This window comes from Meles meles, chromosome 21, assembly GCF_922984935.1.
Source record: "Meles meles chromosome 21, mMelMel3.1 paternal haplotype, whole genome shotgun sequence".
NCBI classification, from domain to species: Eukaryota; Metazoa; Chordata; class Mammalia; order Carnivora; family Mustelidae; genus Meles; species Meles meles.
In genome coordinates this window covers 41,861,976-41,925,760 of record NC_060086.1, presented here as the reverse complement: position 1 = coordinate 41,925,760, position 63,785 = coordinate 41,861,976, and the positions used below count along the sequence as shown (strand labels likewise).

The 63,785-nt window shown below is 58.3% G+C and overlaps 9 protein-coding genes and 1 long non-coding RNA gene across 16 annotated transcripts in view; 6 read left to right on the top strand and 4 right to left on the bottom strand.

Moving 5' to 3' along the window:
* The first annotated feature begins 3,217 nt into the window (after positions 1-3,217).
* On the top strand, positions 3,218-5,124 carry LOC123933777. 2 transcript variants are annotated; one of them, XR_006816672.1, is made up of 3 exons: positions 3,218-3,343; positions 3,765-3,997; positions 4,171-5,124. It is a non-coding gene; the product is annotated as an uncharacterized LOC123933777 (long non-coding RNA). The 2 variants fall into 2 exon arrangements; XR_006816671.1 differs by having other exon boundaries at positions 3,233-3,997.
* A 3,971-nt stretch (positions 5,125-9,095) lies between these two features.
* On the top strand, positions 9,096-9,974 carry CLDN9 (claudin 9). Its single transcript, XM_045993996.1, has one exon. It carries the CDS (start codon positions 9,096-9,098, stop codon positions 9,747-9,749), a length of 654 nt encoding a protein of 217 aa, XP_045849952.1. The 3' UTR covers positions 9,750-9,974.
* A 977-nt stretch (positions 9,975-10,951) lies between these two features.
* Positions 10,952-11,617, bottom strand: CLDN6 (claudin 6). Its single transcript, XM_045994138.1, has one exon. It carries the CDS (start codon positions 11,615-11,617, stop codon positions 10,952-10,954), a length of 666 nt encoding a protein of 221 aa, XP_045850094.1.
* Positions 11,618-13,838: 2,221 nt separating this feature from the next.
* TNFRSF12A (TNF receptor superfamily member 12A) lies at positions 13,839-15,911 on the top strand. The gene is made up of 4 exons (XM_045994235.1): positions 13,839-13,978; positions 14,727-14,831; positions 15,089-15,223; positions 15,321-15,911. Exons 1-4 carry the CDS (start codon positions 13,885-13,887, stop codon positions 15,374-15,376), a joined length of 390 nt encoding a protein of 129 aa, XP_045850191.1. The 5' UTR covers positions 13,839-13,884; the 3' UTR covers positions 15,377-15,911.
* A 267-nt stretch (positions 15,912-16,178) lies between these two features.
* On the bottom strand, positions 16,179-17,513 carry HCFC1R1 (host cell factor C1 regulator 1). Of its 2 annotated transcripts, XM_045994233.1 has the most exons (4): positions 17,382-17,509; positions 17,030-17,086; positions 16,788-16,916; positions 16,179-16,557 (listed from the first exon to the last, which is right to left on the bottom strand). In XM_045994233.1, the coding sequence occupies exons 1-4, from the start codon at positions 17,474-17,476 to the stop codon at positions 16,422-16,424; spliced, it is 417 nt and encodes a 138-aa protein (XP_045850189.1). In that variant the 5' UTR covers positions 17,477-17,509; the 3' UTR covers positions 16,179-16,421. The 2 variants fall into 2 exon arrangements, with proteins under 2 accessions (XP_045850189.1, XP_045850190.1); XM_045994234.1 differs by lacking the exon at positions 17,030-17,086 and having other exon boundaries at positions 17,382-17,513.
* A 269-nt stretch (positions 17,514-17,782) lies between these two features.
* THOC6 (THO complex 6) lies at positions 17,783-20,759 on the top strand. Its single transcript, XM_045994232.1, has 13 exons — positions 17,783-17,918; positions 18,662-18,777; positions 18,884-18,948; positions 19,039-19,142; positions 19,224-19,261; positions 19,345-19,393; positions 19,520-19,591; positions 19,685-19,787; positions 19,870-19,919; positions 20,010-20,072; positions 20,171-20,281; positions 20,368-20,502; positions 20,594-20,759. Exons 1-13 carry the CDS (start codon positions 17,880-17,882, stop codon positions 20,672-20,674), a joined length of 1,026 nt encoding a protein of 341 aa, XP_045850188.1. The 5' UTR covers positions 17,783-17,879; the 3' UTR covers positions 20,675-20,759.
* A 140-nt stretch (positions 20,760-20,899) lies between these two features.
* On the bottom strand, positions 20,900-28,743 carry BICDL2 (BICD family like cargo adaptor 2). Of its 2 annotated transcripts, none has more exons than XM_045992746.1 (10): positions 28,277-28,743; positions 26,760-27,055; positions 24,247-24,462; positions 23,992-24,108; positions 23,769-23,915; positions 22,740-22,931; positions 22,487-22,636; positions 21,925-22,055; positions 21,557-21,677; positions 20,900-21,482 (listed from the first exon to the last, which is right to left on the bottom strand). In XM_045992746.1, the coding sequence occupies exons 1-10, from the start codon at positions 28,542-28,544 to the stop codon at positions 21,321-21,323; spliced, it is 1,800 nt and encodes a 599-aa protein (XP_045848702.1). In that variant the 5' UTR covers positions 28,545-28,743; the 3' UTR covers positions 20,900-21,320. The 2 variants fall into 2 exon arrangements, with proteins under 2 accessions (XP_045848702.1, XP_045848703.1); XM_045992747.1 differs by having other exon boundaries at positions 28,323-28,378.
* Positions 28,744-43,556: 14,813 nt separating this feature from the next.
* MMP25 (matrix metallopeptidase 25) lies at positions 43,557-57,527 on the top strand. 2 transcript variants are annotated; one of them, XR_006816623.1, is made up of 12 exons: positions 43,557-44,640; positions 45,033-45,165; positions 46,603-46,747; positions 46,820-47,112; positions 51,781-51,957; positions 52,045-52,129; positions 52,297-52,379; positions 52,550-52,702; positions 52,792-53,049; positions 53,197-55,198; positions 55,743-55,826; positions 57,508-57,527. XR_006816623.1 is itself a non-coding variant. In XM_045992745.1 (10 exons), exons 1-10 carry the CDS (start codon positions 44,548-44,550, stop codon positions 53,466-53,468), a joined length of 1,692 nt encoding a protein of 563 aa, XP_045848701.1. In that variant the 5' UTR covers positions 43,557-44,547; the 3' UTR covers positions 53,469-55,826. The 2 variants fall into 2 exon arrangements, 1 of the variants encoding a protein (XP_045848701.1); XM_045992745.1 differs by lacking the exon at positions 57,508-57,527 and having other exon boundaries at positions 53,197-55,826.
* IL32 (interleukin 32) lies at positions 57,412-60,112 on the top strand. 2 transcript variants are annotated; one of them, XM_045992748.1, is made up of 6 exons: positions 57,412-57,550; positions 58,586-58,624; positions 58,776-58,835; positions 59,241-59,267; positions 59,445-59,504; positions 59,718-60,112. In XM_045992748.1, the coding sequence occupies exons 1-6, from the start codon at positions 57,536-57,538 to the stop codon at positions 60,027-60,029; spliced, it is 513 nt and encodes a 170-aa protein (XP_045848704.1). In that variant the 5' UTR covers positions 57,412-57,535; the 3' UTR covers positions 60,030-60,112. The 2 variants fall into 2 exon arrangements, with proteins under 2 accessions (XP_045848704.1, XP_045848705.1); XM_045992749.1 differs by lacking the exon at positions 58,776-58,835.
* Positions 60,113-63,197: 3,085 nt separating this feature from the next.
* The window catches only part of ZSCAN10 (zinc finger and SCAN domain containing 10), a 4,616-nt gene continuing 4,028 nt past the window's right edge, over positions 63,198-63,785 (bottom strand). For both annotated transcript variants that reach the window (XM_045993818.1, XM_045993819.1), the window contains one exon: positions 63,198-63,785. This exon is cut by the window's right edge and continues 1,499 nt beyond it. In XM_045993818.1, the coding sequence (XP_045849774.1) occupies positions 63,717-63,785 (69 nt within the window). In that variant the 3' untranslated portion in view covers positions 63,198-63,716.

The window sequence follows — 63,785 nt, the reverse complement described above, 5'->3', positions numbered from 1 at the left end:
AAGTAAAAATCTTTTTCTCTTAAGCCTTCCACTTGCTCCCCAATGTTACTGCACTGATCAATTTTATAATTTGTTGTAAAACTCACTCTCACATTCTCTGAATCATGTTCAGGTAGATTATGGGTTTGAGGGGCACCTCGGTGGCTCAGTGGGTTAAAGCCTCTGCCTTCAGCTCAGGTCATGGTCCCAGAGTTCTGGGATCAAGCCCTACATTGGGCTCCCTGCTCGGTGGAGAGCCTGCTTCCTCCTCTCTCTCTGCCTGCCTCTCTGCCTACTTGTGATCTCTGTCTGTCAAATAAATAAATAAAATCTTAAAAAAAATTATGAGTTTGACAACTCTGACTCTCCACGGAATATTTAGTGTGCCTTACAAACCTTAGACACTTCAATTACACGCAGAATCTCCTTGATCTGCAAATCCAACCAGTAACTTCTTCCCAAGCACTTAAGGGGCTCTTGGAAATGAATAAATCAGAACTTTAATATCTCAGATTACTGAACGCTTCAAACGTCTTGAAAAGCCAGTTACTAATCCAATATCCATATTAGTGCTAACGGCTTGCTGCTTTTTCTTATCCCATGATTACAAATTAGCTTGCCCAGAAATGCGGAAGCAAAGGACTCTTTTTACCTGGGTCCAGAACGGAAGTTGGACAACTGGCGACTGACCTGCCACTCTGAACTCTTCCTCAGAGACAGGCCAGTCCCACTCAGCCGCTCAAACGACTGAGCCACCCAGGCGCCCGATGGACTCTACCTTTTTCACAGAACTTGGTTAAGCCTCTGCCTTGACTCACACCATGATCTAAAGGTCCTGGGACCCAGTCCCTGCTTAGCCGGGAGTCTGCTTCTCTCTCCTTGCTCCTCTCTCCCTGACAATGCACACGAGCTCTTTCTCTCCCTCAGATAAATAAAATCTCTAAAAAACATATCCAAATAGTCTCATCTTCCTCTGCCCCAAGGTGATAGAATAAATCACATCTTTTTACTGGTGTTAGAAAGAAAACCAGAAGACAAAAATGGAGCGACTTAGGCCAAGTCCCCCAATGGGAGGCTTAACACCTAACTTAATTGCAGTTCTCACCTCTCCCAGAAAGTCTCAACCTGTCAGTCAGGGATTTTCTGGTCAGCACCAATGAGTTAATGTCCCATGGACCTTCACTATCCACCCCCACCCAAAGGAAGATGAGGTAATCCACCCAAGACAGGCCCCCCCAGCAAGAGAAGGTGACCTTGCCTGGAACAATCTTTTTTTTTTTTTTTTCAATATTTTATTTATTTGACAGAGAGAAATCACAAGTAGGCAGAGAGGCAGGCAGAGAGAGAGGAGGAAGCAGGCTCCGCGCAGGGCAGAGAGCCCGATGTGGGGCTCGATCCCAGGACCCTGGGATCATGACCTGAGCCGAAGGCAGAGGCTTTAACCCACTGAGTCACCCAGGTGCCCCTGGAACAATCTTTTTTGCTATAACTCCCTTGCCCCCTCTCCCTCCTTCCTATAAAAACCTTCCACGCTGCACAATTCCTAGCAGCTCCCTTTCATTTGGTGGATCAGATCTGCCCGATTCTTGAATCACTTAAAGTCGATTAAATCTGCAAATTTACTCGGTTGAATCTTTGTTAACACTGGAGCCCAGGATTGCAACCCAATCTCTGGGCATGGGGCCACCCAGCGGACTGTCTCAGTGAGGGCAATGGGTGATAACCTTCCTAAGCCACATAGAAATGTTCTGTTATTTAATAAAGGTTTCTATATTCCGATTTTATTTTATTTTTTTAAAGATTTTATTTATTTACTTGAGAGAGAATGAGTGAGAGAGAGCATGAGAGAGGAGAAGGTCAGAGGGAGAAGCAGACTCCCCAAGGAGCTGGGAGCCCGATGCGGGACTTGATCCTGGAAGTCCAGGATCATGACCTGAGCCAAAGGCAGTCGCTCCACCAACTGAGCCACCCAGGCGCCTCTATATTCCGATTTTAAAGAGATTGATCATTCTCTCCTTTTTCTCGATTGTCACCCGTCTGTCATTTATACCCTTTGTTAAGGATAACGTAAATGCTCCATGTCATCAAATTCTGGTTTTGAATGATCTTTTCTTAAAGATAATTGAATGGGAATCTGCATAGGTCTTTTTTTTTTTTAATTTTAAAAAAGACTTTGTTTATATATTTGACAGAGAGAGAGAGGGATCACAGGCAGGGGGAGTGGAAGAGGGAGAAGCAGGCTTCCAGCTGATTAGGGAGCCCGATGCTGGGATCGATCCCAGGACTCCGGGATCGTGACCCAAGCTGAAGGCAGACTTAACGACTGAGCCACCCTGGCACCCCTCTGCATAGGTCTTGACCCACTCCCAGGCGTCTCATTCCAGAGTCCCCCTAGGGTAAACCTCTTTCGCTAGCGCGCGGCTTCCGCGGCTGCACCCTGAGGCCAGGTGGCGGCGCCAAATGCACATGTGCGTGCCTGGTCGCTGGGCTGGTGGGAGGTGGGGGCCTGTGGGACCGCGGGGCGCCGTGATTGGTTGGGACCCTCACAGAGAGCGCTGCCGCCTCTGATTGGCCGCCCGGAGTAGCTCGTGCCCGCCGGCGGGACCGCCGGCCGGTGATTGGCTGGGTCGGTCCCTGCGCGGCGCGCGGCCGTCCGTGGGAAGGACCGTCGAGGCGGGAGGCGGGCGCCGGGTCCTGGCGCGGGCAGCGGCGGCCAAGCTGGCGGCGCGGCTCCCCCGCTCCCGCTCGAGCCCTCGGCTCGTCCGCGCCCGCGGCTACTCGCGGCTGGGCCCGGCCGGCGCGTCGCTGTCGCTGACCCCGCCGCCCGCGACGTCCCTGCCGCACCCGCCGCTGCCCGGCCTGCCGCCCGGCCTGAGCCCCGCGCCGCCGCCGCCGCCCTCGGCGCTCGCCCTGGCGGAGCTGCCGCCTCTGCCCGCGCTTCCGCTGCGGCCCGAGCCCCTCGTGCCCTGGGGCCCCGGCGCCCACCTGGCGCTGCCGGAGCTGCCGCCCGAGGCCTGCGTGCCCGCGCCGCCTGCCGCCGCGCTCGCGCTGCAGGACCTGCCGCGCCTGCCCGCGCCCGCGCCGCCGCCCGCGCACCTGCCGCTGCCGCCGCTGCCCGAGGCCGCCGTCGCCGCCACGCCCGGGCCGGTGGGCTCACGCGGCCGCCCCCCGCTCGCCGCCGAGCCGCCCCCCCAGCCGCTGCCGCCTCTGCCCGCGCGCCCCGCGCCCTCCAGCCTGCTGGCGCCGCCCGCGCCCCGCGCCCCCTGGTTGCTGCCCGCCTTCCCGCCACCGCACCTCTTCCTGTCGCCTCCCTGCTGACGGCGCGGCCCTCCCGAGACCGTCGACCCCGAGGGGCTGCGGGCGGGTTAGTAACCAGACCCGCCTGGGACCGCCGGGCCGCGCGCCCCGACCGCCTTCCCCATACCGACGGCTTCAGAAAGCCTGGGTCAGAGCCTGGACTGCGCAAGAGGGAGGGAGTGTCCGGGGAGCCGCCCAGCTTTGGGGTGGAAGCACCAAGTCTAAAAATACATTCGTTTGAAAGAATAGGGTCTTTATTCCATTTCCCCCGCCTGCCCTGCAGCAAGCGTCCCGCCTGGTTATTTGAGACCGTAACTCATCCCGTGTGCTGATAAGTGCGCGGCTTATCCGAGCCTTCTGGACAGGGACGGGGGTTGGGGTGGGGGGGGGGGGACGCCCACCGCACTTGCCTTGCGGAAATGAAAACAAGAGTTTGAAATGCCCTGACCGGGTCCTCCAAATGTCTCATTTTCCCCTCGAAAACGAAGGGTTTGGGTCCCATCACAAGGCCTTGCCCCACTCTGCGTGTGTGGTTTCCGGAAACCTGCCCCGCGGCCTTACAAGTCGGGAGTCAGGCTGTGAACTGAAATAGATCCGAGGGTTCTTCCTGGGTGCCCCGGAAGAGCAGTGGTGCTGATGGCTAACCGATACTGGGTGCAGGAGCAGCAGCATCACATGCAAGGGCCAGGTCGTCCCCACCAGGGACAGGAAGGCTCCCAAGGTGAGTCATGAAAGGAAGCTACTATTCTCCCGCGACCTTTGCTTACCCTCTCCTTCCCCACCCTGCCAGGTTCTCCCCAGCGGTGCGCAACCCCGAATAAAAGTTCCCTTTGTTACTCAGGTGGCTTGGTCTCAGGTAACGGCAGATGTCCTATCTCAATGGGTCTTCTACAGGTCCAGAGTGGTATCAGGAAGCCAACTTGACCCTGGGCGACCTCGGAGAGCCGGGGATCCACCAGCAAGAAAGGCAGTATATGAATTTCCTGGGACTGCTGGAGCAAATCACCACAAACCGGGCCACTTAAAATAAAAAGAATCTGTTCTCTCAAGGCTCTGGGAACCAGAAGTCCAAAATCAAGGCATTTAGAACTGTCCTCCTCCCAAGGCTCTCGGGGAGGATCCTCTCTTGCCTCTCCCGGCTCCTGCTGACCCTGGCGTTCCTCGGCTTGCAGCCTTGTCCCTCCAGCCTCGGGCTCCAGCTTCGCCCCGCCTTACCCTGTGTCTGTGTCTCAAATCTTCCTATTTTTTTCTTCTGACACCCGTCATTGGGTGTAGGGCCCACCCTGAATCCAGAATGATCTCATCTTGAGGTTTTTAATTTATCTTAATTACAGCTGCAAAGGCTTTTCAAATAAGGCCGTGCTCACAGGTTCCAGGGCTTAAGGCCTGGCCTGTGTTGGGGGCTGCCATGCAATCCATACGGGCAGGGTTCTCCCCCCCCCCCCGAGGAAGGGGGGGCTGGCCCACCTCCAGAGCTGTCTTCTCAGCTTCCCTGAACCCTGTGTTTGACACCTTGTGTCTTGCTGACCTGGAGCCCTGGGTGCCCTTGCAGTCCTCCAGCAGGAGCCCAAGGCACTAGTACCTTAATGATTCCCTTTCCCCTTTCTTGAATTATGGCCGAGTTCCCATTCCTGCTGGCTTGCTTCCTCCACCCCCCGTCCCATATCCCCGCAGCTCTCCTCTCTCCTCTAAGAATCAGACTCTGCAGGAAGGACAAGACTGAAGGCATGCTCTGAAAGACCACAGCCTTGAGGTGAGGGGTGACCCCCACTCAGAACCCCAGATGGGTAACTGCTACCGGGTGAAAGCTGACAGTTACCGCAGATAATAAAGTTAATTGCTGCCACATCTACGGAGTCTGACCAGAGTGAAAAGGCCATGATGCTGTTACCAAAAGACTCTCGTGACAGGTCAGGCCCTAGAGTGATCCTCCCCCAAGGTGCGTGGGCAGATTCTTGTAGTGCCCCTGGGGGCAGGTAAGGTCGACTTCTCCCTTCCTTCATTTTGCAGCAGGGAAGCAGCTGAGGTTATGGAACTGGCGACTTACCCAGCAAGGTCTGCCCGTCCTCCCTGAGGCTGCCCACAGCAGGTGGGAGCAGAGCCAGAGAAGGGGCGGTGGCGTTGGGGTGGGGGGGGGTCTTGGAGGGGGTCTTCCTGGTGTGATCAGATCCAGAGGCACTTCTGTGCACAGCCTTTCTGGAGCAGGCTGCCGGGTGCCTGGAGGAGTAGGGAAGGAGGGAACACTGGCTGGGGAGGAATGGGGCAGAATGGGGGGGGGGGTGGAGGGGGCTGTGGGCGAAGAGGCACTAGGAGCCCCAGGTCACCCTCCAGCACTGGGCTCAGGGCTTTGAGGTCATGGTCTGGGGCTGCTTCAGGCTTATCCTGTTTCTCAAAGGACCTGTGGGCAAGTTCCCATTGCGCTCTGAGCTTGTTTCATTGTCTGGAAAATGGGGGTAACGAGCTGTCATGGGACTCCAGGGTTTCATCTGCACCTTTTGGTTCAGGGGCCCAGGGAATCTGGCTTTTCTACCCACAAAGTCTGGGGCTTTGGGCATCTCCCCAAAGCGGAGGCTGCTGTTCCTTTGGGGTTGTGCATTCCCCCAGCAGTCCCTCAGCCCACCTGGACCATACTCTTCTTGGCAGCATGGTGGCTCTCGGACTTTCAGTTCCCCTCCTTTGTCTATGGGCCACACTTTTCTCTAAAACGTGGAAGCTGTTGGGATTGGAGTTAACCTGCTTCCGCCCTTCCCCCGCCTAAGCCGAGGGTGGGCTGCTTCCGCCCACCTGAGTGCCCCACCCCTCTGTCCTCCCACAGAACACAGATCTGGTCCATTTGTGCTACTCCCGGAAGCAGTGAGTAGAGTGAGGCCGCCCTCCCTTCCCCCGTGCCTCAGTTTCCCTGCGTCTTGGGGCAGGTTTCCCTCCCCCATCTCTTTCCGGGGGCGGAAGCGGAGTGGTGGGGGTGGGGAGTCCAGCGGACTTGGAGGTGGTAACTGCGCCAAGGGAGTCCGCACCTCCATATCAATGGCATTCCAGTCCCCAACGGTCCCTGCTGGGCCCCAGCTTTAACCCTTTGGTTCCCGGATCCCACGCAGTCCAGGTGGCCCCGGGGACCCAAGAGACGGCCTAAGGAGGGCTGAGGGTGGGAAGCCTGTCCCACCTGCGCGCCCTGGGAATTCACCCTCGGCCACTTAGCCCTCCTGCTCGCGGTTCCTCTGACCAGCCCTGCCGACCTCTCCTTGTTCTCCCACAGCCTGTCCCACGTTCAACCTCCCCGAAAGCCTGGGCGGGGTGGGGGGGGAGGGGTCTGTGTCTTCAGCCTCTGAGCACCCCCTCCCATGTGGCCGGCCCACCCCTGGCAGCAGCGGGCACGTCTTCTCTGCTGGACTGTTGACCTGTTGAGCCCAAGAGGAATTCGGATCTAGAACACTGAGGGTCCTGGGTGCTGCCCCCGGGGGCAGGACACTTAGCCAGGGTGTGTGTGTGCAGCGCTCACGGGTCCTGTCACAACGCTGGGGGTTTAGAGCTGCCGGTGGAACGGAGGGTCCTTGGTGCCAGGCCTGACTGCAGGCTCACGGGTGACCTGAGCTCATCAGGGTGAGCTGATCTCATGAAACCCAAGGCTTTCTCTGAACCTAAAGAGCAAAGAGACCCGGGGCCGGGCTGCCTGGAATGGGAGGCCCCGAGGGAGGGTTGCTGGGGCCCTCGCAGACCTGGGCTTCAGGTCCGCCTCGACAACTGCTTCAACCTGTGTGTCCGGATTCCTCCAGGCCCCCAGGCTTGCCTCTGTTTGCCCTTCTCCTCAGCCGCCCCTCCCCAGCGTGAAATCCAGGCCCCCGGGCGCTGGATGAGCTGGGCAAACAGCCCCGAGATTCCCCAGGATCACCACGGCCTGCAGGCCCAGTCACGGGCTCCTTTGGCTCCTTTCCACTCCAGCCCTGTCTGCCGGGCCACCGCAGTCCACCCCACAGCCCCGCTCTTGGGTGCTGGCCTCAGTCTCCCTTTCAGCAGTTCTCTCGAGCTTTTTTTGGTCGATGACCTTGTTGCAAATCTGATGGAAGTATAAACCTCTCTTCCCCCAAGTGCTGAAACCGCATTCCCAGAAGCTGTGCACGCACTGAACGGGTGGAGAGGCGCCCAGTGCACACCACGCCCAGGGCCCTAGAGCGGTGCCTTCAGAGACCATGTTGGGGGGCCCCAGTGGCCCTGTTACCTCCCAGACCGACAAGGGGTGCCCCCTCATAGAGCAGACAGGCCGTGGGCCCTCCCTCCTCAGGAGGAGGTATGGAAGTGAGGGGCTCTTCCAAATGGGGCCCCAGCTCTGCCTTAAAGGGTCCGCCTGCCACCCAGGAAAGTGTATGAAAGGAAGGAATTTTCATCAGCGTCTCCCGCCACCATTCTTTTCCCCTCAGTTCCTAGTACCCAGGAAAGGACTTGAGGGAGTTCATGACTCCCCCAAACGAGGGGCCCATGTTTGTGGGTCATGTAAGGTTTCTCACAGGGGTATTTGACCCTAAGAAGGTTAAGGACCTTGACCTTCCATGATCGGTCCCTGGTTGGTGGCAGGATTTGAATTAGAGTCTGTGAGTCCCAAGTCGGCCCCCCCCCCCAAGAGGAGTCACAGGCTCTGATGGGGTCTCAGAAGTGGGAGGGTCTTTCCTGGGGACAGTGAGGTAGGGTTCACCTGGGGTCACCCTCTTGGGCTCCTCCAGAGTGATCATTTACTCCTCATGGCAAAGCCTTGGGTCCTGGGGCCTCACGCCCAGCCGGGGCCTCTGTCTCTCCTACTCTTCCCCCTTCACCACGAACCCGTGTGCCCCTCCCCTGCTTTCACAAGAAATTCTTTATCCCTTGCCCCTAGAGACCTGCGGCGGCTCAGCTGGGCCCTCAGTTTCAGTGCGGGGGTGGAGCCGGCACACCTGAGCTGGGGGGGGGGTTTCTAGGCCGTTGCCTGGGTGATGCTACCTGAGCTGGGCTCCAGGCACCTGTCGCCCAGGGAACAGTGCGGGCGGGGCCCCTCCCTTGAGAGCAGCGGGGGCCACTGGGCTGAGACTGGAGACAGATCGGGTTCCTGGGGCGGGCAGGGGGACAAGAGCGGGGTTGGGGGTGTGCGGTACTGGGGATCCGGGTGTGTTGGCAACAGGAAATGAAACGCCTACAGGGAGGAGTTGCTGGGGGAGGAGGTGGCGGCCTGAACCTCTACTTCTCTTTGCCCAGCCTGCCGGAGCTCCATCCCCCGACCTACTCCTTGCTACCCAGCTGGCCAGTCTGTCCTTTCCCTTGTCCCTGCATTCCCACAGGCACGGAGGTTCTTTCCTTCCCCAATCCGGTCGCAGTACTCCCTCGCAGGCCCCCCATCCCACCCCTTGCTCTGCCGCTGCCCGTAGCTCCCGCTTTCCCCAGTCTCCGCTCCGCTGCCCCTCCCCTGCCTCCGCCTCAGAACCCCGCCTGCACCTGGGAGCCGGCTGAGTCCCCAGGTGACACCCACAGACGGTGCGCCGCTGCGCCTCCGGCGGGACAGGGCTCTGCTCAGCCTGCAGGTGGGTCCAGAGGGTCTTTGCAAGCTGGGTCACAGGGGCAGCGGCCAACAGGACCCTCGAGAGGACGCCGCTACTCAGCCGAGGGCTGTGAGACTGATCTGTGCGCATCAGGGTCAGAGAGAGGTGCTTTGCAAGAGGCCCACGGATGTGAGAGACGGTCCTGGCCAAGGCCACTGACTTCCCCACGTCCTGGGCACTGAAACCCCCACCCAGTGGCAACGGACCCACCCCTGGGAGTCAACCAGGCCGTCTAGTGTTAAGAAGACCTGAGCGGACAAGATGGCTTCAACTGGTCTTGAACTCCTGGGTATGACCCTGGCCGTGCTGGGCTGGCTGGGCACCCTGGTGTCCTGTGCCCTGCCCCTGTGGAAGGTGACCGCCTTCATCGGCAACAGCATCGTGGTGGCCCAGGTGGTGTGGGAGGGGCTGTGGATGTCCTGCGTGGTGCAGAGCACCGGCCAGATGCAGTGCAAGGTCTACGACTCCCTGCTGGCGCTGCCCCAGGACCTGCAGGCCGCCCGCGCCCTCTGCGTCGTCGCCCTCCTGCTGGCCCTGCTCGGGCTGCTGGTGGCCATCACAGGGGCCCAGTGCACCACGTGCGTGGAGGACGAAGGCGCCAAGGCCCGCATCGTGCTCACCGCGGGTGTCCTCCTCCTCCTCTCCGGCGTCCTGGTGCTCATCCCCGTCTGCTGGACTGCACACGCCGTCATCCAGGACTTCTACAACCCCCTGGTGGCCGAGGCCCTCAAGCGGGAGCTGGGGGCCTCCCTTTACCTGGGCTGGGCGGCCGCTGCCCTGCTCATGCTTGGGGGGGGGCTCCTCTGCTGCACGTGCCCTCCACCCCAGATCGAGCGGCCAAGAGGACCAAGGCTGGGTTACTCCATCCCCTCCCGTTCAGGGGCATCTGGACTGGACAAGAGGGACTATGTATGACATGGAAAGTGTCCCTGGAAACCCACAGCTCAGAGCCTTGACCTTGCCCCCACTGCCAACACCTCCCCTGAGGCAAAACCCCTTTCCCAGAAGCTCCAATCGGGGCTGGCTATGGAGTGGGGTCCCTACAGGTCCTTCTCCTACCTCCCCCTCCAGGCAGAGCCAGAGCTGATGGGGTGTGCCTGCCTGCCCCCCCCCCGACCCCCGCTCCGCTCCCCCTGGACAAACTGCTCACTTCTTTGGTCCACAGCTTAGGCTGGCCATCCTCTTCCTCTGAGGCCACCCCTGGCCTAGGAATTTGGGCTTCACCCAAAGGGCAGAAGGTCCTTGGCTCCAAAAATAGGAGGGGATCCCTGCCTGGGGTGGGTCCTCACCAGCCTGGCCACCACCCGCATCCAGAGGTCCAGGCCAGGAGCCCCAGCCAATCACCCCACCCTCTATGCCCACCTGCCAGTGGGGAATAAACAAGAGAATTTGTACCTTGGCTCTTCTGGTCTGTGGTTGGGCGGGGAAGACCAGGGGGGTGTCAGCCTACGGCTTGTGCAGTGGGGACCCTCCCTTCCCCTGTGAGGCACAAGGATAAGATGAGCCCCTTGTGTTCTCCTCCACCCCTGCCAGGTTGGCACCCAGCAGTCCCCCAGCAGCACCCAAGGCAAAGAACAAAATAAGACACGCTTTATTTAGCAAAAAGTGGTGAGTGTGTTGGCGGGGCGGCGTGGCATTAGTGTGCAGGGTTGAAGGTGAGAGGATCGGGGTGGCGGCGGGTGGGGGATCTGGAGTACAGCTGGGACGGGACTCGAGACCTGGGAGGCAGGCAGTTCTTTGGTGTCCGCGAGGCTTGAGAGCCCCCAGGGGTTCCAGAGGCTGGACCAGTGAGGAGGGACTCCAGGACAGGCTGAGAGCCCCCGGACAGCTATGCTGGCCCACAGCTCCAGCTGGCCTCCAAGAAGGGGATGCCCAGGGTGGAGAAAGATCCAGAAACCAAAGCATCTCCTCCTTGGCTCCATCATCCAAAGGCAAGAAATACCAACAGCAGAGCCCAGGAGAGACCTGGGTTCTTTGGTTAGGTTATCAAGTGAATTTTAAAATACCCCTCCCCACAAAAGCGAAAAAGAGAAAAACAATCCCCAAGCGTCTGCGGCACCGTCTCCGTGTCTCCAGCCCAGCAGGTTGTTGAGGGAGCCTCCACTCCCCTACCAGAATTAGACGTAATTCTTAGTGGGGTACTCAGGGGCACCTTGAGAGGTGGCGTGTGCGGCTGATGCCGAGTAGCGGGCCATATAATGGTTTGAGCCCCGGGACCCCCCAGAGGGACAGGTGCAGCACAGCAGCCCCCCGCCCAGCAACAAAAGGCCGGAGGCTGCCCACCCCAAGTAGAGAGAGGCCCCCAGCTCCCTCTTTTGCGCGTCTGACACCAGGGGGTTGTAGAAGTCCCGGATGATGGCGTGAGCCGTCCAGCATATGGGGATCAGGATCAAGACCCCTGAGATGACAAAGATGATCCCAGAGACTAGCACCAGACGGGCCTTGGAGTCCTTGTCCTCCACGCACGTGGTACACTTGGCTCCCGCGAGGTAGACCAGCAGCCCGAGCAGAGCCACAAGGAGGGCGACGACGCAGAGGGCGCGGGCGGCCTGCAGGTCCTGGGGCAGCGCCAGCAGGGAGTCGTAGACCTTGCACTGCATCTGGCCGGTGCTCTGCACCACGCAGGACATCCACAGCCCCTCCCACACCACCTGGGCCACCACGATGCTGTTGCCGATGAAGGCGGTCACCTTCCACAGGGGCAGGGCACAGGACACCAGAGCATTTACCCAGCCAAGCAGTGTCAGGACAATCCCCAGGATTTGCAGACCAGCGGAAGCCATGGCCAAGTTGAGGTTGAGAGGAGCCGCACTGGGGGACAGAAGCAGACTGATATGAAGACACGCTGGTCCAGACCCTCTGTTACTGAGGAGGGCCAACTCTCACACCACAGGCTGCCCCCCACCCCACCCAGGGCAGTGTTATCAGACAGCAAAGTAGCCAAAAGGGCAGGAATCCCCCAAAAGAGGGCAATTTCCAGGTGCCCTCCTTGGGGCACACAGATGGTGGGTTGGCTCTAGCCAGGAGTTTCAGGCTCAAAACCTGTCAGTTTCAACAGCAAGACTGGAGATCCAAGCTTCCTCCCCACCACCCAATAGCACTGTCCAAAGCCCTCACCCCAACCTGGTTTCATACCCCCGGGCGGGTGGTGACCTTCGTGTCTCAGGTGATCCCTCAACCCTGGCCTAGCCGGGCCCTACTTGTCCTGGCCCAGCCTCAGTCAAACTCCAGAGCGGGGCCGGAGAAGTGAAGAAGAAAGAAAATTCCAACCTCTTGCCCAAAAGCTCTTCCCAACGGCTCCCCTCTGCCCCCCCCCCCCCCCCCCCCCCGGGGTCCTGCTCTTCTGCCCTCCCTGGGGGTCACACTGCGGATACTTCCAAGGCTGGGGACATTTTCTTGGGCCTTCCTGCCTCAAGTGCCATCCTCTCAGGATTCAATTCCTCTAGAAGGACCTAAATCCTTGGAGTGTGTCCCGCGAACCACCCCCCTCACTCGTCTCCCCACACATCCCACTCTGTTGTGGCTGGCTTCGGGGGTCAGTTCTGCTCGAGGTCTGTTGCGGTTGCCCAAAGTTTCCACACAGGATTTGGACCTTAAGTTAGCACCGGCCCCAGCCGCGTGGCCAGAGGACAGACTGTGCACTCATTTGCATCCCGCCCATACCTGACGGAGCTAATGACCTCGGAGGGGATCGGACGCGGCGGCCCATGCCGGGCTCATCCCTACCCCGGCGTCGGTCCTCCACGCCTCTGGCCGGCTTAGGGCCCGTCCGGGCACCCAGCACCTATCCCCTCCAAGACCCGACCCCTGTCCTCGACCCCTTCTCTTTCGGCACACTACGGGGTCGGCTTGGTGCAAGGGCGCCCCCTCCTGCTTTCGACCTGAGTCCCGCCCGAAGAAGGGACCGCAGCTTGCGAGCGGTGCTGCGGCAAGGGCTTAATGGCGGCGGAATCCGCAGGGTCCGCTCCGGCAGGTGAGGGGGAGGGGGGCCCCGCCCCAGAGAGCAGCGCAGGAGGGGGAGGGGCGCCCGGGTTTCGGTGCCTTTGTCCCAGGGGAGGGGGAGGGGCGTTTAACCCTTCGGTGGCTGCAGAAGAACCTGACCAGCTCCGCGGCTTCGGGGCAGACCCCCGCCCAGGGACGGTGTCCCCCCCAGATAAGTCCAGGTTCTCTACACGCACCCCTACCTACACCAACATACCCCCTGCACCCCACTCCTCGAGGAGTCCGCCTCTTCCCCTCCAACACTGGCACTTCCCCCAGGCTCACCTGCGAAGAAGCCCACAGGGATTCGTAGGAGCCGCAGAATGTGCGCACGGGGGCGGAGGTGGGGGGTCTTAAAGAGGCAGTGACGTCACTGGACCACCGCCCCGGGGAGGGGCAGAGACCCCATTCCAGACCGCGGCGCGCGAATCCCAACCTCGTCAGTTGGGGTCGCTCGAGCCTGGGGCCGCTACTCCGGCGTGTCGCCCGGGGGGTGGGACCTCAGCTGGCTAACGCCGGCCCCCAGTGGGTCAGGGCACAGGGCATGAAGCCCCAGCTTGGCTCTTGACTCCTCGACTTACTAGTCCTGGGACCCTGGGAACTCACCCAACCTTCCCAAGGTTCAGTTTCATACTCAGAAGAATTGGAGACAACAAGCGCACATTTAACTGTGTAGCTATGCTCCAAGGTAGAAATTAAAGACACCATTATTATTATTTGTTATGTCGTTATCCTTATACTCCGGGGTCCCTAAGAAAGCTGCAGTTATCTTTGAGAGGCGTTGTTCGTGTCTGATTGTCACCCCCAACTTCCTGGACGTCGGCGTCCACAGCACAGGGCCAGGTCTGCGTCCCTGCGGGGTCCCCGCCGCAGGCGCACCGAGTTGGTGCTTTTTGAGCGAATGACTGAATTAAGCGGGCCAGGCAGGGCTGGGCGTCCAGGAGCCGGTCGCGGGGCGGGCCGAGCCGAGGGCACCGCCCCGGAAGGCGGGGGCGGGGGCGGGGCCGCCGCCGTCTGCCCCGGCCAGCGCGCGGCGGGCTCAGACGGCCGCGGCCGCGGGACGCGCACCATGGTTCCCGGTCCGCTGCGTCCGCTGCCGCAGCTCCTCGTGCTGGGGCTCGGGCTGGCGCTGCTGGGCGCGGCGGGCGGGGAGCGAGTGCCAGGTACGCCGGGCGCGGGCTGGGCGGAAGGTCGCGGGGGCCCTGGGACCCTCTCGCCGGGGATCGGAGAGCCGGCACTGGGGACCCAGAGAACGGGGCCGAACTGGGGGGAAGTAGCGGACATGGGGATTCGGGGTTAGGTGGTCTCCAGACACCGCACTCCCTGGCCAGGAGAGGTTCATCCCGCTCCGAACTTCATCCTCAGTATCGGCCTCAGTTTCCCCCATTTCAAATGGGGGGGACGGCTTCTGTCCTAATAAGTCCAGACTCGGAAGTGGAGGGAAAAAGAAAGTTTGAGGGCGGGATGTGTCGATCGGTGAGAAGGCACGCCCCTATCCTGTTAAGTACTTGGTCTGTCTGGCCCCATTGACCGAAGAGTCTCGGGAGGGGGTGGTATCGAGGACCCCGGGGTCGGTACCCCCTATACCATGTGGGGTGCCCCCTTCCATCCGGTGACTTCAGTGCCCAGCTATGCGGGGGGAGGGACTGGGGTCGGGCCCGGTGCCCGGGAGTGAGTCACCCGCCGGCTGCGGGGGGGGGGGTGGTGGGGACCTGATACCCCCCCCAGCGTCCCGCGCTAGGCCCCCCTTTCCCTCACGCTGCTGAGCCCCGGCCGGGCCGTGCGGTCACCTGTGAGGAATGCGGGGGGAGGGCGCCGGTGACTCACGTTATTCGAGCCGGCCGACCCTGACCTCAGCCCCCAGAATAGCCGTGCCCCGCCCCAGCCTCTGACCGGCGGCCCCCTCCCCAGGCACCACCCCCTGCTCTCGCGGCAGCTCCTGGAGCGCGGACCTCGACAAGTGCATGGACTGCGCGTCTTGCCCGGCGCGACCACACAGCGACTTCTGCCTGGGCTGTGAGTGGGGGGAGGGACCAGGGGCGAAAGGACCAGAGTAGAAGAGTTGCGGGGGTGGAGAGGGGAGCAGTGGGCTTCAGATCTGGGGAATTAATCAGGAATGGGGATGGGAGGTGGGGTGGGGAAGGGATAGGATTAGGGCAGGGGCCAAGGTGGAGAAAAGGCGTGGGGCTTTCCCCCAGGTGGGATCTAGGGAGATATAAGGGGCGGGGCTAGTACCGAGAGGGGCGAGGCCTAACTTGGAGTCCCGCCCTCAGGCGCTGCAGCCCCTCCAGCCTCCTTCCCACTGCTGTGGCCCATCTTGGGGGGTGCTCTGAGCCTAGCCCTCGTGCTGGGACTTCTTTCTGGCTTCTTGGTCTGGAGACGGTGCCGCAGGAGAGAGAAGTTTACTAGTAAGTGAGCCAGCCCCTCCCGTACCGTCCCCCCCCCCACACCCCGTTATTCCTCACCATCTCCCTGCTCCTGACCACCCCTCTTCTTATCTTGCAGCCCCCATTGAGGAGACCGGCGGGGAGGGCTGTCCTGGTGTGGCACTGATCCAGTGACAGTGAGAGCCCTTGCCAGCAGGAGGCCCCACCCACTCATCATTCATTCATTCATTCGTTTTGGAGCCAGCCCCCTCACTCCAGACACAGCCAGAGCCAGACTCTTCCAACCACAGGGGTGTGGAGGGATGGGGGACTGGTGAATCAGCTCTCCGAGGACTGGGCCCAGGCTTCAGAGGAGCCTTCCAAGGTGTCTGACTGCCCTGTCTCTGGCTCCAGGACAGGAAAGGAGACCCACGCTGGCTCACACCAGACAGCTGACACTAAGGAACCGCAGCATTTGCACAAAGGGTCCCTCCCTCCGCCCCCATGGCCCAAGGGCCAGAGGGCCAGACATCATTAGGCCCCACCCACTCGGACGTTCTGAAATTCCACCATGGGGTCTCTGTCTGGGGGGTTAGGGACCTGTTGCTAACACTAGGGGGCTGGCCCTCTAGGGGGGCTGGCCCTAAGACACTGTCCCCCCCACCCCCAAAGGGGGGGGAATATTTATTTTGGGGAGAGAGTTTGGAAGGGAGGGAAAATTTATTAATAAAAGAATCTTTAACTTTAAATGGTTTGGAGAGTGGCATGATCTCCCCAGCCCGACTTCCCAGAGCTGGAGGGAGGAGTGAGTCAGCCGCGGGGGCGGGGGGGTGAGGCTCTGACTCACACATTCTCAATGCCTGAGCCCAGCCTGCCAGGACCTGGCCGGGCCCTGACCGTTTTTTCCAGGGAAGATTTTGAGAAACCCCAAGCATCCAGTGTCCCAGCCTTCCCACCTTCCTTCCCAAAAGGTCCCAGGGTTCCAGACTGAAGCCTTCGTTTGCTCAGCAATCTTTATTCAGTTCTAGGGGGAATGCCTCCCTTCCCATGCTCCTGTCCCTCCTGCCCCTCCCACTCCAGGGCTCTGGGGGATTCAGTGCCCTCCTCTGTTGAGGGTCCGTCCTGGGGCCCAGGGGCCTGGTCTGGAGAATATTCAGGACAGCTGGTCCCTCAGTGGGGATGCTGGTCTTCTCTGTTGTGGGGAAGAAGGAAAGTGGGCAGAAATATTGCCCACCAGCACTCAGAGCTCCATTATCTCCCCAGCTTGGGTTGCAGAGTAGTGGGGGGTGGCGGTGTCCCCTAGCCTCAGCAGCCGGAGGGCCTCAGGGATCAGGTTCCCAGGGTAGCGCCACAGAAGCAGCTCAGAGCAAGGGCTCCTGGAAAAGGAAATAACAGCATGGGGCTGAGGCTGGCCTGGAAGAGCCACCTCCCTCCAGGTCCAGGTCCCCAAGAGCTCTTGGGCTGCCAGCACCTTCCAAGGAGCCAAGACGGGAAACAACAGAGGTTGGGTAGAAGCTAAAAATAGCAGGATGAGGCAGGGCCTAGAGAGTGGCCTCAAAGATCGGGTGTGATCCTCCAGAAGGCCAAGACGGTGGATGGTGCCTACCTGAGTGGTGGCAGAGATGGGGGGAAAGCCATGGGGGGGCTGCAGTAAGGGTGGTCATTGTGCAGGCTGAGTCGAGAGAAGTGAGTGGCCATGTTCTCTTCAGAAAGGAACTGTTTTCGCAAGGGCTCCCTGGGGAGAGATAGGAAGACAGGCAGGCTGGGATATTCACATCCGAGGCAGTCTGATGGGGACCTAAGGTGACAGACGTCTTGTTGGGAGTCCCTCCCTGCCCCCAAACTCACTGCTCCTCCTCCAGGCGCCGCTTGGTGCTCATGGGCACAGCTCCTCGGGGAGGGGAGCTGGGAAGAAAAGAAAGCCAGGTGCACCCCACCCTCTTGGCCCCATCCCCAGGATCGGCCCTCCAGTGCCTGCAGTGTAGCCAGGAAGCCCCCAGACCACCCGTCACAGCTGACGCCTAGGTCACTCCATCTCCCAGGTCAGCCAGCAGCCTGCCTCAGAACTCTGCCCAGTCTTGGCTTATGCCCAAGCCTTGCCGACTCGCCCCACCGCATGTCATCTTGCAGACCAGCCATGAGCCCCCAGCCCAAGCTCCTGGGCCTCTGGGCCAGGCCCACCCAGTTCCCTCACACACACCTCACGTCCTGGACTCGGGGCGTCCCCGACGCGGCCCGTGGGTCGCGCTGGGCCCGACCTCGGGGGCCTCGTTCCAGGGGCTGCTGCAGGATCATTTGGGTTCGGGGTCCCACAGGCAGAGGGTGGGATCCAGGAGACAGGGCGGAGCCTCAGAGGGCGTGGTCCGCCGTGAGGGGCGTGTCACCAGGCGTGCGCAGTGGAGAGGTTCTGCGCAGGCGCGGAAGACGAGCGCCGCGCGGCTAGAAAGCGGGTGGGCTCGGCCAAGTGGGGGAGGGGATCTGTCGTAGCGGGACCGCGCTGGGCGATGCTTCGTGTTGGCGATCTTCACGGCGGTCACCTGGGATCCTGAGGCTCTGGGTAATACTCGGCGGCCGCCTTCGCGCCGGGCCGGCTGGCGGTGTTGGGGCTGTCCGGCGCCCCGAAGGAAACTGCTCGCGGGCACGTTCAGACTTGTGAAACTGCGTCGCGCTGAGCTCCCTGGGATTTGTAGTTCTCCACATGGAGCGAGCTGTGCCACACGCGGTACCTCTGGGTCAGGTGAGGCGGGCGTGGTGCGCGGTGCCTTCTGGGGTTTGTAGTCCATGTCCGGCTAGGAAGAGGCAGGCAAGGAGTCATTGCTGAGCACGACTGCCCTGTTTTGTTTGGGACTCGGACTCTGACCCAGAAGTGGCCTCTGACCCAGCAAGACCTTAGGGGCCTAACGTGAAAGTCGGAGGGTGGAGATTAGAAGTCAGTATATTTTATGTATCGGGTTAATGGAGCCACCTTTTTTAAATAAAATTTTTAAAAAAGAGTTTATTTATTTGACAAAGAGATCACAAGTAGGCAGAGAGGCAGGCAGAGAGAGAGAGGGAAGCAGGCTCCCTGCTGAGATCCCAGGACCAGGATCCCTGGACCCTGAGATCATGACCTGAGCTGAAGGCAGAGGCTCAACCCACTGAGCCACCCAGGCACCCCTGGAGCCACTTTTTAAGCGCTTTTTATGAGACAATCGTATGCGAAGCTCTAGATACAGGAGCTCAGACACCCGTGACAAAGTCTCCCGTGAGCTCCATTTGCCACTTGAGGAGGCCAGGCTGGGCACTTGCTCAAAGTCCTGGTAGACATCACGCCTCGACAACCCTTGGGACTCTGGGCAGACACCCCTTAGTGGGCCGCCTCAAAGGATGGCTGAGCGATCTGGGTCGTGGGAGGCCGGACAGACGGCAGGGGATACAGGAAGGAGTCTGACTGGCCCGTCCTAGATGTCCCAGGTCACTTCATGCAGCTTCCCCCCACAGATGGAAGTGTTTCAGGCCCTGCAGCGGCTCCACATGACCGTTTTCTCCCAGAGTGTCTCACCCTGTGGGAAGTTCCTTGCGGCTGGCAACAATTACGGGCAGATAGCCATCTTCAGGTACTCTCGTCCCTGCTCCCACCACCCTGTAGCTCTGGCGCTTGTAACCCCTGGTACTGGCGCCCCCTGCTTCTGACTCTCAGGCTGCCCTCCCCTCTCCCTTCAGCTTGTCTGCTGCGTTGAGCTCTGAGGCCAAAGAAGAAAGTAAGAAGCCCGTGGTCACATTCCAAGGTTGGTACAGCCATTGAATCTGGCTTAGAGAACCCGTGGGTAGGGGAGGGCAGCAGGACAGGGTCACTCAGGTTCTGCATTTCCGTCTAGCCCATGATGGGCCTGTCTACAGCATGGTCTCCACTGATCGACACCTGCTCAGTGCTGGGGATGGGGAGGTGAAGGCCTGGCTTTGGGCAGAGATCCTCAAGAAGGTAAGCAGTGTGGAGCTGGGGGATGGTTGGGGTGCCTGGTCCCAGGGTGCCTGACATCATCCAGTGTTTCCTTCCGTGAAGGGCTGTAAGGAGCTGTGGCGGCGTCAGCCTCCGTACAGGTAAGCTCAGGCCCTGTGGGCAGAAGGGACTTGGGGGCAACGGTACTGCCTCACCAGAGCTGACCTCGCTTTCTCTCTCCCAGGACCAGTCTCGAAGTGCCTGAGATCAATGCTTTGCTTCTCGTCCCCAAGGTCTGAGCCCTTTGTGACTAGGGCTCTACTCTGCCCTGTTGGTCTTGGTCCAGTCTTAAAAGCCTTTGCCCTCTCCCTGTCCTGATTCGACATTGACTTGCGATTCCACTCTGCCTTCTTCTGTAGGAGAATTCTCTCATCCTGGCAGGGGGAGACTGTCAGTTGCATACGATGGACCTTGAGACCGGGGCCTTCACAGTGAGCAGGCCACGGGGCTGGGGTGGTGGGGGCTGGATGGGAGTAGGGGCATCCTTCCAGGGTCTCCTCCTGACACTGGCCCTCCTCCTGCAGCGGGCTCTCCGGGGCCACACGGACTATATCCACTGCCTGGCATTGCGGGAGCGGAGCCCCGAGGTGCTGTCGGGTGGTGAGGATGGAGCCGTGCGACTTTGGGGTAAGTTAGCGTCTGGTTGGAGGGTCAGGTGGTGGCGAAGATGGGGGCCAGCAGGGCGCTTCTCACGGTCCTTCCCCCACAGACCTCCGCACAGCCAAGGAAGTCCAGACCATCGAGGTGTATAAGCATGAGGTGAGGGCACGCGCCATGCCCTGTCCTCCCTTCCACCTCCCTGGGCACCACCCATGTCTTCATCTCCTTCTCGTACCCTCTTTCCCCTAGGAGTGCTCGAGACCCCACAATGGGCGTTGGATCGGATGTCTGGCAACTGACTCAGACTGGATGGTGAGCAGGGTGAGGTGCAGAATGGGGTTACCACTCTGGGCCCTGCCAGCTGAGAGCCTGACCTCAGAGTGGCTGGGGACCCCCACCTTTCTGCCCAGGTCTGTGGAGGCGGCCCAGCACTCACCCTCTGGCACCTCCGATCCTCCACGCCCACCACCATTTTCCCCATGCGGGCACCACAGAAACACGTCACCTTCTACCAGGACCTGGTGAGGCCCTCCGTCTTGCTTCTGCCACCTTTGCCCGGTTCCCCTCTCCAGTCCTGACCCCTGACTGCCCTCCCTACCCTCCACAGATTCTGTCTGCTGGCCAGGGCCGCTGTGTCAACCAGTGGCAGCTGAGTGGGGAGCTTAAGGCCCAGGTGCCTGGCTCCTCCCCAGGACTGCTTAGCCTTAGTCTCAACCAGCAGCCAGCGGCACCCGAGTGCAAGGTGGGTCCTGCAAGGGGCTGCGGCAGTCCTCAGGGTGGGGGTGGGGGGAACACATGTATGGCCGGGCCAGTCACCCCCATCTTGCCTCCAGGTCCTGACAGCCGCGGGTAACAGCTGCCGGGTGGATGTCTTCACCAATCTGGGCTACCGCGCCTTCTCCCTGTCCTTCTGATCTCCGTCAACACCTCTTCCGTAGTAGGGATTTGGAGTGCTTTTTTTTCTTTATTTTTTAATAAATAAATTTTCAGGCTATTTTTCCGTTTATGTCCTTCCCACGAATGGAGGCCAAGTTGGGGTAATGATTTTTTTATTTTTATTTATTTTTTATTTATTTGACAGAGAGAAATCACAACTAGGCAGAGAGGCAGGCAGAGAGAGAGGAGGAAGCAGGCTCCCTGCAGAGCAGAGAGCCCGATGCGGGGCTCGATCCCAGGACCCTGGGATCATGACCTGAGCCGAAGGCAGAGGCTTTAACCCACTGAGCCACCCAGGCGCCCCGGGGTAATGATTTTTATATATTACTCTGTTCGACCTTGATACATAAATACCCACCCCCATCTCTGCTCTGGAGCATGCCAGGCGCAAGGTGCTTAGAAAACAGAGACCTATATAGATTTAAAACAGCTCTGCCTCACCTGCCCCGCCACCCATCTGGGGTCCCTGGCCCCCAAAGCTGGTCCCTGCTCCCAGTGAGCCTCTGCCCAGCTTCCCGGGGCGGGGAGGGCACCAGCCCCCTCTGCAAGACAGGGCCCTGGTGCTACATTGGCCAGAAGAGTTACGTGAACCGGAGGCCACTGGCGGCCCCCTGCGCCCGCCCTTCAGGTCCTTCGGAAGAGATTGCTCAGGAAGCCGCCGGCGGACCCAGGGCCCAGGCGCAGCGAGAAGCGCGGTGCGGCGCGACGCGGGGCTGATCCGGCCGCACTCAGCTCCTTCTGGCATTGCGAGCGCAGCTGCTGGCCGATCACCACAAGCATGTCGTCCTGCGCCGGCCGGAGGAGCGGGTCAGCGCGCTGGCCCCGCCCCTTCCGGTCCCCCTTCCGGTCCCGCCCCTCACCTGCCAGGCCTCCAGCTCTTGCGTCAACGCCACCTTCTGGCGGATCGTGCGAAGCAGCTCGCGAGAGAGCGAGTCCCTCTCCAGAGAGACGCGGCTGAGCTCCAGGGACAGTTCCAGCGCTCTGCCGGCAAGAGGGGCAAAGAGTGGGTCCGAGGGCGCTCGGGCGTCAGGGAGCGGGCGTGGCGAGACGCCGCCGGACCCCGACGGGAGTGGTGCTGCTGACACCGAGGGCAAGGTCGGAGGGCTCCTGGTGGGTGTGGGGATAATTAGAACTGTATCACGTGGCGGGGGTGGGCGGGGAGGGACTCGAAGGCCCAGGGTGCCTGGGAGTCCCACCGGGGCTGTCGTGCATGGTGGCAGAGGCTCACTTGTTCACAGCTTCGTCCCGATCCGAGAGGGCGCCGCTAAGGGCCTCCTCGGGGTCCTGCTGTGTCCGCAGCTCCTTCTGCCTTTGCAGCTCCTGCCGCAGGGACTGTATCTCCGTCCGCTGCAGCGTGATCTGTGGGCAGGGGCAGGGGCAGGTGAAGAGAAGCAGGTGGGCCCCTGGGTCTCCCAGCAGCCAGGGCTTCAGGTCTCCAGGCCCTCCCTCGCCTGCTCCACAAACTCTCGGGGCAGCTGCGGCCAATGTGGAGAATAACCTGAGCCCCCGGGTTGGTGCAGGATGGCGCGGGGGCGGGGCCGGCGGGGTGATGTAAGCCTGCAGAAGGGATGCTGGGAGAAGCACTGGGGGTGGGGGGGGGGGATGCGCCCCAGGAAGCCCTCCTGGAAGAGGTGGCATACAGTCTGGCTCTTGAAGCATAACTACAAGTTTGTTGGGATGAAGACAGATCCAGGTAGAGGGGGAGTTAGTGGGCCAAGGCTCAGAGGTGTAGATGGGCAAGAGAAACTGGCCTGGGGAGGGGCTCTCCATCCGCTCTCCCACTCCCACACCTCATCCTGCAGCCGGGCCACCTCGGCCTCCTTCTCCTCGAGTATCTCCCCTGGCCTCAGGGATGCTCGCTTCTTGGGAGGCTTCAGGCTTTCCTCTTGGGCTGAAGGCTGGTGGCTGAATGCCTCTTGGATCTCAGGGGACAGAGTGTTCTGTTCGCCAAAGGAATCCGTCAGTGAGGTGTCGGACCTCCTGGAGAAAGGAGGAGGGGCGGAGTCTGCGTGGCACGTGGGGGCTAGTGGGCCACGAGCTCACCGGGGCGTCTCTGCGTCCGTCCGCTTTCTGGTCCTGGTCGCCGTCGAGGCTCTGAGCAAGCTCGGACTGCAGTGAGGCTACCGACACGTCGGCGTCCTGAAGGCGCGACTCCTCCTCCAGCTCCGAGACGCGCCTCTGCAGCCTCCGCAGCGCGCTCAATGCCTCCCCGGCCTCGGAGCGCGCGCGTTCCAGCTGCGGAGGGACAGAGGAGGGACAGACAGAAGGGCAGAAGTGTGGTCAGTCAGCCAGGGACACCCGGAGCCTTCATCCCGCCGCCGACCTACAGGGGGCGCCGGCGCGCCGCCCAGAGCCCGCAGTCCCGCGCGTCGGAGCACCCCAGGGATCCTGCTCCCACCCCCGGATCGCTGGGCGGCCTTGGGCCGCGCAGGTCCCCTCGGCAGATCCCAGTTTCCTCGTCTGTAAAGCAGGGTGCGGACAGGTGCCCTGGCTTTAAAGTTTCCAGTCCGCCTCCCCCCAGCCCCACCCCATCGGGTCACCTGGCGGGGCCCCGCCCCCTCCCTGGACCGGTCGGCCTGCTAACTCGATGCTGACTCCTCGACGCGGTCCTCCAGCGTTTACTGATCCTTCTAACCCCGCGCTGTGCTGAGTGCCTCACCCTCCCCTCGGATCTTCATCGTCCCCATCCCGTCTCACAGAAAAGGAAAGTAAGAAGGGATGCTGGGATCGCGGCCCACGTTATTTCACCACTGAGTGCATGCTCCTGAGAGCTCAAACATCAGGCCATTGCTGCCTCTTGTCATTTCCTTTTGTGCATCTCCACTGGCCCAGACCTGGTCCAAGTCCCGGTCATCTCTGGCCTCCCAATGGCCCGGCTCTGATGCATTCTAAAGGCAGACCACCCCGGCTCAGTCTCCTTCCAAAGCTCCCACGTGCCCTTGGGCTAATGCCCAGGCTCTCTTGGCCCAGCTTCTGGGGCTCCCCATGACCCAGCTGTGGATTCATCTCCCTGGAAACCCCGAGGCAGTGGCCCTGCGCTGGTCGGATGCACCCCCGCCCCCTCCCGGTCACCTCCAGGCTCTGCTCCCGCTTCTCACGCCGCAGTAGCAGCAGCTCCTCGTGGGTGGCCCGAAGCCTGGCCTGGCCCTTCTCCACCTCCTCACGCAGGCCCCGGATCTGGGCCTCCAGGTCCTGCCGGCGGCCCTGCAGCATCTGGTTCTGGGGAAGGACGTCAGGGCTGAAGGGGGGGTGCCGGGCCCGCCCCAGATCACCCGCAGCCACAGCTGGCACTCACCTCCCCCTGCAGACTCTCCAGCCGCGTCCTCAGCTCTGCTCCTGCCAGGACCTGAGCCTGGCACTGCCCCCGAAGGCCATCCACTTCCCTCTGAAGCTCCTGCTCGGTCTGGGAGGCCTGTTGGGGGTGAGGGGGAAGGCAGTGGAGCCCCCAGCTGACCCTGAGCCTTGACCCCAAGCCCCATGCGCCCACCCCCACACTGGGACACAGGCACCTGCCCTCCCTCTGCCAGGGACACAGGATCGGTTCTCCCACCTGGGCCAGCTGCTGGCTGAGCCGGAGGTTCTGCTCGCTGAGCTCACAGAGGGCCCGTGCCCGCTCACGCCCACTGTCCTGCTGCTCGCAGCGCTGCTCTCCCAGCTGGGCACGCAGGGCCTCCACGTCCCCCTCCAGCTCCACAGCTCTGGCCTCCCATTCAGCGCCCCGCACTGCCAAGCCCCGGCGGAGCTCATGGTTCTCCTGCTGCAGCCGCTGTGGGGACCCAGACAGAGAGTCAGGGACAGAGGGAGGGACAGGGGGAGGGGAGGCTGGAGCAAACACACAGATGGACCCAGAGGGGGTCCAGGGAGGTCTAAGACAGGTGTGGAAGCAAGAGGGAGAAGCAGGCAGAGAGTGAAAACCAGAGCCTTGGAGGGAGGGAGAGTGGAGAGAGGTTTCCAGGTCAGGCAGGAGGAGCTGATCTGGGACTGGAGGAGAGTGAGGATCCCTGATGCCCGCTCACCTCCGGCTGCTGCCTGGGCTTCTGCACCCGAGGTCGCAGGCGCCGTTTTTGGCGCCTGAGTCTGGCAGAATTTAAGCCCCGGCCCATGGCCTCACCAGCTGGTGTCCCAGGGGCTCTGGAGGTTCAGCCTCTGCTCAGCCCTTCTCCCCCAGCTGCTCTGGGCCAGCTCTCTCTAATTAACCCTGGCCTGGCCAGCCCCGCCTGGGCCCCAGGCCTCAGCGTGCCCTCCCCCCCTCCCCCAAACCTGTCCAACAGGCGGGGGGACGCTCTTGTCACAACCAGCTGCCCGGCTTGGGGAGGCAGGCAAGTTGGGGGGCCGGCCTCCGGCCCCCACTCTCTATAAACCCTCAAAGCAAGAAGGCAGTGCTGAACGGATGGTGCTCCGGATATTAGCAGGCGCTCCTGACGGGCCCTGTGTGAGCGCCTTCCTGGTGCCATTTCATCCAGCCAACCAGTTAGACTTGTAAGTGTACTTATTTTCTATATGAGGAGCCTGGGGGTCAGAGAGGTCAAATGCCTTGCCCAAGTACACACAGTAAAGCAGTGAGGCAGCAATTCCAGCCCACGTGCACAAACTCTTAACCAAATATCATGGGGGGCAACACAGCTCTAGGATTAAATCCCCAGGTTCAGGGTCCAGTTGTCCTCGCTGGTGCCCTGCTGTGCTGCTCTCTGTGATTAGACAAGCTCTTTAACACCTCCGGGTTCCGGCCCCCTGGCCAGCCCAATAGTACTTAGCTCCTCCTGTTGTGGGGTCTGGCTGTCTGCAACACTGGGGACCACCAAGTTCCTAGCCTCTGGCAGCTTAGAGTCTAGAGACTCAGGCACATGGACACAGGCTTGAACTTGGTCAAAGTTGGGGTCGTTTCAGAGGGAGTGTAGGGGCCGTAAAGAAATCCTGAAGAGTGGGGTAGGCTGGGGGGTCCTTTAAAGAGAAAGCGACGTTTGACTTAACACCTAAAGCGCAGGAAGGAAGAGGGCTACACCAAGGAACAGCACGTGCAAAGGTCCCAAGGGAACACATGGGGGTTACTTGAGAAACTAAAAAGAGGTGCTAAGGGAGGACAGCGGTGTCACTGGCCGAGGCCCTCGAGCAGGGACTTTTGGGCCCTAGTGAAGAGTGTCATTGTAAGTGAGATGGGGAGCCGTGAGGGGATTTTAGGCGAGGACAGAAATGATGCGATTTGCAATTCTTGAAGATGCCTCTGGCGGCCCCATAATAGAGCACGGAGAATGGGCTCCGGGGGCAGGAGTGGAAGCTGGGCATGAGTGAGGAGGCAGCTGCGGGGCTGGGCCAGAGGCGATGTGGGCTTCAGCCAGCTTGGAGGCTGCAGAGACCCTGGGAAGCGGGTAGATTCAGAATCTGGTTTAGAGACAAAATCCCTAGGGCTTGCACATGTGGGAGAGGAGAGGTCATAGGACGCTTGGGCTCTGGTCCTGAGATGGGCAGCGGGGATGAGGACCACTGGTGATGGGGTCAAGATGCGCCACTTAAATGTTGACATGCCCACTAGGTGGCGGGGGGAGGAACTGAGGGACATAAGCTCCCCAGGTCTACCCTGAAGCAATGGTTGGGGCTCTATGGATGCTGGAGTCAGGGTTGTCCGGGGTGTTTAGGGGTCCCATGTGACCCTCAGAATGGCTGTGTGGCTGAGGACAGCTTGGGCAGAGGGGGGGATTCTATGTCACAGGACTAGGAGAGAATTGGCTGAGATAACACACAGAAAGGGCTTAGCCCAGGGCCAGGCAGGGAAGGGGTGCCCAGTAATTGGTGGCTGGGGTTGTGCCATCCCACTGAGGGGCCAGACCCAAGATTCAGAGAAGGCTGGTGGCTGGCCCAGCGTCCCACAGCCAGGCAGAGACCTGAACCCAGGTCCTGGCTTGTCCTCAGAGCCTGTGTCCTCAATCACTGGAGAATCCCTCCAGAAACATGGGCCCAGTCCTGAACTGCTATTCCGGGGGCCTCCCCCTGCGCACCTGTCTCCCACCTGCCCTCCGCCAGCTCAGGCTGTCCCCTGTCCCACCCCCGCCTGGGCCACCAGCTCACTTCCTCTCGCTCAGAGTGCTGGGCGCTCAGTGTCTCCAGCTGCCGCTGTAGCTCCTCATTGCGCTCCAGAAGCATCTTGCCAAGCTCCGCGGCCAGCAGCAGGTCCTTCTCCTTCTGCTGCAGCTGGAGGGCCAGGTCCTCGGGCTCCTCGGGCCCCGGGCCCCCTCCCAGGAACGAGTCCCGCCTTTCCAGCACGAAGGGGAAGAAGCCCTCGTTGCCACTGGGGGAGGCACCTCCAGAGAGCAGCCCCGACAGGAAGCCTGGTCCTTGTGGGGAGCTCATGGTGGCTGCAGTCTCTGTGGGCACAGGAGGGTCAGTGGGGACAGGCAGCTGGTTGGGACTTGCCCCCTGCTGGTCAAGATCTGGCCCTGGGGCCAGGGCCTCCTTGGGCTGTGAAGGGTTAATGATCTGCGTCTTGGCCACCCAGCTCCGTTAATGTCCCCGGGGTAAACTGAGGCAGGGAGTACAAGGAAATGAGCTGCTGTTGACAAACATCCTCTGCCCCCAGGTACCTGCCCCAGTGCTTCAGGACCCTGCTGGCCGTGCCCCTCACGCCCCACACCTTAGCTGACCTGGCTCCCAGCCCCTCACCAGCAAGGAAGCTCTTTCTAGAAGCCAAATTCTCAGAGACTCAGGACTCAAGAAGAGCTCAGCCCCTTCCCCTCCCAGAGTACAGGCCTTGGGAATTTAGGCCTGCAGATGCCTTCTCTTCTAGAAGCCCAGAACCCCAGCCCCCTTCCCTCCCAGGAATCCTGGTCCTTGTTTTCCTATTTTCTCAAGATCCAGGTGTTTTGGTCCCCAAGCCTTGGAGCTCAGGTGCCCAGACCCAGTCCTCCCATTCTGGAGTGTTGGCCCCAGTTTCCCAGGGGCCCCGGGGCAGGCCGGGGGCAGGCCCAGGGCAGGCCCAGGGCAGGGCCGGGTAACAAGTTGTACCAGCAGAGGGTGGGGCCACACCAGGTTTCTGTTTACCTCCCGGCCCGCCCCTGGGGATGGGAGCTGGTGGCGCTCTCCCAGGGCTGCTTAGGGCCCGCCTATCGGGGGCTCAGAAGGAGACACACCAGATTTCGCTGGCACCCTCCCCACCTCCAGCCCTCTGGAGGTCCCCCCCACCCCTTACACGCGCGTGCGCTTACACACACACACACATACACCTGTCCCTTCCACCCCAGGTGTCCAAGCCCAGCCCCATCCGTCGGACCCAGTTGTCGCGGTTGTTCCGGCCCAGCGGGGTCCGGGAGTCTCCCTGAGGTGGCCCCTGTGGCCCCCCAACCCTGCTCTTGGGACCCGGGGGCGTCCTTCCTCCTCCCGCCTTCTCGCACCTTCTCGCACCGAGCTGCTGTTTAGCACCTCGACCCAGGCGTCTGGGCCCCCAGCTCCTCGACCCCCGCCTCCCTGGCCCCAGGCGTCCGAGGCTCAGCGACCACCTACCTTCCTGCCCACGCCTCCAGCTTGCGCGCCCCAGGAGCCAGGCCCGACCACCCCACCCCCGGCGCCCGCTTGCCCCGACCCTGTCCTACCTGAAGCTCCAGCGGCCCCGTCCTCGGGCGCCCCCCAGGCTCTCACCCGCCGACGCTGGGCTCCCTCCAAGGTCCCCGTGGTCCCGGATCCCCTCTTCCGGAGGCGGCGCCAGGTGCCCGGCCGGCGCAGGTGAGGGGGCGGTGCCGCGGGCAGGACTGGGGCGCCCCCTGGCGGCCGGAGTGGCCGGGCGGGACTGAAGGAAAGTCGCCTCCACCCAGCTCTGGGCACCTGCTCCGTGCGGCTGCCATCGGAAACCACGGGCCCCATTAACTGATGACCTGTTGGGTGCAGACCCCACGCTGCGCACAGACGTCAGCTCCTTTCCCCTCACAACCGCCCTGTGGGGTAGGACATTACTGAGAATGACAACGAGGACAAATACAACATACCAAGCACTCTGCTAAGTAAGCTCTTTTGTGAGCACAACTCGTTCACTTTTTTTTTCCATTTTATTTATTTTTTCAGCGTAACAGTATTCATTGTTTTTGCACAACACCCAGTGCTCCATGCAATACGTGCCCTCCCTATTACCCACCACCTGTTCCCCCAACCTCCCACCCCTGACCCTTCAAAACCCTCAGGTTGTTTTTCAGAGTCCATAGTCTCTTATGGTTCGCCTCCCCTTCCAAATTTTTTTTTTTTTAATAAACATATAATGTATTTTTATTCGTTCACTTGTATGACATCCTCATGAAGCAGGAACTGCTATTGTCCTCATTTTATAGATGAGGAAGCTGAGGGGGACCCCTCGTTGCTTGAGCTCACACCGACAGAACTTGAATGTGAACCTCAGAAGCGTGACTCGAGGGTATGTGCTGATGCCCGTGCTGAGACTAGCTTGGGGCTCTCCGTCTCGAGGTGGCCCGAGGCTGAACCTCATGCTCCGGTGTGAGGACAGAGGACTTGGTGTGGAGGCCAGGAGGATTCGGGGTGGGTCCAGCCCAAGGCCGCCTGGGCATGCGGGGTGATGAGTCTCTGCAGACTCCCAGAGCTTGCTGGCTGGAGGTCCCGGGCCTCCTGGCCTGGTGGGCAGGGACAGGGGAGGGCTGGAACAGCGGTGTGCTGGAAGTTCTATCAACAGCAGGCTTTCTGGCGGAAAAAAGAAAGGCCCAGTTTGTAGACTTGGCAGTTTCGGAGGGTTAGTGATCCCTGCTTGGCTGATTTCGAGCTACCCCCGATGTCACTGCGTGAGAATTTGGGCAGGGATGTGCGCTACTGGCTTTTGGCAGCTGGGAGCAGCTGGGAGCAGGCCTCTGGCTGGCTGTCAGGACTTCTGGGTGTCGGGGGCCTGGGGCCAGCTGCCTGGGTCTTAGAGAAATAAGGAAGATGGGAGCTGGACCTCCTGACTGTGGGAAAAGGGTTCAAGGACTCCTTGGAAGGATGGTTTAGGGGCTGGGATTGCTGGGTCCCGGGAAGGATAGGACAAGGTTTCCTGCCAACACGGAGTAGGGGTGCCAGTTTCCTTTGCAAAGAGGTCTGAGGGTGGCATGGCCTAGTGAGACCACCATGCCTTCCCACAGCACCTGTGACAACAGCCCGGTGGACTTCGGAGATGCCTCAGTCTCTCCTGGATGCCACCAGCTGACCCCTTCGATGCCTAGCCCCCCCACCCCATGCCCGTACTTACAACATATTCTCTGAGCCCTGCCTTCCACCAGGCAGGGGGCTGGACTCACCTGGTGATGAAGTGGGCAAGGACTTCCTCCCAGGAGGTTCAAAGCTCCACCCAGGAGCAGGGAGGGGGCAGAGCCCTATAAACCAGAAATGAACTCATAAAGAGGAGGTTGTCTCATAGACTCCAGCATCCATGGCTTCAGACCAAATTCCAGTCTGGCGGTGTGTTCGCTGGATGTCCCTGGGTCATTAAGCTGGTGAACCTCTGCAGCCCTCACTTTCCCTGTCTGTACAATGGGGACGATAGCACTTGCTAGCTTCAAGGGTTGTGGGGCTTAAGTAAGGGTCCAGTCCTGCTGGTGGCCCTCAGCAGGGGCAGGGCAAGGCCACAGAAGTGACTCACCACCCATGTTCCAGAGAATCCCACAGCCACCCTCTGAGGTCATACCATTCGAGGACCAGAAACCAGCTCAGGGAGGCCCAGTGATCTGTCTGTGCCTGTAATGGGAGGCCCCCAGCCTGGCTTGCCTGGTGCTCAGCCCCAGTCCCTCTTTGGACATTTGAATCAGTGCCCTGCTGCCTCTGGACCCAGGAATTCTGGCTTCCAGCTGCCCAGCCCCTTCCCTGCCCCTCAGCTTCCCTCCCCCAGCCTCCCTGCTGATTCCAGGAGGAAAATGGATCCGAGGGGGGCAGAGTGTCCCCTGGGGAGGCCTGGGACACAGCCAGTGAAGGGAGGAGAAGATAAGAAGATAAGCCAGCCCTTGGAGAAATCAGCCCTCCGACAGGCCCGTGCTCACCCAAGACGCTCTCCCCCACCTTCCCTGCCGCCTGCTGGGCTCCCGCTATGCCGGGTCTTGGCTCCAAGGTCTCCTCCCTGGGGAAGACCTCACAGACCTCACAGAGCCGGGGGCAGTCGACACTGGCCCCCAGAGGCCAGCAGATGCCCCCTGCCATAGAGGCAACCCCGTGGGAATGGCGCGGGTCCAGACCGAGGGGCCTGCAGGCTTTTACGACACAGTCTATGAACAATAAGAATTGTTGGGAGCGCTTTAACCCTCCGTATGAGACAGCTCGCGCCGAATGCGCTGGTCGGCAGCTTGCTGTTTCTGTTTAACCTGATGTTTCCAAGTTTCTTCCCATCTTAAAAAAAGCCGCAAAAAATGTAAAAAGTCAGCTTTATGGAAGTAGGTATTTGTTTCCTAAGGCTGCTGTTGTAAATTACCACAACCTGGGTGGTTTAAGCTATGATTTATGGTCTCGGTTCCAGAGGCCAAAAGTCCAAAAGCAAAGTAGGGACAGGGTTGGTTCCTTCTAGGGGCTCCGAGGATGAAATCTGTTCTAAGCCTCTCTCCTAGCTGCTAGAGATCCTGGATGTTCCTTGGCTAGGAAGAACCCCACTCCAAGCTCTGCCTGCCTCTTTACATGGGCTCCCCCCGGGTCTTCTCTGTGACCCTGGGTCTCAGATCTCTCTCCACTTTCTCTTATACAGACATGACTCTTTTTTTTTTTTTAAGATTTTATTTATTTATTTGACAGAGAGAGATCACAAGTAGGCAGAGAGGCAGTCAAAGAGAGAGGAGGAAGCAGGCTCCCCGCTGAGCAGAGAGCCCGATGTGGGGCTCGATCCCAGGACCCTGAGATCATGACCTGAGCCGAAGGCAGAGGCTTTAACCCACTGAGCCCCCCAGGTGCCCAGATATGACTCATTGGTGTAGAGCCCATCCTAAGTCCAGAATGGTCTCATCATGAAATCTTTCTTTCTTCACTTACTTATTTTTTACTATTTTATTTATTTGACAGAGAGAGACACAGCGAGAGAGGGAACACAGGCAGGGAGAGCGGCAGAGGGAGAAGCAGGCTTTCTTCCTGCTGAGCAGGGAGCCCAATGCGGATCCCAGGACCCTGGGATCATGACCTGAGCCGAAGGCAGATGCTTAACGACTGAGCCACCCAGGCGCCCCGGAAATAGTTTTCATAGAATAAAACTCGCCAAGTGTAGCGTTTCATTTGATGAGTTTTTAACAGATATGTGGGGTGGTGTAAGCACTCCCACAGTCATGGTAGAGAGCACTTTCTTCATCCCCTGCGCGCCTCACGCCTCTTTGCAGTCAGTTTCTCCCGTAGCTCATCCCCTGCCAACACTGATCTGCTTTCCGAACGTCACTATCATTTTGTCTTTTGCAGAATGCTCTCTAAGTGGAATCCTGTCTAGTGGATGGTCTTTTGTGCCTGGCTTCTTTGACTTAGCGTAATGCTTCTGAATTAGTCCATGTTGTGTGTATTGGCGGAATCCATAGTTTTGAAAATTTTCCAACCTCAAGAAGAGTTGCAGGGATAATATAATGCCACACCGTCTCTGTGGGCTCGCGGTTGCGATCGTTTTGCCCCATGTGCTTTACCTCTCTCTTACACAGCACATACTCGCACACATTTTGCTAAACCATTGACTACCTCAGCCGGCATCTCCTGAGGGCACAGATATTCTGTGTAATCGGGGACCATTATCACACGCAACAAACCGAACAATAAAATAAGATACAATAACCTTACCGAATGTACAGCCTGTGTTCTAACGTTCCTGGTAATGCCCTTTTGATTTTATTTTATTTCATTTTAAAGATTTTATTTATTTATTTGACAGAGAGAGAGATCACAAGCAGGCAGAGAGGCAGGCAGAGAGAGAGGGAGGCAGGCTCCCCGCTGAGCAGAGAGCCCGATGCGGGACTCAGTCCTAGGACCCTGAGATCATGACCTGAGCCGAAGGCAGAGGCTTTAACCCACTGAGCCACCCAGGCGCCCCTTTGGTAATGCCCTTTTTAGATGATGTGAAATCAAGGACCACATACTGCATTTAACTGTCATTTCTCTTAGGTCTCCTTTAATCTAAAATAGCCCGTTGGGGGTCCTGAGGGGTCAGTCGGTTAAGCCCGACTCTTGATTTCAGCTCCGGTCACCATCTCAGGATCATGAGATGGAACCCCCAGCCCTCCCCGTGGGCTTGGTGCTCAGAGGGAGGCTGCTTCTCTCCCTGTCCCTCTGCCCCTTTCCCTGTTCAAGTTTTTTTTTTTTTTAAGATTTTATTTATTTATTTGACAGAGAGAGAGATCACAAGTAAGCAGAGAGGCAGGCAGAGAGAGAGAGGAGGAAGCAGGCTCCCCGCGGAGCAGAGAGCCCGATGCGGGGCTCGATCCCAGGACCCTGAGATCATGACCTGAGCCAAAGGCAGCGGCTTAATCCACTGAGCCACCCAGGAGCCCTTTTTTTTTTTTTAAGATTTTATTTATTTATTTGAGAGAGAGAGAGAGTGTGAGAGGGGAGAAGGTCAGAGGGAGACGCAGACTCCCCCCGGAGCTGGGAGCCCGATGCAGGACTCGATCCCAGGACTCTGGGATCATGACCTGAGACGAAGGCAGTCACTTAACCAACTGAACCACCCAGGCATCCCTCCCCTGTTCAAGTTCTTTCTCTCACTTTCTCACTCTCTCTCAAATTAATAAAGCTTTTATTTTTATTTTATTTAAAAATTTTTTAAAAGGTTGTATTTATTTATTTAATTGACAGAGAAAAAGAGACAGAGAAAGCAAGAGAGGAACTACAAGCAGGGGGAGTGGGAGAGGGAGAAGCAGGCACCCCCCCCCCACCAGCCGAACGGGGAGCTGGATACAGGGCTTGATCCCAGGACCCTGGGATCATGACCTGAGCTGAAGGCAGACACTTAGCAACTGAGCCATCCAGGCGCCCAGTAAATAAACCTTTTAAAAAATAAAAAATAAAATAAATAGTCCATTGTTGGGGCCCCTGGCTGGCTCAATTTATAGAGTGTGCGACTCTTGATCTTGGTTCGAGTCATGGGTTCGAGGCCCATGTTGGGTGTAGAGCCTAGTTAAAATAAATAAATAAATAAAGAGTCTGCTTGTCTTTTTCTGTGTCTTTCAGGACACTGATTTTTCTTTTTTAAGGACTCCATGGGGTACCTGGTGGCTCAGTCCGTGGAGTGTGTGACTCTTGATCTCGGGGTTGTGAATTTGAGCCCCAACTTGGATACAGAGATTACTTAAAAATAGAAACATCACAGGTGGTGGGTAATGGGGAGGGCACGTTTTGCATGGAGCACTGGGTGTTGTGCAAAAAGAATGAATACTGTTACGCTGAAAAAATAAATAAAATGGAAAAAAAAAATAGAAACATCTCCAAAAAAAAAAAAAAAGGACTCCAGGCAGCTGTTTTTCCAGAATGTTTCTGAGATTTATCCCCAAAGATGCATTTGGATACAGTTTGGTCATAGCCATATGGTTTTTCATCCAGTGTTTATGCCCCGATTTACTTCTCTACGCTTCTGTCCGTGGAGGGCGTAGCCTTTTGGCACTTTTCCATGTCATAAACAACGTTCTCATGCACGGGCACGCGGGTGGGAGTCTCATGCTGTTAGCCATCCAGCAGCGGAAGCAGCAGGGGGAGGGGTCGCCGTTCTCCTGTGCGTAATGGCCATCCCGCAGCTTAGCGGCTTCAGACAGTGATCGGTTTCCTGTTGGACAGCATCGAGGGTGGGCTGCGGGCCGCTTGGGCTTCTTCCTGCCGGGCTCTTGCGCAATTGCACCTGAGTAGTGGCCGGGGCGGGGGTCCTCGGAAGTCTTCTGGGCTCCCGCATCCGGCGCCCGGGCTGGACGGCTGGATCACTGGATCAGCTGGGGCCGGTCGGCGTTTCCCTCACCTCAACCCCAAGGACCATCGCCTCTGTGGCATTCTGCTGATCAAGCCACTGGGGCCAACCCAGGCTGGGGCGGGGGGATTTGAGTCCGCCTCTCAGTGGGAAGAGTAACAAAGAATTTGCAACCATCTCTTACCCACCACGGAGGTTATGCTCTTTAGCTCTATTAAATATGGCCAAACTGGTTTGCAGAGTGTAGGTATTAATTTACACTCTGTAATAAAGAGTCGGACTCCATTTTTGATGTTTGATGGCTGACAGCCTTAAAGCTACACGCCTCCTCTTCCCCCCCTGTGCTCCACGTCTGGGCAAGCCGATTAGAAGGCTCTGGTGCTCTCTGTGTGGTACCGGAGGGAAATTTAAAGCAGGGAAGCCCTGGCCAGTGTGGGGGGCCTCCGCCCAGCCTCCCCCCCATTGCCATGATGAGAGCCCCTCCTTGCTCTCTCACGGCATCTCAGACCTGCTTGGACACTGGCCCTGCTGCCCATGGAAAGCCTCATTATGCGCGTCATCAGCCTTGTCACAGTGTCCTGGTATGAGCGGCCTCATCAGTCTTCACGTCTGAATCCCATTTTGGGTGAAAACTTGACCCCGTCGAGGGGCAGCCACGAAACACACCCCTGACAGCGGCACGAGTTTCCAGCTCACACCTGTCTACAACTTGACATCACCAGACGTTTAAATTTCTGCCGATCTGGTGGCAAACACGGTGTGAAATAATAGGGAAAAAATGTGAGTGGGTATATCTCTATATCTCTATCTGCCCCCAGGTGCCAGCACAAAGCTCCCCAAACCCTTGTAAATCAGGGTGCCAGGGACACGAGGTTTTCATTACAGTTGGTGTCACGGAAGTGGGATCTGCCAGAATGGCCCTGACCCACAGAAATGTGGTTTGGGAAGAGAATGGGCAAAACGGTGGGCAACGAGGAGCCTCTAGCTCCTAGTGGCCACGTGGTCACCCAGGGTATGGAGCAGGAGCTGTCTGGAGCTCAGTCACTCCCAGGAAGGGCTACCCGTGGAACGTAGGGATGGAGCCAACTTCCTGAGAGCTGGTTCATTGGAGCCATACGGAAATGCAAACTAGTACGAAAAAGACGAAATATTCAATCCCTTGCTTATCTGTAATAGTTTAAATGCAGTTAAAAGAGAATGCTGGGTCAGACCTCGCTGCTTCAGCCGCTCACCTAAAAGCCACTCCCCAAGGGAAAAGTGATGCAGTGACAGCAGAAAGGACCTCTGAGACCTCTGCTTGCCGAGGCGGCAGTCAGTGTAGGGGAAGGGCAAAACCGAGAAGCCACTGGAACCGGGGGCCAGGGCGAAGGAGTTGTTTCATTTCATAGATCGTTATCATTAGCTTCCGAGGAGCCCTTACCGACTCGATTGGGAGAGTGACTCACGTGGGGCCTGTCCTGGGCTGTGAATGCTGGAAGAACACGTTCGGGTGAGTCAGGACCCACGGCTCCCTATGAAACAGTCACAGACGGCTGCACACGGTCCAGACCCACGGGAGGGAACAGCCAGCGTAGCAGATGGAATAAAATCCACCGTAAGGTCTGTTTCCCCCAAGCAGGTGGGCTGTCTGTTTCTCCGTATAAATGCCAAGCGGAGCGCCCCAGATGAAGCAGCTTATGTGCTCTGTAGGCAAGCCGCGTGGGACTGGCTTCATGATGGACATTCACCCTCTGAATGTGCTGGTTTCCCAGGTCATGGTAAAGGCTCTGGCTAAGGGATGCCCTTTTGCACGGGGACCCCATATAACCCGCGGCTGCAAAACCGAAGGGCAGTTTGGGAAATCTTTTAGCATTTGCTGTCTCTGCTTCCTCTTGTGGGTCTTAGTAAAAATTAAAATGTGGGTCGCCTGGCTGGCTGAGCCAGTAGACACGAGACTCTTGATCTTGGGGACATGAGTTTGAGCCCACGTTGGATATAGAGAACACATGAAATGAAAAAAAAAAAAAAGTTAGTGTTAGGTTAATTAATGAGAAAACGAGGAAAGTCAGAGAAGAGAGTCAAGAGGCTGGTCTGAGCAGGGTGGAAAATTTAAACAGTTATTAAAGAATAAGGGGAGTATGGGGTGCCTGGGTGGGCTCGGTGGGTAAAGCTTGTGCCTTCGGCTCAGATCATGATCCCAGGGTCCTGGGATTGAGCCTCACATGGGGATCTCTGCTCAGCGGGGAGCCTGCTTCCCTCTCTCTCTCTGCCTACTTGCGATCTCTGTCAAAAAAAAAAAAAAAGAAAAGAAAAGAAAAGAAGAAGGGAGTAAATTGATAGAAACAAAACAATGAGGAGAAAGAGAAGGGAGAGTAGCGTGGCAGGACACATCCCAGCAGGGTGGAAATCTTGAGATGGTTTTTGGTTGTTGTTTTTTTAGATGCTTTCTTTTAGGTGCGGTGCATCAATGTTGAGGTGATGGGACGGGAACAGTGTGTCCAGTCTGACACATGTGGACACATATACTCCTAAAACCCTTATGGTCATGGTGGTATTCATAACCCCCCACATGAACCTCATGCCTCTTGCCTCCCCCAACCCTGCCCAGGCAAGCACTGGTCTGCCTTCTAGCACCATCGATTAGTTCACACTTACTCAATATGTGTGGGACCACGCAGGGTGATCTGTTTGGTTGCCTGGCTCTTTTTGTCTGTCTTCAACATCAATATTTCTTTCACTGTGGCGGAAATACACAGACCAAAGCTTTGCCATCTCAGCTGTTCGGGTACTGCCAACATTCCCACTGTCCTGAGGCCCTCAACCCCATCCGCTCCCAGATCCCTCCTCAGCTGCTCCAGCCCAGACTGAGTCCCTATGAAATATTGACTCCCCGTGCCCCGTCCCTTGGCCCCTGGCACCTACCATCTACTCTCGGTTCCTGTGGTTTTGATGACACTGAGTACCTCGTAGAAGTAGTATCTTTTTTTTTTAAAGATTTTATTTAAATCTTTTTTTTTAAAGATTTTATTTATTTATTTGACAGAGAGACATCACAAGAGAGGCAGGCAGAGAGAGAGGAAGGGAAGCAGGCTCTCTGCTGAGCAGAGAGCCCGATGTGGGACTCGATCCCAAGATCCTGAGATCATGACCTGAGCTGAAGGCAGCGGCTTAACCCACTGAGCCACCCAGGCGCCCCTTAAATCTTTTTTAAAAATAAAGATTTTGTTTATTTATGACAGAGAGATAACAGTGAGAGAGGGAACACAAGCAGGGGGAGCTGGAGAGGGAGAAGCAGGTTTCCTGCTGAGCAGGGAGCCCGATGCGGGATTCAATCCCAGGACCCTGAGATCATGACCTGAGCCGAAGGCAGACGCTTATGACTGAGCCACCCAGGCGCCCCTAGAAGTAGAATCTTAAGAGTATTTGTTTGCCATAAGGTCTTTTTAGGTACAGTTCCTGTTGATTTAATTTTTTCCCCTTTGAGTGGGCCATACTTTCCTGTTTCCTTGTATGCCTTTTTTTTAAAAAAAGATTTCTTTGTTTATTTTAGAGGGGGGTAGGGGCAGAGGGCGAAGGAGAGCAGACACCCCAGTGAGCTCGGAACTCCACGCTGGGCTGGATCTCGCAACACCCAGATCTTGACCTGAGCGGAAATCAGGAGGATGCTTCACCCACTGAGCCGCCTAGGCGACTCTGGTCGTTGTTTTTTTTTAAAGATTTTATTTATTTATTTGACAGAGAGAGATCACAAGCAGGCAGAGAGGCAACGGCGGGGGCGGGGAGGGAACAGGCTCTCTGCTGAGCAGAGAGACGGATGAGGGGCTCGATCCCTGAACCCTTGGATCATGACCCAAGCCGAAGGCAGATGCTTTAACCCACTGAGCCACCCAGGCGCCCCTGTTTGTTTCTTAAAGTAGTCTCTACACCCACCACCAACCTTGAACTCATAACCTCAAAATCAAGAGTCACCTGCTGAGGCTCCTGATCTCAGTGTTGTGAGATCAAATCCTGCATGGGGCTCGGCTCTCAGTGAAGAGTCTGCTTGAGTGTCTTTCTCTCCCTCCGTGCCTCCCCACCACATGCTCAACAAACAAATAAACAAGTAAATAAATGAAATCTTAAAAAAAGAAAAAAAGTCACCTGCTCCAGCGACTGAGTCAGCCAGCCGGGCTCGTGATTTTTTGGTGGAACCCTAGACATTTGAGTCTAACAATGCCGTAGCTCTGGACCCCAGATTCTCCCTCCCTCTTTGTTATTGTGCTTGTGGATTGTGTCTTTTTTTTAGTGAAGATCGTGGGCGGTCTCTGCGCCTGGGAGCAGCCTCCGGGGTACACTTACCTTCTTCCCAGGTCCTGTCTGAGCCCTTCCTGGGACACGTGCAGTCGCTTTCTCATTCCCCCCCCCACCCCCATGCACAATTGTTTTGTTTCCTTGTGGTTTTCAGAGGTGGGCGTGGGGGCTGGTGTTTTCTCTAGCTGACGTGATGGGCTCGCGACGGTGTAAGTGGTTGTGCAGTGTTTATCTGACACACGGGTACACAGCAACGACTACCACCGGCGGTGCCCGCGAACGCCGCGAGCACACCACATCACTGTCGTTTCTTCCACGTGGTGAGAACCCCAAGATCTCGTCTCCTGGCAGTTCTGAAGCATGTGACGTGGGAGTGTTGACTATAATGCCTGCCCTGGATCTTCGATCTCCATGACCTACTACTGAAACCACATCTCCCCAGTTCCCTCCGCCGCAAGCCCGGCCCCCGGTAACCCCCATACTACTCTATTTTCTGTCTCCGTTATATGCAGTGGTTTCAGATGTTCTAGTTTTGGGGGGTATAGCTCAGTGGTAGAGCATTTGACTGCAAATGTTCTAGTTTTTAATGTCTGGCTCCTGAAAGTGGAAAAGTGAACAATGAGGGGGGGGCTTAAGGCACCGGCCCTTCAAATCCCCTGGTAGTCACCTCGGCAGGAGAGACAGGGGCTCACCACCGTGGGTGGGGGACAGCAGGGGCTGCCCACCCCTGCATCTCTGGGCTGAGATTCCTGATATCTGGAGGACAGGGTCCCTTTTGTCCGCCCTAGTTCCCACGAGCTGCTGCGTGGCTGCCTGTGCGGGGCTCGGCGTGGAGAGTGCTGCTGCTGTGCTGAAAGCTGAAATCCACAGCAGTCTGCCTCCCAGAGCCTCCTCCAGAAGGTGTAAGCCTTCCGCAGGACCCTAAAGTTCCGAAGTGGTTACTGGAGGTTCTGTTAGTGCACTAGTTGTCCCGGTGGGGAGACAATTCCCAGTGCTTCCCTCCGCCATCTCCCCAGGATCGTCCCTGATCCAAGGCCTTTGGCACGAGTGAGCCGGGATGGAGAAGAGAAGTTTCCGGACTCCTTGACCTAGGAGGCCTCTGCACTTTGCCACCGAAAGCCACTGGCGAGGCCCTGACTTGGGCTACGATTGGATGGGATGGGAGGTAAGAATATAATCACTGGTACAGCGGTCCAAGTTGGAATGTTCCGGCGGGCCGGCTGGCAGGAGGGCGTGTCTCCTTTACGTACTGTTTTTTTTTTTTTTTTTAAAGATTTTATTTATTTATTTGACAGAGATCACAAGTAGGCAGAGAAGCAGGCAGAGAAAGAGGAGTAAGCAGGCTCCCCGCTGAGCAGAGAGCCCGATGCGGGGCTCAATCCCAGGACCCTGGGATCATGACCCGAGCTGAAGGCAGAGGCTTTAACCCACTGAGCCACCCAGGCGCCCCTCCTTTACGTACTGTTTTATGCAAGCGGATATTATTCGCCTTTGCGTTGTACAACCAAAACCTCTCGGTCTTGCACTGAGTGGGTTAAGTACCAAACAGATTACCAGTCAGGAATGTGAGGGTTGGTGGAATTAAGGTGAAAGTCGGAGAACTGGTATGTTGGAACGGGTGTTACATGAGATGGTTGGGTCTCTTAAGGCAGATTGTACTGTGGGGGTGGGCGATGTGCCTCACTGGGGAATGTTTCCTCCAGCTAATGGGGGTGGGAGGCGCGATTCTCTGTGCTCTGGCCCCCGTGGACTGCAGACGGGCACAAGCCTGTGAGCGCCCCCCAGCGACAACCACTGGGACTTCGTACTACAGAATCCTCCATTTAACGGGTATTTACTACCTTGCTTCCGACATAAAGTGAAGTTACCCTGATCAAGGAAGGACTTAAAATTATCTTGGCCAGGGGCGCCTGGGTGGCTCAGTGGGTTAAAGCCTCTGCCTTCGGCTCAGGTCATGGTCCCAGGGTCCTGGGATCGAGCCCCGCATGGGGCTTTCTGCTTGATGGGAGCCTGCTTCCCCCGCTCTCTCTCTGCCTGCCACTCTGCCTACTTGTGATCTCTGTCTGTCAAATAATAAATAAAAAGAACTTAAAAAAATGATCTTGGCACCTGTTACACCCGTGTTGTCTTGGGTACTGTTAGAGAGACACACTCAGGACGGTAGTGCCCAGCAGCATGCCCTGAGAAAACGAAAATGGTTTACATGGGACCGTGCTGCCTGGGGAATGCTCTGAGCACGGAGCCTCTTTCCAGGGCTGGGTCCAGAACTACAGGAGGAGCAGCGGGATTCTGTTGTCCCTGGGATGGTGTCTGGCAAACAGCTCTCCGTTGACCAACAAGGAACCGCTTGCTCTCTGTGGATGGCCGTTCCGAAGGGAACGGACAACATCCTGTTCGGAAGACAGCCACTCTGATCAAGGAAGGTATGAACAAGTCAGTCCGGTGGGCTGAATTACAGGCTGTTTTTCCAGCTGTGAAGGAAGACTTGAGCATGGGTAAAAAGTCCTTATGTTTTGGTTTCTACTGACACACGGGCGGGAGGACAGTGGCAACCCGGCCGACTACAGAGGTGCCCAGATGAGGCTCGGTCCCGTGGAAATCACTGTGGGAATTTGCAGGGTGTGTTAAAGAAAGTGGGGCGTGTTGAAGCCCGTCAGAAGAGCCCCCTTCCAGGTTTGGAAGGTGACTGGAATCCACAGATACCCCCTGCGCTCACCTAACGTGGCCACCCGAGTCCACAGAATGCGTGGATGTGGGGGGCTCTGGGGGGCCGAATCGACACTCACTCCCATGCCTTCTAGGGTAGGAGATGGCAGTAGGAACTGTTCCGTCTGCCGGCCGAAGGGACAGAGACTACAGAACTACAGAACGTGCTAACACATCGTCACGGGGATGCCCAGGGTCATTCTGGAGGCGGCAGATGGGTCCCCACACAGGAAGAGACACCAACTCTGGACCGGGCTTTGCTGAGCCAGAGGTAGATGGACGTGCTCAGAGAGCCAGAAACTAACCAGAACGGAGACCAACATTTCTTCAGACCAAGGACCACCACCGCCAGCCCATAATGTCCCACAGAGGGCAGAGAGATATCCTCCTCGGAGACTGGTTTGGTAGAGAATTGGGAGAGGCGATTAAAGCATTGGTTGTCTAAAACGGGGTGGGGGGCATGGATGGGGATGCAAAGTAATGACTAAATGAGTTATGTCGTAAGGGAAATCCAGTACCCCATGAGCCCCTCCAAAGAGGCTCAGAGCAAGAGACGCCGTTGTCGTGTTAGCCCGATTATACGGGATGTCCATAAGAGCGAGCGAAACCATGCATGTGGTGAGACCGCTCCTGCTGCTGCCCCCTGAGCAGATCGACGAGGGGATTTCAACCCCAATGACCGGGCTCGCCCTGAGAGATGTTTTCATGCAAGCAGACGATGGACTGGAATGATTCCTAAGAACTGGGTGGGATACTGGTAATGTGCCGTGCTATCATTTTGCTGCAAGGGGTCGTGTGGCCAGAGGCTAGGGGTGTGTGTGTGAGACAGGGAGAGAGAGAGAGAGAGAAATAGAAGAAAATACATATATGGGTCTTAGCACAGAGGTCTTAAATCTCCTGTAATTTCCCAAAAGGTAAGAGCACTAGAAGCATCTTCTGGTCTAACATTTGCTCTTTGACCCCAGTTCCCTACACTGGGCTCCTAAATCCCTTGGAATTTCCTGGGAGATGGGAGTGTCTTGTTCTAAGGAGGTGACTCCCGGAGAGCGCCTAGACAGGGACTAAAAGACCAACCCATGACTGGAAGCCTGGAAATTTCAGCCCCATGTCCCATCACCCAGGGAGGGAAGAGGGACCAGAGTTGGAATTATTAGTTGAGCATGCCTATGTGATAAGCCTCCATAAAAGTCTCCAAAGTTTGGGCTTTGGAAGGTTTCTAGGTGGTAACATCTCGGTGCTAGAGGGTGCCATCCTCCAGCACCACAGGAACAGGAATCACTCAGCCCCTGTTCCAAATAATGTTTTGCTTTGGGGAAAACACAACACACAGCTGGTGTCGGAAGCCTCCTGAGTGGGGTAGGAGTTGGAGCGTCAAGGAGAAGCTGGGAAGGGGAAGTGCAGTCTTTTGTTACACTTGGGATTGACCATGGACTGTGCTGTGTTCTCGCCCCACACCCCACAACTGCGGTGTCGAGGTCCTCAACCCTAGGACCTCAGCCTGTGACTGTTCTGAGAGGCAGGGCCTTTCCAGAGGCGACGAAGGCAAAACGAGGCGGTGAGAGTGGCCTGACTGTGCCGGTATGGGGAGAGGAGGTTGGGTCAGGGCTGCCGGGCGCGGAAGGAAGACCAGGTGCGGGCGAGGCCGGGGCAGCCACCTGCCGGCCCAGCGGAGGGACTGAACTGACCGGAAGATCCGACCTTGCCGGCACCTGGGTCTTGGCCGTCCAGCCTCCAGAAATAAACTCGTGTTGTTTCCGGCGCCCGATCCGCGGTGGTTTGTTAGCGCAGCTGGCGGGGACGCATACAGGATTTCTGTGTTTTAGTTTGTATCTGGAGCTCGCTCATCCTGCTCGTTATTTATTTTACCTAAGCCACAGGGGGCCCATCGCTGCCCTGCTGCAGGGACAGAGCGGTGGGACTCGCACGCCCTTCGCCCCTCGCCGGGAAGTCCCCGCCCCCCCCCCCATTCCTCCCCATCCGTCTCCTGCGGCACCGCCTTGTAGCCCTGGGCTTCCCCGGCGGGGGTGAGGCGCGGCTCTGCGGGTCCCCAGGTCTCTGTCGGATCCGCTCCCGTTCACCCCCTTCTCCGCGCTGCGCGTCCGGCCCTGGGCTGCAGCTCCAGCCTCTGCGCGCGGGGCACCGGCTCTTGCACGGCTAACACCAGCGGGAGGGGGCGCCGTCTCCGGGAGGCCCGGACCCCGGCCCGCGGACACAGAGCCCCCGCGCAGCCCACGGGGCTCGGAGAGTGAAGGCGCCGAGCCCTGGCAGCGGCAGCGGACACGCCGGGGCGCCACCGGCAACAGGCGGGGAGGCGGCCCTGGACCCCGCGGAGAGTGGAAGCGTCCCAGCCTCCCGCGGCCGGCCTCGGGGTCTCCGGCAGGGGCGGCGTGGGGAGGGGCGCCCGGGAGCCGCCCCTCACCCGCCGGGCTGCGCGCGGCGGAGAAAGCAGAAACTGAGCGGCGCGGCGGAGAGTCCCGGGGGAGCCGGGTTCTGGGAAGAGAAACTTGCGGGCGCAGCCGGGGACGGGAGGCGGGGGCGCTCGGCGGGGGTTCCTCGCCACCCCTCACCGGCGCCGCCCGCGGTCTCGAAAGCCGGCTCCCGCCTGCTCGCTGGGCGTCTGAAGGCTGGGCCGCTGGCCTCGCGGGGTCGCCACCGCTCAGCGGCTGCGGCCGTCCTGCCCCGCCCGGAGGGAGGGGCCGCCCGCGCAGTGCGGGGTCCTGTGGAGCCTGCCGGGGACCCAGAGGCCGCCGCCCCGCACCCGGAGCCTGCACCTCCGCCCCCTCCCGCGCCTTCTCCACCCTCCCGGGACCTGCGGCCACCCCGGCGCCCCCGGCCCCCCGCGGGACGTCTCCGGGTACCCCGCGTCGTGCCTCCCAGGATCCCCGGCGCGCAGCGCGGCCCCCGGAGCTCCGGCCCACCCCTCCTACCTCGCGCGGGGTTCCCCGAGCCTCTCCCGGCCCCAGACCCCCTCCCGTAGGTCCCCAGAGCGGCCCTGGGCAGACCCCCTCGAGCCCCGCGGGCATGCTCCGGCTCCTGGCGCTGCTGCTCCCGCTGCTGCCGCCGTCACCGGTGAGCGCCCCGGAGCCCTCCGCGCAGGACGTGAGCCTGGGAGTGGTAAGTGCGGGGGTCTTCGCGCTCCTGGGATCTGCGGGGTGGGGGTGGGGTCCGGACGAGGCTGGGGGCTGATTCAGTCGCCAAAGAGTGACTGGGGATGGGGTCTGGGGACCCAGATTCTTGGACCCATCTGTTTGGGGGCTGGGATTTGAAGATCTTTTGAGGGGTAGGGATAGGGAGGTGGAGGACAGGACTGTTGGGTCTGGACACAACCCAGGGCTGGAGAGCTTGGGCTTTGAGATAGACAACAGGCGGTCACCTGGGGACAGCTGGGCCCTCCTGTGTTCTGGATGCCCGGATGTGGGGCAAGGAGGGGGGGCTTCCAGAATGGTGGTAGGAAGGGGGTGTCTCTCCCACTCATCCCACTTCACCTGTTCCCTCCTTTGGTCTAGGACTGGCTGACCCGCTATGGCTATCTGCCACCACCCCACCCTGCCCAAGCCCAGCTGCAGAGCCCTGCAAAGCTGAGGGATGCTATTAAGGTCATGCAGAGGTTTGCCGGCCTACCTGAGACAGGTGTCCTGGGTAGGTAGACCCCCAGCCCTCCCCAACCCTCCCCAGCCCTGCCTCTGCACCCAGCCTGACCATTAGCCAGCAGTGGCTAAACCTCAGCGTGCACCTGAATCACAGGATCTGCAAAACGCTGGTCTTGGGGCCAAACCCATGAGATTCTCAGGCATTCCTTTTTCAATAAGTATATACTAAGAATCTCTTACGTGTAAGGCCATTTCAGGCTCTGCTGGTGCAGTGATGAACAAAGCAGAAGAGGTCCCTGCTCTCATGGGACTCACACACACAGTTCGAGAACAAACATATGCGAGATAATTTCAGTTAGTTATGCATGTTTTGAAGAAGATAAAATGCTAGTCAGGGCAGATCACTCTGGAAGGTGTGATGGGGTGAGAGGAGCTCACATGACATAAAGAACTCATAAGATGCACGTAGAAGGAGCCAGCCATGGGAAGATGTGGGAGAGGAGTGTCCCGGGGAAGTGCAAAGACCCTGTGGTAGGCTCAAGCTGGTGTACCTGTGATGAGAAGAGGATTAAAAAGTCAAGCAAGAACCTGACTGGGAATTGGGGGTGGGGGGGGCGATGGTTGAAAGGTGTTTGGGATTGATTACAAGCACGATAAACCCCTGGAGGGTTTGAAGGAGGGAGGCAATTGGATTGGCTTTACAGTTGAAGCTTCCTCTGCTTGCTGATGGAGCCTGGAGGGTGGGAATGGAGACCAGGAAGGAGGCAATTGAATCCAGGGTACATATTTTGGAGGCAGTGCTGAGAGGCTCATCTGTCGCATAAAATGGGGAAGAGAGAACTTAGGGGATGCTGGCTAGCTACAAGGGAGGTAGGACCTTTCTCTGTCCTGTCCACTGGATACTCTTTGTCACCTCAACCAATGACGTGAGGTTTGACCTTCATTTGAAGATGGGGGGACAGCTGGGAAGGGAGCTGAGCTAGGAAAGGGGATTCCAGGCAGATCTAATCTGGGAAACTGGAGACCCCAAAACCTGGGGGCTTTGGACTTTAGGATGTGGTGAAGACTAGGGACCTAGAGTGTGAGGTATGGACAAGCAACATTCCAAGGGGCTCTGGCCTCAATGAGAGGAATCGGCATGCAGCCCCGTGGCTCCTTTCTCCAGAGTCCAGGCACCGGGGCCCAGGGAAGCAGGAGCCCCAGATCCAGATCTGATCACCACATGAGGCAGCCAGTCCATCCAGTGCTCAGTACAGAGGGTGACACCGCCCTGAAGAGCTGAGTCCTAATTTGACCTGAGCTGGCTACCAGACCTGGAGAGCCCATGTTCACATCCAAGCCGCGGGGCCTCCTGGGGCAAGTTGTTTAACGTCTCCAAGCCTCAGTGTGTCCGCGTAGAAAGTTAGCTGGTAGCTACCAGGTAGACAGTGGGGTAGAGCAGGTTGTCCTACTGCTGATCCCCTTCCCCCCACATCCTCTCTCCCAGACCGCGTGACGATGGCCACCATGCAGAGGCCCCGCTGCTCCCTGCCCGATGTGCTGGGGGTGGCCGAGCTGGTCAGGCGCCGGCGGCGCCGGCGGCGATACGCTCTGAGCAACAGCAAGTGGGAGAAGCGAACCCTGACGTGGAGGTAGGTCCCGGCGCACACCCCGCCCGCCTGCCTGCTGGGCCCGTGCCGAACCCCTGCCTTCTGTCTCCCCAGGGTTCGCTCCTTCCCCCAGAGCTCAGCACTGACCGAGGAGACAGTGCGGACCCTCATGCACCATGCCCTGAGCACCTGGGGCATTGAGTCAGGCCTCAGATTCCAGGAGCTGGTTTCTCAGGACCCGACAGAGCCCGACATCCTCATCGACTTCGCCCGGGCATATCACCAGGACAGTTATCCCTTCGACGGGCAGGGAGGTACCCTCGCCCACGCCTTCTTCCCCGGGGAGCATCCCATCTCTGGGGACACTCATTTTGATGATGAGGAGACCTGGACTTACGGCTCAAAAGGTATGATCTCCCTATTCTGAGACATCCTCTCCCCAGGTCTGTCTTTAAGAATTCGGTTTCATTCACATGTATTGATGGGGACTGTAGCGGTTTGGCTTCTCCAGAGAAACAGAACCAGTAGGTTGCATGTGTGCATGCACGGTGATTTATTTCAAGGAATTGGCTCATGGCATTGTGGAGGCCCGCAAACCCAAAATCTGTAGGACAGGCACGCAAGACTGGGAATTCAAGTGAGAGTTGGTGCTGCGGTCCTCGGTCTGATATCTGCAGAGCAAGCCAGGTGGCTGGAAACCCAGGTGTGATTTCTGTGTTGCAATCTGGAGGCAGAATTCCTCTCTCTCTGGGAAACCTCAGGTTTTAGGCTTAGGGCCTTCAACTGCTTAGACGAGGCCCACCCACCATGGCCCACAATCTGCTTTACTTACAGTCCACTGATTGTAGATGTTAATCACGTCTACGAAATAACCTACACAACAGCATCTACACTGGTGTTTGACTAAACCACTGGGCACCGTAGTCTGGCTAAGTTGACAGAAAATTACCCATCACCGAGGCCTCTCAGGAGTCCCAGCTCTGAGCTGCAGAATTAAAGAGGTGAAGACAGGTCCTTCAGCTGAGTCAGAACAATAACCGGCAGTTGCTACACACGGTGACGCAACTTGGGGGAATCCTAGCAGAGGAAGTCCTCTAGCCTCCGGTGCTCAGAAGAGAAGCCTACCCAAAGCCTTTGACTGACAGGGCTTCCTATAAGTGGTCAAGTGACTTTGTTCATCCTGCATATGTATACTGAGGGCCAACTAGCACATGAGGTCCTGTTCCCCCGGGGTATGGGGGGCTACGGGGAGGACGCAGAGAAAAAAGCAAGTCAGTGAGCTAGCTGAGTCCAGGTTGTCAGGGGGAGGGGCACAGGGGGCCATCTGGGGCTGGAAGTTTGAAATATGGTGTTGGGAGGCAGGCTGTAGAGGACGGATGGATGGTGTGTCTCATAACACAGAAGGCCTTGGAAGCACAGGGACAGAATGGGGAGGATGGGGGAAGGGAACCGGAACCATGGAAGTTCTGGCATTCTGGAAGGGCCACTGGCTGCAGAGTCCAGAAAAGATGGTGATGGGAGTCAGAGGACAGTTGAGTCAGGATGGGCAAAGAGTGGGGTCTAACTGAACCCTGGGGGCAGAGGGGGTGGGAGGAAGGGGTGATGGTTCAGGGGCTCCTGGAGGAGGGAGAACAGGCTCTCGGAAGGTGGAGGGGAGTTCAGGTTGGCTGCGTGTTGGCTGCCCTTGTGGGCCATTCATGTGGGCGATGCTTTCATGGTCAAGTGTCTCGCTCTAGAACGGGGACTTCTCAGACCTGGGTCAGGTTCTCCGTTAGCACAGCTCAAGATGAAAGTTCTTATGCAAGCAGTTTCTCAGGGTATGTTCTTGGGGGAAAGGGAAATAAAAGCGGGCTGGGGAAAGCAGCTAAGTCAGGATGCGGTCTCAGCTGCGAGGAGCCCGACCCATATAGCTGGTCCTGCCTGGAGGCCAGGGGTCCAGGTCTTCTAGTCACTCCGCAAGTCACTGGCTGTGAGCCGCAGCAGGAGGCTGGCCAGGAGGGAGAGCCGTTTTCGGGGGAGGGGGCATCTGGGAGAGGGACACACAGGCTCTGACTTGGACGAGGTGCCCTTAGCATCCACAGAAGTGAGGTTGTGTAACGCAGCATTTAATCACACCAGCTAGAAGCGAACTCCGATCAGGGCTCAGTGGTCGGCTGCTATGAGCTGGCCCAGTGGCATTCAGAGGTTGGTAAGGTTTCGGGAGGGGAGTGTAGGACGTGAAGGTCAAGCACAGAGCTGTGGAGAGCCCCACAGGGAGGGGGAGGAGAGAAGGAGAGGAGGAACCAAGGGAAATGGAGAAAGAACAGGTCCACAGGTGACCAGGAATGAGAGTGAGGAGGGACTCAGGCAGCAGTAGGCAGGGCAGCAACCAGGCCGGTATGTTACATGGGCCTGGATTTGATCATCTAAGGACAAAGTGACCTTGGTGCCTACAGACTTGGCGGGTGGGGGAGGAGTCCTGACCAGCATGAAGTGAGGCGTGAGAAGGGCTGAGGAAGTAAAGACTGAGTTTAGACCACTGACCACAGAACTTGCTAGGGAAGGGCAGGGGGGTGGAGGCGGGCAGATAGGTACTGGGGTGGCTTAGGACGAGGGAGACTTGAGCCCTTTGTGATGTTGGGTGAGCCAACAGAAAGAAAGAGATGGGGAATGGATGAATACATTCATGCATGGATAGATTGATGGATGATGGATGGACAGGTGGATAGATGGATGGATGGACAGGTGGATGGATGGATGGATGGATGGATGGATGGATGGATGGATGGACAAGTGGATGGGTGGATGGATGGATGGATGGATAGATAGATTGATGGATGGATGGATGGACAAGTGGATGGATGATGGACAGGTGGATGGATGGATGGACAGGTGGATGGATGGATGGATAGATTGATGGATGGATGGACAAGTGGATGGATGGATGGACAAGTGGATGGATGATGGACAGGTGGATGGATGGATGGACAGGTGGATGGATGGATGGATAGATTGATGGATGGATGGACAAGTGGATGGATGGATCAATGGATGGATGGATGGGTAGACAAGTGGATAGGTGGATGGATGGATGGATAGACTGCTGGATGGATGGACAAGTGGATGGATGGATGGATGGATGGATGGATGGATGGATGAATGGATGGATGGATGGACAAGTGGATAGGTGGATGGATGGATGGATAGACTGCTGGATGGATGGACAAGTGGATAGATGGATGGACAGGTGGATGGATGGATGCATGCGGAAAGATGGATGGATGGATAGACACTTGGATGCAGGGATGGATGGAGGGATGGGTGGGGCATTGTTCTTGTCCTTTTGGAGGTAAGTGAAGCGAGGTCCTTGCATAGGACAGGGCAGGACAGGAGGTGAGCGTGGGGGAGGGGGAGCTGTCTGCCCAGGCACACAGGAAGTTACAGATTACATCGGATGGCCTGTCCTGATGAAATAGGAAATACATTTGTCAGCATTTGTCACCTAAGAGTTGGGGCGAGAGCTGGGGTGCAGCCTGAGGGGCCGTGTGCCTGGCGTTCAGGCTAGCGGAGAGCACAAAGGAGCTGTTCGTTGAGGTCTAGAGCAGAGCTGAGCGGAGGTGCTGAGGAACCCCAAGAAAGGCCACCGGGATCTCATGGGTGGGGCTGCAGGTGTGTGTCTTCCCCCAGCTGCAAAGCAGGGTGTGGCCAAAGGAGAGGCAAAGCAGGGTTAGGAGGGGTGAGGTGAGGGAAGAAAGACATCTACTTGATGTGGACACCAGACTTCCTCCCGTTTCTCAGAAAAAGGCTCCCGGGCAATAAGAAAACCCACAGCCAACAAAATTATCCAGTACCTGTGCAGTTTGACCCAGACCATCTGAAGTCACTGCTGAAAGGCAGGACGATGTAGGCAGAGGACTTGGCTATACCGTCATTGGACTTGACCTCCCTGTGCCTCAGTTTCCCACCCATCAAATGAGGGCAGGAAGAAGAGGTTTTATGAGAGGAAAATGTGGGCAAGTACTCACTACTCTTCTTAAGACTCGCTCACTCATTTCTTTCTTACACTCTCATCCAGCAGCCCCTAGGGGTTGAGAGAAATTTGCTTTTCGGATCACCAGGTCCCTTCCAATAAGCCCACTTTCAGCAGCGCCGGCCCGAGTTAGAGATCGCATGCAGTAGATCAGCATCTGAGGACATCGCGCCTCCTCGGGCGGCCGCTTGCCTCGCTTGCCATCTTGCTGTCCTGGTCGCTTGGCCTCTCAGCGGCGGGAGCAGGAGCTGGCCCGCGGATCGATAAGGAGCTGGGATTTGGCCAGCAACTGGGAGCATGAAGAGGCTCATCCTGGCGCCCAGGCTGGTCCTCAGGGAAGAAGCTGTGGTCAGAGAGGCTGGGTACGAGGCTGGCCGCTAGGGCCAGCAGGCTGTGGTCTGAGAGTGCCTGCCCGAGGAGGTGGATGGACTGCAGAGGCAGGAAGGCAGCCAGGACCCTGGGGAGGCAGGGGAAGGGTGGAGGCTGTGGGAAGGGGGAAATGGGGGAGGGCGACAGAGGACTGAGGGGTGGGGGCCTGGAGGGGTGCACCTGGGAGGAGGGGGAGGGCCGTGGGGGTGGGAGCGGGGTGAAGGTCTTGGGAACAGAGGCTGAGGAGACCATGGGTGGGGAGTTCTGACCACAGACAAGCTGAGAGGAGGGAAACTCCAGGGACTGGGGCTTCTGAGAGAGAGAGGGAGAGAGAGAAATGCATCCCTGTGTTTCCTGTTTACCCCAGAGTGTTCCTTATAGACAGGCTTCCCTGCCTGGGGGCCGGCTTCCTCTGCCCAGACTGTCTCCTCCTGCCCCTTCCCTAACCTCTTCTGTGGGTCTCTTCAGCCTGGTACCCAAGTTTCCAGAACTGCCAAGTAAGGCTACTAAAAAAGTCTACCAAATAAGTGAACACAGACAAGAAGGACAAAATGGCTCACGGAAGGGTCCGGGGACGGCCATCTCTGGAGGGTCTCCTGGCTGCTCCCCTCTGCCCCACTCCAGGGGCTTCCAGGCTGCCTCCCTTCCTGGTGTGGGGGAGGGGCACAGGTCTAGTCCCAGTTCCCTCCTTCCCCAGATGGCGAGGGGACTGACCTGTTCGCTGTGGCTGTCCATGAGTTTGGCCACGCCCTGGGCCTGGGCCACTCCTCGGCACCCAACTCGATTATGAGGCCCTTCTACCAGGGGCCGGTTGGCGAACCCCACAAGTACCGCCTGTCCCAGGACGACCGCGAAGGCCTGCAGCAGCTCTACGGTATGGGGGCGGGAGAGGGGTGCTCTGCCCGCGGCCTCCACTGCAGCAGGGCAGGAAACTCAGGCCTTGCTGACTCTCTCCCCACAGGGAACATGCCCGAAACCCCCTACGATAAGCCCACAAGGAAACCCCTGGCCCCTGCGCCCCCGCCCCCTGCCCTGCCCCCGGACAGGTGAGTCCCCTTCAGCAGCACGACCGGGGGCGAAGTCCCTAACCTCAGGGTGGTCCTTGGTGAGATGGGCGTGGTGAGCGTCCCTACCCCATAGGACTGTCCTAACAGTTAAGCCAAGAGACCAGGAGCCCCGGCCCCTCTCTGCTCACCTCTCCTTTCCTCCCTAGCCCCTCTCTTCCCGTCCCCGACCGATGCGACGGCAACTTCGACGCCATTGCTAACATCCGCGGTGAGATTTTCTTCTTCAAAGGTGAGTCAGTCACTCCGGATCTCCCGACCCCACAGAGTTGGGGTTTCCCCCCAGGATGCAGCACTTTAAGGGCTAAAACCACAAAGCAAGGCCACTGTACCCGAGCCACGCGCCGGGAGGGAGATCTGTCGCCGTCTCATGCCCCCACGCCCGCCCCTTTCCCTCCACAGGCCCCTGGTTCTGGCGCCTGCAGCCCTCGGGCCAGCTGGTGTCCCCCCGGCCGGCGCGGCTCCACCGCTTCTGGGAGGGGCTGCCCGCGGAGGTGCAGGTCATCCAGGCCGCCTACGCCCGGCATCCCGACGGCCGCATCCTGCTGTTCAGCGGTGAGCGGGGGCCGGGACGGGGCTGGGGCCCGCGCGGGGTGGGGGCGGGGGCGCCCCTGCTCACCTGCGTGTCCCACCCCGCCCCGCAGGCCCCCAGTTCTGGGTGTTCCAGGACCGGCAGCTGGAGGGCGCCCCGCGGCCGCTCACCGAGCTGGGGCTGCCGGCGGGAGAGGAGGTGGACGCCGTGTTCTCGTGGCCGCTGAACGGGAAGACCTACCTGATCCGGGGCGGGCGCTACTGGCGCTACGACGAGGCGGCGGCGCGCGCAGACCCCGGCTACCCCCGCGACCTGAGTCTTTGGGAAGGGGCGCCTCACGCCCCGGACGATGTCAGCGTCAGCAACGCAGGTGGGAGACGGTGCTGGGAGGGGCTGGAGGCCCTGGGCACGCGGAGAGGGGCCGTCCTGGGGGTTTCGGGGAGCCCTCGGGAGAGACGCGGCGCCGCGGGAGAAGCAGCCTGGACCGGCCCCCGAAGTGTTCCTCTCTCCCGCGCAGGTGACACCTACTTCTTCAAGGGCGCCCACTACTGGCGCTTTCCCAAGGGCAGCGTCAAGGCCGAGCCTGACTCCCCCCAGCCCATGGGCCCCAAGTGGCTGGACTGCCCGGCCCCCAGCACCGGTCCACATGTCCCCAGGCCCCCCAAAGCGACCCTGGAACCCGGAACCTGCGATTGCTCTTGCGAAATCAATGAGGCCTCCGGGAGGCAGTCGCTGTCCTTCCTGCTGTCTCTTCTGGCCCTGCTGGTGGGGGGCGTCGCCTCCCCTTAAGGGGGACGGGTCTCCCACCGCGGGTCTGTGTGTGTGTTTGGGGGGTGGTCCTGAGTCGCTGCGGAGGTGCATCCTCTCTTCCCAGGGGCGGGACTCTGCGGGGACGCAGCTGGGAGCGTGTGGGTGGAGTCGGGGGAGAAAGAGCTGGCGCTTGGCCTGGGCAGGTCAGGTGCACGGCGTCGCCTCCCCTGCCCCGACCCGCGCAGTTGCGGGGGTACCGGTGCGCGCTCCTCCCACCGGACGCTCCTTTTCCCGGAATAGCTGGTGTTTCTTAGAGCGCAGCCACCTTGGTGGGAAGCCTTAACCCACCCCCTCCACCCCGCTCCAGGGCCACAGCGGCTCTCAGGAGCAGCTCTGGGCTGTTCCGGCTTTGGAGGAACGGCCTGACTGGCAAACTGAACCCCTGCCTCTGTCTCCACCCACTCGGAGTTTCCCAGGAATGTCCCACTCTGTCCCGCTTCCAAGACATCGGTCCGTGCCACAGGGTTGGAGACCCCAGACCCAGCCCTGAAACTCCCCCTGAGCACACGTGGGTGTGTCTTGGGTGACATCAGTGGCCACCCAGGCGACCCTCCACAACCTAAGCCCCATGCCCCTGCTTTCTGGTCACCACTCTGTACCCAGTACCGTCCCTGCTCAACAGAACGCCCTCCTATAGCCCTACAAATCCCCTGGGTGCCTCCACATCCGAGTGCCGCTTCCCTCAGGAAGAACTCTGGGATTCTCCTCAGCTCTGTGCCCTGTGAACTTAGCTCCCCTCAGTCCTGGGCACTGCTTCCTCAGCACCTCTGGGTGATAAGTGGGTGGGCCACCTCATTCGCCCCTGCCACGACTCCCCGCAGAGTTCAGGATCTAAATCAGTGCCTCTGGAACTATACTTCTGGAATATTCTACATCAGAATCACCTAGGGAACTTAAAAACGCAGACCTCAAAAAAAAAAACCCCAACAGCCCAAAAACACAGACCTCAAAAAACAAATGAAACGAACAACAACAAACTTGCAGACCTCACACCCTCACCCTGAATGGGGGCGAGGGCAAAAGTCTGCATTTGAGTAAGCTTGGGGGTGGGCAAGGAAGCTGGAACAGCAGCTGGGAACCCCGTCCTGTGGTTTTCCTGTGTCTCTGCCATGTTCTCCTCCTAGGGGCCAGGCTCTTGACATTTCCGGTAGAGTCTGATTGATGGCCCTGGTCTTTGGGTGGGGGCACTTAGGCACCCTTCTTTGGTTTCGCTCCAGCCCTCAGGGCTGCCTGGGTGGGGGCTGAGGGCGGAAGTCCCAGAATGCAGGGAGGTTGCCTGCCTGTCAGTCAGTGGGGGGGGGGAGGCGTGGGCTGCAACAAGCTGACCAGTAGGAGGGCAACAACCAGAGGTCTTCAACCAGTCCATGACCTGGGAATCCTAAACTGCCGGAAATCCAGAAATCCGGGCTTCTGTCAGGATCCTTTCAAAATAGGTGGAGAAGGAAACTTGTATTTCAAAAATCTTACAAGCCCCATACAGGAGGGCGAAGAAAATGAAAGCCCTTCATTGCTTCTGAGCACAGATGGACCTGGCATGAGTTTGGCCACAAGAGCTTGATAGACCTGAATCTCACTCTGTTTTGTAGACGAAGGTGGTGTTCAGAGTTGGTGGGCAGTGGGGTGGCAGATGGAGAGAGAATGAGTAGGAGAAGAAAGCAGAGAGGAGAACCCAAAATTGGCCAGGGGAGCTCAGAGGACCAGCATCCAAGGTGAAATCTGTGCTATCATTGCTCCGTAGAAACTTTTCTAGCTTTTAAAAATATATTAAGTATACTTCAGGAAAATGCCACGTCAAATTTTTAGTTTTATTTATTTTTTAATGGCGTGGTCCCATCTGTGCTTCAAAGGACACCCTAAGAAGTGAAAAGATCACCCAAAAATGGGAGACCGCATTTGCAAAGGACATAAGTGAAAAGAGACTTGTATCCGAAATATATAACATACTCTTACAATGTCATTACAAGAAGGGTAACAACCCCGTTTAAAAAGGGGCAGAGGATCAGAATAGACCCTCCTTCAAGGAAGATGGCCCAGTGGTCAGCAGCACCTGAGAACTGCTCTAGGTCACTCGTCCTAAGGGGAAAGCAACTGCAGACCACACTGGGGGCTATTTCACACCCCGGCGGTGGCTGAACTCAAAACAACATCGTCGTAAATGCGGGAGGGACTGGAACTCTCTACTGCTGCTGCTGGGATACAAAATGGTGCAGTGACTTTGAAACAGTTACCATGACTCAGCCGTTCCTCTCCTAGGTGTCTACCCAAGAGAAGGAAAAACCTGTCTACAGAAACCTGCACACATGTGCTCACGGAGTCAGGATTCATAATGGCCAAAAGGTAGAAACAGCTCGAATGTCCCATCCGCAGGGGAACGGCTACGTAAGGTGGCAGACTTGTGCGACGGAATATTATTCAGCTGTAAAAAGGAGTGATGTTCTTTCCTTTTTTGTAAGATTTTATTTGAGAGAGCATGAGCGCAGCTGAGGGAGAGGGAGAAGCAGGCTTCCCGCTAATCAGGGAGCCCCATTCAGGACTGGATCCCATGATCCCGGGATCATGACTGGAGCAGAAGGCAGAAGCTTAACTGACTGAGCCCCTCAAGCGTCCCAGGAATGAAGTTCTCATACGTGGCGCCACCAACATGGATTGAAAAGACCATGCTAAGTGCAGGGAGCCAGACACAAAGGTCGTGTAGTGTGACCGTTTCCATGTGACTCCATTTATATGAACTGTCCAGAACAGGGGAAATCTGGAGACAGAGAGTAAATGAGGGGTTTCCTAGGACTGGTGGGGGTGGGGTTTGGGGATCTGGGGGTTCTGGCTAAGGGGTATGGGATTTCTCCTTGAGGTGATGAAAAGCCTACATTTGGACGGGTGAATTGTATGTGAATTCTTTCTGACTAAAAGCATAAAGAAAATGTCACAGTCCGCAACGAAACACAAAATGGCTGCAGACGGTGGTTTTTGTGATCCAGTCCTGGCGGGGCCTGCAGAAGTGCGAAATGATACATTTCTGCAGTTTAAGCAACCCTGGCTTGAGTGCTGTTTTGTGTGAGCTCCAGGCGCCCATACAGGGGAAAGACAGAGGCTGCGCTGAACTGGGAGGGGCTTTGGCCCCAGAGCAGGGGGGCAGGGAGCTGGGGTGAGCCGCAGGAGGACTGCCTGGCGCCTGGGAGGTCCCCCCTCTGCCCCGCCACACTCAGGTGCCTGAGGGCTGCGGGACCGTGACATCCCTCGGCCCCAGGAGAGCTCAGGACAGCCTGGTCATCCGGGCCTAGGCCGGCAGCAAGCCACGCTCAGCCTCTGCTGAGGGCTTCATCCTGTCCCCTGGCAGCAGGGCATCAGCTCCTGCTATCCCTGCAGGGGCCCGTGGGCCAGTCCGTTTGGGTGCCTGCCTGGTGGGCGCGCCCCGGGGGTCCGGCAGGTCCTGCTACCCCGGGGGCCAGTTCCCGGAAGGTTCTTGGAACCTTCTCTGGACTTTGGTGCTGGGATCCACTCCACTCCATGTGACCTGGCCAGCATTCCTCAGGACCTTGACCCCCCCAGCTGGATGACTTCATTTTCCAGCGCTCAGAGAACATCTCTGTGTGCTTTTCCAAGTCTGGACTTTCCCGCTGCCCCTCCCTCATCCCAGGCTGAGGAGGTTGGGGAAGGGGCCTGTTTCCAGGCTCTGAGATTCCTGCCCGAGCTCGGGGTGTGGAGGGGCCTAGGCTAGAGCTGTGTCCACCCACCCCCCTCTCAGGCCCTTGGGTCTCCCTGCCTGTCATTCGCTTCTGTCTCTGTGTGAACAGACACACACAGCCCCACATCCTGCCAGTTTCCTCCCTCCGCCCTCCTCCCTCCTTCCTCTTAAAAGAGTGGCTCTTTCTCAGAAGCAGAAACCTCAGAAACCTCAGCTGGGAGAATCTGTGAGAAGGTGATGGCTCGGGAGGGAGCTGCAGCCGAAGAGACTTTCCATGGGTGGTGGGGAGGCTGCTTCTCTGAAGACTCCTGCATACACTTGTTCCTCTCTCACTAGGTCACAGCCCCTGGAGACCTGAATAGCCATGGGCTTCTCCAAGGTGAGTGAGAACGAGTGGGGGGCGGGGGGGGAGGCCTGGATACCATATCCGTGCTGCGGGTCCCCCTCCTCCCACCTGCACTGGCCGCCCGACCTCTGGATCCCTCCACATGCACCTGGCTCTGTCCCATTCTCCTGGGCCAGTGGGGGAGCCCCCTGGGGAAGCAGGGGGTCTGAGCCACTCAGTCTCACAATGACCCTGAGCTTGCTGGGTCAAGTGCTCTGCCATCCCTTTCCTGAAATTCTGAATAATTTGTTGACAAATGGCCTCACAGTCTTCTTTTGCTCTGAGTCACTCACTGTATTATTTTTTTAAGATTTTATTTATTTGTCACAGAGAGAGAAAGAGCATACAAGCAGGGGAAGTGGCCGGTAGAGGCAGAGAGAAGCAGGCTCCCTGCTGATCCCAGGATCTGGGGATCAGGACCTGAGCTGAAGGCAGACGCTTAACCCACTGAGCCCCCCGGGCATCCCTGAGTTACTCACTTTACAGAGCAGGTCCTGGTTGTGTGGCCAGATGTCCTGTCTGGGGGTAAATTACAGGGGGGCAGCTCTGCGTCTGTGTCTTTGCGTGTGTCAGGGGTCCTGAGGAACAGTGTGTGTTGTGGGACAAAGGAGTTACTCTAGGAGCTAGACCCCACATGTGTGTGCGGCAGCTGGAGGGGGCCAGAGGAAGCTCCCATCCCAGTAGACCCTGTATGCCCTGGAAACCAGATCTGGCCCTAAGGTAGACTCGTGAAGGAGACTCGGGTGCATCGCACTTCTGTGGGTCAAGCCAAGAGTCTGGGCAGGGGAGACGGGTCTGCAGGTGCCCCAGCCTTTCTGTCACCACCTCGGAGTGCACAGGCTGCTGCCAGTCCTTCCCTTGGCCAACTGTCAGCCGGGATGGAGAGCTCAGGGCTTCGGTTACACAGACGACCCCGCACCCTGCGAGCAATGTTCCTTCGTGCGCACACGTGTGCGGGTGCGCACAGGAATACAGCAAGTGGGGGGGGGCAAGGTCACAGGAGCCTGAACATCACCGTTACCTCCACAGTCAGGCAAAGACCCGAATGAGGCATTACGACTTGAGCTGGTAAGAACCGCTTCTCCATGCATGGTTGGGGGAGTGGGGTGTGGGGGTATCTGGGTTCTGCTGCATGGAACTAGGAATGTCCCGACCCCAGGGGCGGCGAGGGGGAGGATCATGCATGTCTTTCCCACCTCTGCCTCTCCACTGCTCACAGCACCGGTTGGTGGACGTTTACTGTAATCATCATCAGAGTGAGCCAGAAGGAGAGGACGAGGTGGGTCACTGTGTCCCCCACTCCCCTGCTCTCTGCAGTCTGGCTTGGGTGGGTGATTTCACGATGATGGTGGCGACGGGGAAGAGAAAGGTGCTCCACAGGTTTGCTCATTCCTTCCACTGGACAGACCCCTGCAATACGCTCATCTCTCAGTTCACACCTGTGTGGCAGGTGTGTACACAGGTGAGGAACGCGGAGGCCCCCGGAGGCTTAGGAAGGCATCCAAGTCATTGGGCGTATGGATGACGGCACTGGGGAACCAGACACCTGGTCCCCAGGCCCCTGGGGAGGACCCAGCTATGGGAGCCTTGGCGAGCCTGGCAAGCTTATAGCCGAGGGGCTTGGGATAAGACTGAGCGAGGGAGGGGCTGGGAGGATTTTGAACACGTGATTTTTCCCCACCAGGAGGAGTTAGCGCTGTGGGAGCTGGAGGTGAGTCTGGGCACCGGCCCTCCCTGACGCTGGTTCCCCAGGGCGGGGCCATGCACGGCCACGTCAGGGGGTCTGGGCCCCAGGTCTGGGCTCACGGCTCCCCTGGAGCCAGGGAGGTGACGGGGGACTGCAGCCAGCAGGAGCAGGTCCGTAGCCTCCGCACCCCGGTCTCCCCAGGACGGCGTCGACGAGGCCTTGCTCAACACCGTGGACCTGAACTACCAGAACGACAGTCAGGTGCGTGAGGCGCCCATCGGGGCCTCCTTGCTTCCCATCCCCACCGGTTCTGTCTGTCTGAACCTTGGTGCTCTCAGGTAAGGACAGCCCCGCTGAGCGGACGTGGGGGGCTATCGGCAGGAAGTGGGCAGCTTCCGTCCGTGGGCTTCGTAAAGTTGGGGAGGCCTCAGCGCGGGCCAGGACCTGAAGGGCCCCCCAACCCCGTCCCTGCAGGACTCCTCTCCGTTACTTCCCGAGGTGCAGCAGGAATTGCGGTCCAGGCTCGGGAAGTCGTCTGTCATTTCCCGTGAAGGCCAGGATTTCAAGAGCCGGGATCCCAGGGAGTCCTTCTCGGGCAGGGTCCTGAGGTTGTTTCAGAGGCTGCTGGGCTGCCTGCTGCAGAAGTGGCGGGCCCTGCTGGCTTGGCTTCGCGCCATGGCTGCCGGCCTGCAGGCCCTCTGCCGCGCGGTGGAGGCCGTCTGGAGCGTGTTCAAGGATTTCTGCTCCTCCAGCGTGCAGGCCCTGGAATTTGGCATCCAGACCTAGCCAGAACCCCCTGGCCAGTTTTGGTCTCCGGGTCTGACCCTTGCTCTGGCTCCCGCGTTTTAATAAAAGTTTGTGGAACCCAACCGAGTGCCTGTGGCCTTGGGAGTAGGGGCCCCAGGGGTGGGGGTGGGGCACGTGTCACATGGACCCGGGCTGGGGTCCACCTGACCACTCTCTAATCTGTACATGGGACACGGGGGTCACAACATGGGACATGGGACATGGGGGTCATGGATTTGCTGTGCAGACTGGAAGGCAGATGCCTTGCCTGACGCCTGGTGGGGACTGAGGAAGTCAAGCTTGCAGCCCTCGAGTTTCTCCGACCCTCGTCCTCATCCTTGCGCTGGGCCACAGAAGCTCCTCTGTCTTCCTTCCAAGATCAGAGGCCTTGGGGTTGGGGCACAGGGTGAGAGGGAAGGGGAGGGAGGGTGGACCCCTGCCTGGGTCAGGCTGAGAAGTGGCTTAGGGTGGGGCAGGAGTCGCATCTCAGGCCTGGGGCAGCAACTCGGGGAGGAGAAGGCCGGGGCTGGAAGGGCTCAGCTCAGCTCATCATTTCTTTCTTTCTTTTTTTTTTTTTAAGATTTATTTATTGATTTGAGAGAGAGAGTATGGGGGAGGGACAGAGGGAGGCTGATTGTCACGCAGACTCTGGCTGAGCTGAGCTTGGAACCCAGGGCAATGCGGGGCTCCTGAGCTGAGCGGAAAGTGAGGCTCAAGTGACAAAGCCACCCAGGCACCCTCTTCCCTTCCCCCACGCTCCCCCCCCCCCACCCCCACGGACTTCCTGCTTCTGGCAGCAGCGCACAGATTTTGCACTGGGAGTGTCTGGCTGCAAACACTCCAGCACCACCCGCACCCCCTCAACCCCCCCACCCCCCTCCCCCATCTGAGAGCAGAGCTGGAAGAAAGGGGGAAATGGGCGCCTGGAGCAGGGGACCAAGGCAGGGCCCTCTGTCTGAGGATGCCCGAGGTGGGAGAAGCTTGGAGACAGGAAGCCTCAGGATGGGAGGCATTCCGTGAGTCAGTCCCCTCTCCTGTCTGCCACCTTCTTCACACCCTTTTGGATCATAGGCATAAACTCTTGATTCTTAGAAAAATCGGCTCTCTGTGGGCCGCCTGTGCATCCCGTGGGAGGAGGTAATGGTCAAAGTGTGCCCTACTAGTGGCTTCTTGATGGCCTGATCATGAGACCCTGCTTGCTCAGCAGGGGAGGGAGTCGGGGGAACTTCTCGGCCCGGCCTTTCCTTCCTGAGCAGAAGGCAATCCAACATGGGGGCTCCTTTCTGCGGAGGCCCATGGCGGCCCGCATCTTCTTTCGTTTGCGGGGGTCCCTCTGATGGCCTTTTACGCTAGAAGGCCCATCTCAGGCCTGAGTCCCCAGCTTCAAGGGGGCACCCAGTCCAGGGCCTGACCCAGCATTTACTTCCCCTCGGCCATGACCCCTCTTCCCACTTCCCATCAGCATTCAGGTTGTTTTAGATCCTTGTCCTGCATTTTCAAGTGACCTTGTGTCAAACTTTTCCTACTCAGGCCTTCTGCACTGATTTCCCTTGGGAAAAGCCTCCTACTGCGCAGAAGCCATCAGGGGCTTCTATGACCCCAGGTCCCCACCAAAGTCACTGTCATCCAGAGCCTAGACAACTTTTAGGCTCTTCTAGTTGGTTTCCCTGGACTTGCCCCTTTCAAGCCAAATCTATCTAGCACCAAGGTCAAAAGAATTTCATTGCAAAATGAAGTAACTCCCTTCTTAAAATCCTCTCCTCTTCCCATCATAAATAGACTCTGACCTTGGCTTCTAAGTCCCTGTCTGTGTTATCAGGTTCCAACAGGGTTCCCTCAGGGACAGTATTCTTCAGCTGCCTGCTCAGCAGCTCAGGGCCTTTGCACAGGCTGTTCCCTCTGAAGGGGATGTCCTTTTTCTGGTCCTTCTGTGGTTGCCTCTCCCTTCTATTTTGGGCCTTGTTCTCAATAGCTCAGCACATTCCCTTGTACGTAGTAGGTGCTCAAGAAGTAATAAGGCCTCCAAATGCTGTGGGTTCTCCCAACTCCTTATTCTCTCAGTGGACTAAGAAAATTTCCTTCTTGAAATTTTCTTCCCTGGAGTCTTCCATGAATCTAATTTGTTCTGTGACATCTGGTGACCCTCTGTACCCTGCCTAACCCCCCTCCTAACCCCCAAAAGCATAGATCTTCCCCAGGCTCGGGCATCCCACTCACTTGTGCTCAAGGACTATTTCCCCAAAATGGGAAAGTAGATTTGTGAACAGATTTTCCCCAAGTCCCGTGAGCCCTTGTGGACGAGTTCACTTCCTATTCACAGGCATCTGCGAAACGGCAATTACATGTCAGAAGAGTGTGGGTAAAAAAAAAAAAAAAAAAAAAGCCACAGACAGAAGCAGGGTGTGCTGTTTTCTGCAGCGGAGGGGAGCTGTTTTCTTTCCTGTGGTCTTAACAGAAGTCACATGATTTTAAATCTGTCTGTTAGTTTGGAAAAAAACAGCCAAAAAGCCAAGATTGCCTGGTAGGTAGAAGGTGGAGAAATCAGCCAAACCAGCTTTGACTTTACAGAATTATGGCCTGTTAGCGGTCTCCAGCCCACAGCCCCACTTGGCCCTCAGGCAGGTTTCTTCTCATCTGCTAGCATCTTCAAGTAGAACTAGTTACCTACATCCCCAACAAGGTTTCCCCTAAGAATCCAGAATCTGGGATTTTAGGGATGCCTGGGTGGTTCAGTTGAGTGTCTCTGTTCCACTCAGGCCATGATCCTAGAGTCCTGGGATCGAGTCCCACATCAGGCTCCCCGTCCATGGAGTCTGCTTCTCCCTTTCTGCCTCACCACCCTGCTTGTGTTCTTTCTTTCTTTTCTTTTTTTTTTTTTAAGATTTTATTTATTTATTTGACAGAGAGAGAGATCACAAGTAGGCAGAGAGACAGGCAGAGAGAGGAGGAAGCAGGCTCCCCGCGGAGCAGAGAGTCCGACGGGGGGCTCGATCCCAGGACCCTGAGATCACGACCTGAGCCGAAGGCAGCGGCTTAATCCACTGAGCCACCCAGGTGCCCCTCTCTCTTTCTTTCTGTCTCTCAAATAAATAAAATCTTTTGGGGGAAAAAATAACACAGAATCTAGGATTTTAAAGTTTACTCCATTTTAATTAATTCGAACGAGCACATGTGGCTACAGGATACTGTACTGGACAGCACGGATTAGGGGCAGACACCCGAGAAGGAAAAATTCCAGGGTGGCATTCCGCGGCCTTACTCACAGCCGACTGGGGAGGTTGGCGCCCCTCTGCCACCCCGCCCCAACTCTGGGCCTTTCCGGGGTGTGTGTATGTGTGTGTGTGTGTGCGTGTGTGTGTCTCCGGGCCTGCTCCAGTGTAGGGTACAGTGGAAGGAGTTGGGGTAGGGACGGTGAAAAGGCATCCCTGTCACAGTGAGGATGACAGACCGTGTTTGGATGGATCTCGAAAAAAATGAAGAGTCGTTTCCAAGAAGGCTGTTTTCCTTTGGGAACTTTGAAATACACGCCTGAGGCCAGGGAGAGATGCCTGGGGGGGGGGGGGCGAGGGGGGGGGTCACTAACACACAGGATTGGCGGAGCCAGAGGGAGGCCCGTGGAGTGGGGGACCCGGGCATCCTCCGCCGGCCGTGGTTGCCCAGGACCCCGGGGAGAGGCGCGCAGGGCCGCTAGTACAGGGTCTCGCGCGCGTGGGTTCTCAGGTGGCGCAGCAGGTGGGAGTTGCGGCTGAAGCTGCG

Bases quoted from the DNA above. Each gene is read 5' to 3' on its own strand.
- CLDN6 (XM_045994138.1), bottom strand. From the start codon at position 11,617: ATGGCTTCCGCTGGTCTGCAAATCCTGGGGATTGTCCTGACACTGCTT.
- BICDL2 (XM_045992746.1), bottom strand. From the start codon at position 28,544: ATGGGGCCCGTGGTTTCCGATGGCAGCCGCACGGAGCAGGTGCCCAGA. The intron at 22,932-23,768 runs GTGACCGGGAGG...GTCCCTCCGCAG, and splicing joins AGCGGGAGCAGAGCCTGGAG to CTGGAACGCGCGCGCTCCGA. The intron at 21,483-21,556 runs GTGAGGGGCGGG...CGGCCGGCGCAG, and splicing joins AAGAGCTGGAGGCCTGGCAG to GACGACATGCTTGTGGTGAT.
- HCFC1R1 (XM_045994233.1), bottom strand. From the start codon at position 17,476: ATGATCCTGCAGCAGCCCCTGGAACGAGGCCCCCGAGGTCGGGCCCAG. The intron at 17,087-17,381 runs GTGTGTGTGAGG...TTTTCTTCCCAG, and splicing joins CCCCGAGTCCAGGACGTGAG to CTCCCCTCCCCGAGGAGCTG. The intron at 16,917-17,029 runs GTGAGTTTGGGG...ATCTCTCCCCAG, and splicing joins CGGCGCCTGGAGGAGGAGCA to GGAGCCCTTGCGAAAACAGT.
- THOC6 (XM_045994232.1), top strand. From the start codon at position 17,880: ATGGAGCGAGCTGTGCCACACGCGGTACCTCTGGGTCAG. The intron at 19,592-19,684 runs GTGAGCAGGCCA...CTCCTCCTGCAG, and splicing joins TTGAGACCGGGGCCTTCACA to CGGGCTCTCCGGGGCCACAC. The intron at 20,282-20,367 runs GTGAGGCCCTCC...TACCCTCCACAG, and splicing joins TCACCTTCTACCAGGACCTG to ATTCTGTCTGCTGGCCAGGG.
- MMP25 (XM_045992745.1), top strand. From the start codon at position 44,548: ATGCTCCGGCTCCTGGCGCTGCTGCTCCCGCTGCTGCCGCCGTCACCG. The intron at 51,958-52,044 runs GTATGGGGGCGG...CTCTCCCCACAG, and splicing joins AGGCCTGCAGCAGCTCTACG to GGAACATGCCCGAAACCCCC. The intron at 52,130-52,296 runs GTGAGTCCCCTT...TTTCCTCCCTAG, and splicing joins CCTGCCCTGCCCCCGGACAG to CCCCTCTCTTCCCGTCCCCG.
- CLDN9 (XM_045993996.1), top strand. From the start codon at position 9,096: ATGGCTTCAACTGGTCTTGAACTCCTGGGTATGACCCTGGCCGTGCTG.
- IL32 (XM_045992748.1), top strand. The intron at 59,268-59,444 runs GTGAGTCTGGGC...CGGTCTCCCCAG, and splicing joins TAGCGCTGTGGGAGCTGGAG to GACGGCGTCGACGAGGCCTT. The intron at 59,505-59,717 runs GTGCGTGAGGCG...CCGTCCCTGCAG, and splicing joins ACTACCAGAACGACAGTCAG to GACTCCTCTCCGTTACTTCC.
- TNFRSF12A (XM_045994235.1), top strand. From the start codon at position 13,885: ATGGTTCCCGGTCCGCTGCGTCCGCTGCCGCAGCTCCTCGTGCTGGGG. The intron at 13,979-14,726 runs GTACGCCGGGCG...CCCCCTCCCCAG, and splicing joins GGGCGGGGAGCGAGTGCCAG to GCACCACCCCCTGCTCTCGC. The intron at 14,832-15,088 runs GTGAGTGGGGGG...TCCCGCCCTCAG, and splicing joins CAGCGACTTCTGCCTGGGCT to GCGCTGCAGCCCCTCCAGCC.